This window comes from Gossypium hirsutum, chromosome D04 (assembly GCF_007990345.1).
Source record: "Gossypium hirsutum isolate 1008001.06 chromosome D04, Gossypium_hirsutum_v2.1, whole genome shotgun sequence".
Classification (NCBI taxonomy): Eukaryota; Viridiplantae; Streptophyta; class Magnoliopsida; order Malvales; family Malvaceae; genus Gossypium; species Gossypium hirsutum.
The window spans coordinates 56033022-56102632 of NC_053440.1; the positions used below are offsets into that span (position 1 = coordinate 56033022).

General features: G+C 35.6%; 3 protein-coding genes across 3 annotated transcripts; 2 read left to right on the plus strand and 1 right to left on the minus strand.

Moving 5' to 3' along the window:
- Positions 1-29817: 29817 nt before the first annotated feature.
- Positions 29818-30441, plus strand: LOC107898038 (uncharacterized). Its single transcript, XM_016823595.2, has one exon. It carries the CDS (start codon positions 29818-29820, stop codon positions 30439-30441), a length of 624 nt encoding a protein of 207 aa, XP_016679084.2.
- Positions 30442-38782: 8341 nt separating this feature from the next.
- LOC107898037 (protopine 6-monooxygenase-like) lies at positions 38783-40084 on the minus strand. Its single transcript, XM_016823594.1, has 4 exons — positions 39933-40084; positions 39494-39662; positions 39173-39331; positions 38783-39028 (listed from the first exon to the last, which is right to left on the minus strand). The coding sequence occupies exons 1-4, from the start codon at positions 40082-40084 to the stop codon at positions 38783-38785; spliced, it is 726 nt and encodes a 241-aa protein (XP_016679083.1).
- A 5741-nt stretch (positions 40085-45825) lies between these two features.
- LOC107898036 (uncharacterized) lies at positions 45826-46449 on the plus strand. The gene has a single exon (XM_016823593.1). The coding sequence runs from the start codon at positions 45826-45828 to the stop codon at positions 46447-46449; it is 624 nt and encodes a 207-aa protein (XP_016679082.1).
- The last annotated feature ends 23162 nt before the right edge of the window (positions 46450-69611 follow it).

Here is a 69611-nt window from a genome sequence, read left to right on the forward strand (position 1 = left end):
TTCACTTTGAGTTTCATTAAGGTCATGAAGCAGCTTCCTTAGCCAAATGGCCTGATTGACTGCTTCTGCTGCAGCAATGTACTCTGCTTCAGCTGTGGACTGAGCAACAGTTTGTTGCTTCTTTGAACTCCAGCAAAACATGCCCGATCCAAGTGTGAAGAAGTGTCCAGAGGTACTCTTCATGTCATCGAGAGATCCTGCCCAGTCACTATCAGAGTAGCCTTCTAGTTTCAGTTGGTTCTGACTTTCAAACATTACACCAAAACTAGCAGTGCCCTTGATGTATCTAAGGACCCTCTTTGCTGCCTTCAAATGGGCCTCATTGCAACAATGCATAAATCTCGATAACAGGCTGACACCAAACATGATGTCTGGCCTGGTTGCTGTTAGATACAACAGACAACCAACTAGGCTTCGATAGTGCCTCTCATCAACCCTTTGCTGATCACCACTGCTAGTCAGCTTTTCTCCTTGAGCCACAGGTGTGCTGACTGCTTTACAGTTATGCACGCAAAATTTGTCTAGGATCTTCAAAGCAAATGAGTGTTGGCTGATGAAGATACCTCGATCAGACTGGTGTACTTCCATGCCAAGGAAATAAGTCATGATCCCCAAATCAGTCATCTTAAACACTTGTTGCATTTGGACCTTGAACTGATCAATGAGCTCAATTTTGCTCCCTGTCACAAGCAAATCATCCACATACAAGGAAACAATCAGCAAGGTTTCATATTCTGATCTTTTAACATATAGAGTTGGCTCACTAAGGCTCTTTACAAATCCAAGTTTGGTCAGGTAAGCATCAACTCTGTCATACCAGGCCCTTGGTGCCTGTTTCAGGCCATAGAGGGCCTTTCTCAACTTATACACTTTGTCTTCATGTCCAGCAACTTCAAAACCTTCAGGTTGCTCGATGAAGATCTCCTCCTTGAGAAAACCATTCAGGAATGCTGATTTGACATCCAATTGGTGAACTCTCCATTGCTTCTGAGCTGCTAAAGCAAACAGCAGCTTAATTGTATCCAGTCTTGCCACTGGAGCAAAAGTTTCTAGGTAGTCAACACCATATTGCTGACTGTAGCCCTTCACCACAAGCCTGGCCTTGTGCTTGTTCAGTGAGCCATCTGCATTGTACTTTGCCCGGTACACCCATTTAACTCCTATGACCCTCTTGTGTTCTGGTCTGCACACCAACTCCCAAGTCTGATTTTTGTTGATCATTTCCAGCTCAGCTTCCATAGCTTTCATCCAGCTTCTGTTTTTAGCAGCCTCCTCAAAGTCTGAGGGCTCAATCACAGCAACATTGCACCTCTGATAGACATCAGCCAGAGTTCTGGTGCCCCTCACTGGTATATCATCGACAGCATCATTACTTGGTCCTTCTTCTGCAGGTTCAGCAACCAAGTCTAACTGGTCCAATTCAGACAAGTCAGCCTCAACACCATTCCAATTCCACACCTTTCCCTCATCAAACTTTACATCCCTGCTGACTAAAACCTTCTTTGCAGTAGGATCATACACTCTATAGCCCTTCTTGTTGCTGCTGTAGCCAACAAAAATTCCTGGAGTTGCTCTGCTCTCAAGTTTGGTCCTTTTCTCTACTGGAATAAGTGCATAACATACACAGCCAAACACTTTTAAGTGTGTTACCACAGGTTTGACTCCATGCCAAGCTTCAAAAGGAGTCTTATCCTTGACTGCTCTAGTTGGCAGTCTGTTGAGCAGATACACTGAGGTGTTAACTGCCTCAGCCCAAAACTGACTTGGAAGCTTGCCTTGAAACAAGAGGCACCTGGCCATGTTCAGTACAGTCCTATTCTTTCTCTCACAGACTCCATTCTGTTGAGGAGTATAGACTGTTGTGAGTTGATGGTGAATCCCAGCACTGTCACAAAGCTTCTGAAATTTCTCAGACACATATTCAGAGCCATTATCAGTCCTCAAGGCTCTAATTTTGCAGCCTGACTGATTTTCAGCATAAGCCTTGAATTTGCAGAAGGCTTCAAACACTTCTGACTTTTGCTTCAAGAAGTAGACCCAGCACAACCTTGTTAAATCATCTATAAACAGGGCAAGGTACCTGTTCTCACTGATTGAAGGTGTTCTCATAGGGCCACAAACATCAGAGTGCACCAATTCGAGCTTGTTTTGAGCTCTCCAAGCACTGTCAGCAGGAAAAGGCAGTCTAGCCTGCTTACCAAGCTGACAAACCTCACAAACATTCCCACTAACTTCAATTTTTGAAATGTCATCAACCAAATTCAGCCTATGTAACAGATCGATGGATCTAAAATTTGCATGGCCTAGTCTCCTATGCCACAAGTCAGTGCTTTCAACAAGGCTGGTGTATGCCTTTCTTTCTATTTGGCTAACATCCAGCATGAAGCACCTATCAGTCATAGAGACTGTGACTAACTCCAGACCATTCATGTCTTGAACAATACAGCAACCATCCTTAAAAACCAATGTATAGCCCTTTTCAACTAATTGGCCTACACTAAGCAAATTCTGGTCTAAGTCAGGTACAAAAAACACATCTGAGATCAGCTTGTTACCTGAACCAGTGCTAATCAACACACTGCCCTTGCCTTTAGCCTCAATCAGCCTACCATCTCCAATTCTAATCCTCGAGTGGAAGCTTCTGTCTAGGTCTTTGAACAGCTTCTCATCTGCTGCCATATGGTGTGAGCAGCCACTGTCTAGTAGCCAATCATTGCTGGCCTTGGTTGTGCCAGCAAAACAAGTTGCTGTGAACACTTGCTCCTCCTGAGCTTGAATGTCCTCAGCAGGTCTAGCTTGTTGCAGAGCAGCCTCCCTTGGTTTGCCCTTGCACACCTTCTCCACATGGCCAAACTGCTTGCATTTTCTACACTGAATATCTGGCCTAAACCAGCAATACTTTTCTGAATGTGTTGTCTTCTTGCAATGAACACATGGTGGGAACACCCTTTTTGCTTCATCTCTTCCTGACTTGACCCTTCTATTGTGCCAAGGCTTCTTGCCTTTTGCAGTCACACTCGAGCCTTCACTAGCTTTAGCCTGGAAAGCAGCTTCAGGATTCTCCTCCTGCCTATTTGCCCTCCTTTGCTCAAGTGCATACAGGGAGTTTATCAGCTCAGACAATGAAATGGCTGATAAATCCCTCGAGTCCTCAAGTGAAGAGATTTTAGACTCAAATTTCTCAGGGAGAGTTGTAATAACCTTTTCAACAACTCTGCTCTCTGTGAAGTCCACTCCCAGGAGCCTAATGCTGTTGACAATGGCCATTATCCTGTCTGAGTACTGCTTGATGGTCTCAGACTCCTTCATCCTCAGATTTTCAAAGTCTCTCCTGAGGTTGATCACTTGATGTTGCCTTGTCTTATCAGTCCCCATGAACTCCTCCTTCAGCTTCTCCCAAGCCTGCTTTGGTGAGTCACAGGCCATGATGCGAGTAAATATCACATCAGAGACTCCATTTTGCAAGCAGGCCATAGCCTTATGCTTCTTGGCTCGCTCATCAGCATGCTGCCTCATCTGTGCAATGGTGGGATTGGCTCTCAATGGAGGTGGTTCAGCATCATTCTCGATCACACTCCATAGATCATGTGCCTGGAGATAAGTCTTCATTTTAACTATCCAAATGTGATAGTTTTCTCCAGTGAACACTTGTGGAGGTGGTGGGGTGAAACTCATTCTGATAAACTGATTTTAAGTGCTTCAATCTTACCAAATTTTGAACTTGCTGTTGGTTTTGATTCGAACACAACAGATTGCATACAAAGGCCCCTCAAAGACTCGGGCTCATGATACCATTTGTTGGAACAATGGCAGCAGCAAGCATCAAACCAAGTTACAACACAGTGTTTGCAAGACTGAAGTAAGAAGAATCGAAGCAAAGAAAGAGCAAAGCAAAGCAAAAATTGATAAAAAATGAATACTCAGCAAAGTTGTAACTGAACATTACATTCTCCATTCAAGATTTGAATATATATAAAAGAGCTACAAACTTTAGTTCATTTGACAGATACCTAATGACATAACTACTCCCACTTAAACTAAACTAATACAAGCTTAAGTCAAATACAAAACAAGCTGACATATCAGCTTTTACATCATCAATCCAATCACAAACTTAATCCAACTAACTATTAAAGCTAGTTACAATTAAACTGAACTAAGTTACATCAAAACAAAACAGCAATATCGGTTGTTTCATTTGATCTGAAAAGCATCCGTGCACACCAAGCAAAATGAGCTGAGCTCGATAGCTGCTGGTCTCGATAGTAGCATGCTTCCTGCTCCATGTTGCATTGCAGTCCAGCTTTCAACATTGGGCTCTATTTATTGTAATCCAATACATTCAAGGATTGCAAATCACATTACACTTTTGTTCTGAGTTTTGGGGAAACAAAAACTTGTTTAGTTTTAGCAGAGCTGAAGAAATGGAGGAGATCGACACAGTTAATCTACAAGCAAATCATGTGCAAAGGTGGAGGTTTCGTGATCGTAGCGGTACACTTCCTGCTGGTCCGATTGTTTTAAGGGTTACGGAAGACGAGAAGCAATGGTGCCGGTTTGAATGCTACCGGATTGAAGGAGGCATGCACTGCATCAGTGGCAGTGCATGGAGCGACTTTGTTGGACCAAGGGTCCATGCTAGGCTCACTCTTTATGCTAAACAAGACGGTGAGAACTTCAACAGAGTGCGGGTGAGAGCAGGGTAGAGAGAGAGCTTATTTGCTTAAGGGATGAAGTATATCATGGTTTCTGGTTTTCTTTCAAGAAATATACAAGTATTAACTGTCTGCTCAATTTACAACTTTGTTCAGGGCAGGCAGTGTTCTTCTTCTTCATCCTTTTCTGCTGCATTGTTAAAAAGGTGTCTTCTTTTGTAATCCATCAATTAAATCTAAATAGAGAATGCTATGTCTTTAATGTAGCTCAAACTATAGCATTATTTAATATTGACTAAATTGGCAATTGCACACATACTAATTGAATTTAACCAAACAAATTTAAGTATTATTGTTTAAGCTTGACTAATTTGAAAGTCATTGAAACTAAAATTGATCAAATTAAAACATATGGACTAAATCCATGACTTCTACACAGCCGAATTTAACCTATATTGAAAAAGGGTTTGAAAAATGAGCATCGCACCTCTCAAGCTAAACGTTGTGAGAGATTTTGTCATTGCAAAGGTTTTCTTTGTTTGGTGAAAACGCTGCCAAAGATCACACTATATAGTCGCTACTTGACCAAGTTTATGATCTTGTTATTGAAACCAAGAAATATAGGCCTGCTTGCCATCCACACCAGAGTAAATGGAGTCTTCCGAAAAAACCTGTTAGTGGAGGAAGACCTCCTAGAGATAAGAGATATAGAGCTAAAGAGAGCCAAAAAAGGATCTTTTGTGTATAATCCTACATAATCTCGAATGTTATCAGTTCCGATACGTAGACCAAATAATACAATGCAAGCAAAAGTTCCTGGATTCATGGAAATATAGAACAACATATAAATTATCCTGCTCGCATATCCACCATTTGAGTCTCCAACAATTAAATATGTAAGCATATGTTTTATGCTTGTTTGAGTAATAGCAATGAGATCCCTAATATCATGCTAAGAATAGTTAGGATTTCTAGAAGAAATGTGAAACCATTTTACTTGAATTTTCTTTATTAGTTAATAGAAAAACACCTCCTTTTATATACTTTTTTAAAATGTTTAAAATTTAAAAAATTGAAATTCTTTTGGATTTCTATTTTTTATAATGTTTGGGATTATAATTTTTTTTTGAATTTTTTTATTTTTCACTTACATGAAAATATAATATAAAATAGTGATAAATTAGAAATAAAAAGTTGAGAGCTTCGTATTAATAAATATTAACTAAGTGACGGGCCCGGAGGGGAAGAGCTTGATAATAGAGGTGCTCATGGGCCGGGCCGGGCCCATAAAAAATTTCGGCCCGGCTCGAAATATGGGCCTAAGATTTTGCCCAAGCCCGGCCCAGGAAAAAAATATAAGCCCGGGCCCGGCCCGGCCCGGCCCATTTTTATTTTAAAAATTTTAAAAAATTAAAAAAAGTATTTTAAAAATATTTTAAAATTAAAAAAATTAAAGAAGTATTTTTAAAATATTTTAAAATTAAAAAAAATTAAAAAAAAAGTATTTTAAAAATATTTTAAAATTTTAAAAAAATTAAAAAAAGTATTTTAAAAATAAAAAAATAAATATATTTATTAAATCGGGCCAGACCAGGCCGGGCCCGGGCCGAAAAAGTGGTGCCCGAGGCCCGGTCCGTTTTCTAAACGGGCCTCTTTTTTTGCCCAATGCCATATTTCGGGCCTATATTTTTACCCAAACCCTCCCATATTTCGGGCGGGCCGGGCCGGGCCGGGCCACCCGGCCCATGAGCACCTCTACTTGATAAGCATCTACAAAGCTTCGTATTAATATATATTAACTAAGTTTTTATTTTTGCTTTTTTATTTCTGAGAAAATGCAAAATGCTTTTATTTTATTTTATTTTTTGCATTTTTTTCAGTATTAATAATATTAAATGATTGTGCTTTATTTCTATTTTAGTTTATATTTTAAATAGGAGTTTGTGAGAAATTAATTACTTTTAAAATTCATATTTCACTCTGCTCTAATGAATAATAGTCTTCGTTGGATTAAAAAATTGACTATCAAAATCTTTAAATTTTTCGATGAGATGTTTGCATTAAACCTTAAATTTTTTTAATAGACAAACTTTTATAAATATTGAGGATAAGCCGTCATAAAGACGGGTGTAGTCAAACAAAATAAATACTCACCATCAAAACTGTTGAAGGACTTTTTCATTTCGATTTCCTTTAGTACAGATGGCCCCATTTTTCTTTATAAAAACACAACCAAACCAGTTGGGATTATATTCCACATCTTCAACTTGTCTCTGTTTTGTTTTAATTTTGGATCTTCACCTTTCATTCCTTTGCTCTTTTTCCTTTCTCTTTTGAGTTTTCAACACCATGGGAACTCAACAACCTCCTCCTTCTGACTACAATGGTGATAACATGTAAATTGTTTAACATACATTTGTCTCTGTTGGCTCGAGTTAGAAGAGATGAGTTTTGCTTTAAATATCCATTCATAGGACAAATCCTTCTACCAGAACTGCAAATCACATTACATTCTTGTTCTGAGTTTTGGGGGAAAAAAAGCTTGTTTTAGTTTTAGCAGAGCTGAAGAAATGGAGCAGATCGACGCAGTTAATCTAGTAGCTAACCATGTGCACAGGTGGAGGCTTCGTGATCGTAGCGGTACACTTCCTGCTGGTCGAATTGTTTTAACGGTTAGGGAAGATGAGAATCAATGGTGGCGGTTTGAATGCCGGAGTGAAGGATGTTGGGAAGAAACCGAACAACCGAAACAAAGCGAAAGTACAACCGGTGTTCTTTCTCTCCTTATAACTCCTGTAAAAATTATGGCAAGCACAATAGCACAAGATATGTTCTCTAGCAACCTTAATCAACCACAAATCAACTAATGCAACCACAACAAAAATAAATAGAGACACCAATATTTTTACGTGGAAAACCCCTCTAAATTAAGGGTAAAAACCACGGGACTTTAGAGTCCGATAAAGAGCTCCACTATCATCAAATGTTCAACTACAAGATCACAATATCAAGCCTACAACAAGCATTCAACTCCGACAAGGCTAACAACATGTAATCTTTCACAAAAGAGAGAAAAATGAGAGAACATCACCAAAAATGTAGCTGCTGAAAAATGGGTATTTCCGACGCTACAAGACTCGGATGAAAAATCTGACCGTACAAAGTCAAGAACACCTTATCACCTAGCTGCTGTCCAAAAATCAGCTCAATCGAACCACGGATGGACCTTCGATCGAAGAGTTAATCACTGCTGCACCAAGCTTGAAAAACTGATTTTTCTATTCTCTTTCTCTTTATTTTTTTTTTTTTAGCTCTCTGCTAAAATTTTTGCCCAACACCCGTTAAAAACCCAAAATGGCTTTTTTTGACAAAACCAAAGAAGGGACAAAACATTATGGCATAAAATATGGGTTTCCCACATAGTGGGACCCATACCCAACAAATCTCCCCCTCCAACTATGTGGGGAATGCCTCCATACCGGAGGTCAAACAACATGCTTCAAACTTTCCTCTTGGTAAGGCCTTCGTCAACATATCAGCACCATTATCATTAGTGTGTATCTTCTCAAGCTCTAACAGCTTAGCTTCAAGAACATCTCGTATCCAATGGTACCTCACATCAATATGCTTAGATCTAGCATGAAAAGTTGAGTTCTTACCGAGATGAATAGTACTCTGGCTGTCACAGTACAGGACATACTTCTCCTGAGTAAAACCAAGCTCATGCACAAACTTCTTCATCCAAAGCATCTCCTTACACGCTTCGGTTGCTGCAATGAACTCTGATTCGGTGGTGGACAATGCAACACACTTTTGCAGTCTCGATTGCCATGCCACAGCTCCCCCTGCATAAGTGATTAAGTAACCTGAAGTAGATCTCCTTGAGTCAATGTCTCCGGCCATGTCTGAATCTGTATACCCAACAAGAACAGGTTTCTCATTGCCGAAACAAAGTTTCATGTTGGAAGTGCCACGAAGATATCTCATAATCCACTTCACTGCATTCCAATGCTCTCTGCCTGGATTAGAAAGAAACCAACTAACTGTACCAACGGCATAAGCCAAGTCTGGTCTCGTGCAAACCATTGCGTACATCAAACTACCCACGGCTGAAGAGTAAGGAATTTTCTGCATCTCTTCCTTCTCCTTTTCTGTGGAAGGACTATGCTTAACACTCAATCTAAAGTGCATAGCAAAGGGAGTATTCACCGCTTTAGCTTTGTCCATACTAAACCTTTGAAGTACTTTCTCAATGTACCTCTCTTGTGATAACCATAATTTCTTGGCCTTTCTATCACGTGTCAGTCTTATGCCAAGAATTTGCTTTGCTGGCCCCAAATCCTTCATTGCAAAGGATTTACTCAACTCTTGTTTCAACTTCTCAATTCTAGAAGCATTCTGACCAACAATAAGCATATCATCAACATAGAGCAAAAGAATAATAAAATCATCACCAGAGAATCTCTTAACAAACACACAATGATCAGAAGTAGTCTTCCTGTAGCCTTGCTCCCCCATAACAGACTCAAACTTCTTGTACCATTGCCTTGGAGCTTGCTTCAAACCATACAAGCTCTTCTTCAATCTGCACACATAGTCCTCTTTCCCTTGTGCAACAAAACCCTCTGGCTGCTCCATGTAAAGCTCTTCTTCCAAGTCACCATGAAGAAAAGCAGTTTTCACATCCATTTGTTCAACCTCTAGGTCATAACAAGCTACCAAACTCAGTATAGTTCTGATAGAGGACATCTTCACAACCGGAGAAAATATTTCTTCAAAATCAACCCCTTTTTTCTGAGTATAACCCTTAACGACCAATCTAGCTTTGTATCGTGGAGATGAAGACTTCTCTTCTTGCTTCAACCTGTAAACCCACCGATTATTCAAAGCTCTTTTGCCTTTAGGCAGTTTCACCAATTCAAAAGTATGGTTCTCATGCAAGGATTGAAGTTCGTCTTTCATCGCTTCAACCCACTGATCTTTGCATTCACTCTCCATAGCCTCTTCATAACATTCAGGTTCTCCCCCGTCAGTCAAAAGAACATATTCATCAGGAGAATACCTGACAGAAGATCGTCGATCTCTGGAAGACCTTCGAAGTGGAACTGCTGGTGGAGCTATAGGTGCTTGTTGTTGATCATTCACAACATCATCCATGGGAGTATCAAAGTCACCTATAGTCTGATGGTCACCACTAACATCACCATGCACATCATCCTGGATAGGATCTGGTGAAGAGTCTAGGGGAACCGGATTCACATCGATCAAGTCACCACTACCTTGTGAATCCACTTTCTCCGTCTTATCAATGTCATCAATGGTCTGATCCTCAATGAAGACAACATCTCTGCTTCTCACGAGTTTCTTCTGAACTGGATCATAGAGTCTATAACCAAACTCACCATCTAGACCATAACCAATAAAAATGCATTGTCGAGCTTTGGCATCCAACTTGGATCTTTCATCCTTTGGAACATGAACAAATGCTTTACAACCGAACACACGTAGGTGATCATATGACACGTCTTTACCAAACCAAACTCTATCTGGCACATCACCTTTCAAAGGAACACTAGGAGACAGATTTATCACATGTGTCACTGTATTCAAAGCTTCAGCCCAAAACGATCTTGGTAACTTTGCATCTGACAACAAACATCTGACTCTCTCAATCAATGTTCGGTTCATTCTTTCAGCTAACCCATTTAACTGTGGAGTCTTTGGTGGTGTTCTCTAATGTCTGATTCCCTGTCGCAGACAATACTCATGAAACGACCCTGTGTACTCGCCACCATTATCAGTACGAATGCACTTCAACTTCTTCCCAGTTTCCCTTTCAACTGATGCTTGAAACTGTTTAAACACCTCAAAGACTTGATTTTTAGACTTCAAAGTGTAAACCCATAGCTTTCTTGAACAATCATCAATGAAAGTCACAAAGTAAAGTGCACCACCATGTGATCTTACTTTTATCGGACCACAAACATCTGAATGGACCAACTCTAGCAACTCTGATTTCCTATGAGGAGGATGGCTTCTAAATGAAACTCTTTTCTGCTTTCCTGCTAGACAATGAGCACAATTCTTCAGTGTAGCATTCTTTAAACCCGAAAGTTGATTCTTCTTCGCTAAACAGCTAAGCCCCTTCTCACTCATGTGACTGAGTCGTTTATGCCACAACTCAGTTGAGTTGTCATTCAGTGTCACATTCACCGTCTCTCGAGAAGTCAAAGCTTGCATCAAGTACAAATTTGAACTCTTCTTTCCTCGAGCCACAACCAAGGAGCCTTTAGTCAGCTTCCACTGCCCTTCACTGAAGGTGTTACAGAATCCCTCATCATCAAGCTTTCCTGCAGAAATCAAATTCAAACGGACATCCGGTGCATGTCTGACATCCTTGAGAGTTAACTTTGTTCCATTGTTACTTACCAAGCTAACATCTCCCATACCAATAACCGAAACCAAACCATCATTACTCATCTTCAATACCCCAAAATCACCAGGAGTATAAGATGTGAAGAATTCCTTCCTCGACGTGACATGAAGTGATGCACCAGTATCAATCACCCAACTAGTCTCGTCGCATGCTAGGTTGACCCAATTCTGATCACAAATAACTAACAAATCTTCACGAGTAACAGTAGTAACACGCTCGGATTTTTCATCGTCATTCCGGTCGTGTTTATCACCACCACTTTTGTTCTCTTTCTTCCACTTGAAGCAATATTTCTTGATATGGCCTTTCTTACCACAATGATGACACTCAAGATTCTTGTATCTCGATCTTGACTTGCTTCGGCTTTTATCTCTACCATTTCCATCTTTGTCTCTGTTTCTCCCCCTGTTCTCGATAACCAACACCTCGGACTGTGATGTAGAACCCTGAGATCTTCTTCTAACCTCTTCATTCAACACACCACTCTTAGCCAAATCCAAAGTAATAATACCCTGTGGGGCAGAATTAATGAGTGAGACTCGAAAGGTCTCCCAAGAGTCTGGTAGAGTAGCAAGCAACCAAAGTCCTAAAATCTCGTCATCAAATTTGACACCCATACCAAGCAACTGATTCATCATACTCTGAAATTCACTAACATGGTCAGCTATAGACATTCCTTCTTTATATTTCAGCGCCATCATTTTCTTCAGCAAAAATAACTTGTTATTGCCCGACCTCGAAGCATACAAGCTTTCAAGCTTCTCCCACAATGTTCGAGCATGTGTCTCCTGATCAATGTGATTGTAAACATTTTCTTCAACAAATTGCCGAATAAAGCCACACACTTGTTGATGCTCAAATTCCCATTCTTCATCACTTTTCGAATCGGGTTTTTGAGTAGTAAAGACCGGAAGATGCAAAGCCTTCACAAACAATAAGTCCTTCATTTTATTCCGCCAAAGTTGATAATTTGTGCCATTCAACATAATCATCTTGCTCGTATTAATTTCCATAATTATCTGACACAATAACCAAGCTCTGGTACCAGTTTGTTGGGAAGAAACCGAACAACCGAAACAAAGCGAAAGCACAACCGGTGTTCTTTCTCTCCTTATAACTCCTGTAAAAATTATGGCAAGCACAATAGCACAAGATATGTTCTCTAGCAACCTTAATCAACCACAAATCAACTAATGCAACCACAACAAAAATAAATAGAGACACCAATATTTTTACGTGAAAAACCCCTCTAAATTAAGGGTAAAAACCACGGGACTTTAGAGTCCGATAAAGAGCTCCACTATCATCAAATGTTCAACTACAAGATCACAATATCAAGCCTACAACAAGCATTCAACTCCGACAAGGCTAACAACATGTAATCTTTCACAAAAGAGAGAAAAATGAGAGAACATCACCAAAAACGTAGCTGCTAAAAAATGGGTATTTCCGACGCTACAAGACTCGGATGAAAAATCCGACCGTACAAAGTCAAGAACACCTTATCACCTAGCTGCAGTCCAAAAATCAGCTCAATCGAACCACGGATGGACCTTCGATCGAAGAGTTAATCACTGCTGCACCAAGCTTGAAAAACTGATTTTTCTATTCTCTTTCTCTTTATTTTTTTTTTTTTAGCTCTCTGCTAAAATTTTTGCCCAACACCCGTTAAAAACCCAAAATGGCTTTTTTTGACAAAACCAAAGAAGGGACAAAACATTATGGCATAAAATATGGGTTTCCCACATAGTGGGACCCATACCCAACAAAGGAGACATGCACTACATCACCGGCACCGAGTGGAGCCGCTTCGTTCAACCAAGGATCGATGCTAGGCTCACTCTTTATGCTCAACAAGACGGTGAGAACTTCCACAGAATGAAGGTGATAATGAGGGGGAACTAGAGAGCTTATTTGAACGAAAACATATGATATTATAATGGTTGGTTTCTGCTTTTATTACTGCAACTTTGTTCAAGCCAGGCACCATTGCTTTCTGCTGTTGCATATGGTTTATAAAAAATGTCGTTTTCTTTTCTAATGCTTAAGCTTAGTTTATAAAATCAAGTGACTCACTTATTTTAACTACAAAATGCAATCTCTAAAGTAACTCCCAAAGAACAGATTAAGTGTTAAACTCCCAATGCTCTATGCAAATCTTGAGTATGTAAGAATTTTTGGACTTGTTAACATATAGATCAATTCCAATCATAATCTTCACCAAAGTAGCCTCAAAAACATCATTAATAATATTCTAATAAAGTTTAAGATAAATTTAGAGATATCTAAGATAAGTCTCTAATTCATTCGATTCATTCATTCGATCCGTCTCTATATTATTGACAAAGATTTTTTGCTTTTTTTTAAAAAATATGCCTAAAGTGGTCTATTTAGTCAATGTTCACCAATTAGATCATTTATCCGTCTCTATATTTTTTGAATTTTAAAATTTCAATTTTGATGCAAATTACTGCCTTTAAATCTATGATTAACTTTTTTTGTGAATAATATGTAGAAATAACAAACTGGCATGAATGTAATATTATGTTCGCCGCATAAGATTGTGAAATTAATAGTTACTGTTTGATGAGGATTGAAATTAATGAAATTAATAGTTACTGTTTGATGAGGATTGAGAGTTTAAAGTGCATAAACTACGGAGACTAAAGATGAGCAAATGAAATCATAGGGACTAAACTTTATGTGCAGTATAGGGACCAATGGCAGAATTTAACCTAAGGGCTTATCAATGTAGATTTAAAAATTATTGGTCAAATTCAATATTCATTCCTTAAAGTTAAAGAGCTAGCGAGCAAAGCACATGATTATATCTGGAAACCATCACTCATTGCCGCAATATCTTTCAATTAAAAAATCTAATTATGTTGATTGACAAAATTTAAAAACATTGAAGTTAAATTTGTTGAATTTTGTAGATATAAAATCAAATTGATAGAATATGTAAATATTAGAACGTTAAATTTGTTATTAGGCCAATGGAGAGTTAAATTCGTCATCTCCCCTATTATTGCAGAGGTTTTTTCTGTCGTGCGATATATATATATATACAAATCAAAACAGATTTGAAAACATGAATCTCGGACCTCTGTTTTCTTTTTTAGGTTATGGTAGACCACATCTTTAAAATAATAATAATAAGCAATGGGTTCAGGGTATTTTGAGCATCTTACTAGCAAAATAGCGATCTTGTGTTATTTACAGAGGTTTTCTCTATGGGATGCGCAATCTTTTGGGCCAACAAACTAGAAATCACGCTTCCATATGATTACGATATCCTGTGTAAGTTTATGAAAGCCAAACCAGCAGATTTGCATTAAAACTTATCCAGTTTTCAGTTCTCGCAATCACCAAAACAAAACTTTCTGGAAAAAAAACAGAGCTTGTAATCGCGATCAATGTCCATTGTTTAACATGCATTTGTCTTTGTTGGCTCGAGTTAGAAGAGCTGACTTGGGCTCTATTTATTGTAACCCAATACATTCAAGGATTGCAAACCACATTACACTCTTGTTCTGTGTTTTGGGGAAACAAAAACCTGTTTAGTTTTAGCAGAGCTGAAGAAATGGAGGAGATCGACACAGTTAATCTACGAGCAAATCATGTGCAAAGGTGGAGGTTTTGTGATCATAGTGGTACACTTCTTGCTGGTAGGATTGTTTTAAGGGTTACGAAAGACGAAAAGAAATGGTGGCGGTTTGAATGCTGCCGGATTGAAGGAGGCATGCACTACATCAGTGGCAGTGCATGAAGCGACTTGGTTGAACCAAAGGTCCATGCTAGACTCACTCTTTATGCTAAACAAGACGGTAAAGCTTTCACCAGAGTGTGGGTGTGAGCAGGGTAGAGAGAGAGCTTATTTGCTCAAGGGATGAAGTATATCATGGTTTCTGGTTTTCTTTGTTAAACTTTGGCCTGCAATGCAACAGGAGACCAGCAGCTACAGTTCATCTCAGCACCAACAGCAAGTTTACTTACAAGTCAGCATTGGAGCTGAACCAAATGTAACAATTAATTTGTTTAATTTGTTCCTATGTAACTTTGTCTAGTTTACTTGTAATTTGTTCACAAATTTAGTAGGATTAGTTTATGATTTGAATTGATGTAACAGCTGATATGTCAGCTTCTTTTGTGTGTAATTCAAGCTAATGTTAGTCATGTATTAGTGGGAGCAGTTAATTCATTAGGTAACTTATTTTTTGTAACTCATATATTTCAAACTTTGAATGAAAATCAAGTAATGAATTTTTCAGTTATCTTTTTGTGAAAAAGTCTCATTTCTCTCTTTCCTTCAGTTCTTTCATTTTTGTTTTTGTTTTACTTCTTTTGCTGCTACCAATGTTCCAACAAATGGTAATAGAGCTTGTCATCTTTGAGGGCATCTATTGCTGGTTGTTTTTGGTTGCCTTATTTTGAGATTAAAAGCTTGAGAAGAAAGAAACAAAAAGTTGTTGACCTTGTTGTTGCAAAATGAGTTTTACACCACCTCTACCACCTGTGTTCACTAGTGAAAACTACCACATTTGGGTGGTTAAGATGAAGACATACCTTCAGGCGCATGATTTGTGGAATGTGGTTGAAAATGATACTGAAGCACCTCCATTGAGGGCCAATCCCACCATTGCAAAGACCAAGCAACACAGTGAAGACTGTGCCAAGAAGCATAAAGCGATGGCCTGCTTGCAGAATGGAGTATCCGATGTGATCTTCACTCGGATAATGGCTTGTGACTCACCTAAGCAAGCATGGGAGAAGCTGAATGAGGAGTTCATGGGTTCAGATAAGACAAGGCAGCAACAAGTGATCAATCTCATAAGAGACTTTAAGAACCTGAAGATGAGAGAATCAAAGACTATCAAGCAGTACTAAGACAGGATAATGGCCACCGTCAACAGTATTAGGCTCCTTGGAGAAAACTTCAGTGAGAGCAGGGTTGTTGAAAAGGTCATCACCACACTTCCTGAAAAGTTTGAGTCTAAAATCGCATTACTTAAGGAATCAAGAGATTTTTCAGTCATTTCATTATCTGAGCTGATAAACTCCTTGCATACACTTGAGCAAAAGAGGGCCAATAGGCAGGAAGAGCATCCAGAAGGAGCTTTCCAAGCAAAGGCCAAAGAAGGCTCAAGTTCGAACCAGAAAGGGAAGAAACCTTGGCTCGACAGAAAGGAGAAGTCAAGAAAAGATGCAGGCAAGAAGAGGTTTCCACCATGCATTCATTGTAAGAAGACTACACACTTGGAGAGGTACTGCTAGTACATGCCAGACATCCAGTGTAGAAGTTGCAAACAGTTTGACCATGTTGAAAAGGTGTGCAAAAGCAAAGGAAAGAAACCAACTCAGCAGCAAGCTCGAGCAAAGTCAAATGTGACTGGCTAGTGGATGTGGCTGCTCACACCACATGGCAGCTGATGGAAAGCTGTTCAAGGACCTTGATAGGAGCTCTGCCTCAAATATCAGGATTGGACATGGAAACCTGATTGAAGCTAAAGGTAGAGGAAATGTGGTGATCAAAATTTGTTCAGGTAACAAAGTAATTTCTAATGTGATTTTTTTGTCTGACATAGATCAGAATCTACTTAGTGTTGGACAACTAGTAGAAAAAGGGTATACACTAGTTTTTTAGAATGGTTCTTGCATTGTTGAAGACTTACATAGTCAAAAGTTGGTCACAGTAGGAATGACAGATAAGTGTTTTATGTTTGATGTAAATTAACTTGAAAAAAGGGCTTATACCAGCCTTGTAGATAATACTGGTCTTTGGCATAGGAGACTAGGCCATGTCAATTTTAGATCTGTTGATCTGTTGTACAAGTTGAATTTGGTGGAAGACATGTTAAAAGTTGAGCCAAGAGATATTGTTTGTGAAGTTTGCCAGCTTGGTAAGCAAGCTAGATTTTTATTTCCAGTTAATAAAGCATGGAGGGCTCGAAACAGACTTGTGTTGGTCCATTGTGATATCTGTGGACCAATGAGGACTCCTTCCTTGAATGACAACGAGTATATTGTGCTATTTATTGATGACCTGACCAGTTTTTTTGGGTTTAGTTCTTGAAGCTGAAATCTGAAGTGTATGAAGTATTCAGCAAATTTAAAGCTTTAGTTGAAAACCAGACTGGTTGCAATATCAAGGCCTTGAGAACTGATAATGGCACTGAGTACCTACCTGAAAGGTTTCAAAAATTGTGTAAACAAGGTGGGATTCATCATCAGCTAACAACAGTCTATACACCTCAACAAAATAGAGTATGTGAGAGGAAGAATAGAATTATGCTTGATATGGCCAAATGTCTATTATTTCAGAGTAAGTTGCCAAGCAAATTTCGGGCTGAGGCAGTCAATACCTCAGTGCACCTGCTCACTAAGCTGCCAACTCATACTATTAAGGACAATACTCCTTTTGAAGCTTGGCATGGACTCAAGCCAATTGTTACACACCTAAAAGTGTTTGGTTGTGTCTGCTATGCCCTCATCCCAACTGAGAAGAGAACCAAGCTTGAAAGAAGGGCTGTTCCATGGATATTTGTTGGCTATAGCAGACTAAAAAGGGCTACAGGGTATTTGATCCTTCAACAAAAAGGATTTTAGTGAGGAGAGATGTAAGACTTGATGAAAAAAAGGTTTGAAGCTAGAATGATGCAGATGCAAGATTGATTGAAGAAGATCAGATGAACTTTGAGTTTGAGCCTGCTGAAGTAGAGCCAAGCAATGAAGCTGTTGATAATGCTCCTGTAAGAGGCACCGAAACTATTGCTGACATCTACCAAAGACGTGATGTTGCAATAGTTGAACCCTTTGACTTTGAAACACTAGAAGAAGGCTATGGAAGCTGAATTGGAAATAATCCATAAAACTGATACTTGAGAATTGGTGAATAGACCTGATCACAAGAAGGTCATTGGTGTCAAGTGGGTGTTTAGAGCCAAGTATAATGTTGATGGCTCATTAAATAAATACACGGCAAGGCTTGTGGTGAAAGGCTACAGCCAGTAATATGGCATCGATTTTATGGAGACATTTGCTCCAGTAGCAAGGCTGACACAATTAAGCTTCTGTTTGCCTTGGCTACTCACAAGCAATGGAGAGTTCACCAGTTAGATGTTAAGTCAACATTTCTGAATGGTTTCCTCAAAGAGAAGATTTTTATTGAGCAACCAGATGGGTTTAAGGTCCTAGTAGAAGAGGACAAGGTCTATAAGTTGAAAAAGGCACTGTATGGCCTAAAGCAAGCACCAAGGGCCTGGTATGACAGAGTTGACACATACTTGTCTAAGCTCGGGTTTGAAAAAAGTGTTAATGAAGCTACACTTTGTGAAGAGGTCAGAAAATGAGACCTTGCTGATTATTTCTCTCTATGTGGATGACTTACTTGTGACTGAAAGTAAAGATGAATTGATTAGTGAATTCAAAGTGCAAATGCAAAAAGTGTTTGAAATGACAGATTTGAGAGTCATGACATATTTCCTTGGCATGGAAGTGAATCAATCTGATCAAGGCATTTTCATTAGCCAACATGCCTTTGCTTTAAAAATTCTCAATAAATTTTACATGTTAAACTGCAAAATAGTCAGCATACCTGTGGCTCAAAGGAAGAAGCTATAATACCTCCTACCCGTATTTGTCGTCGAAATGGGGTATGAGGCATTACCAAATTTTACCGAATAAATTTTTCGTAAAATCCCTAAATTTTTTTTGAACTCAATATAACCCCTTTACAAGTATCTAATCTTCCCTGCAATTTTAAACCGAGACCAATCCAACACAACCAATCCATTTCAACATATTTTCAAGATAAATTTAACTTATTCAGAAGATAACCTCATCAGATACCAAAACCAAAATTTTTTAGCCATACCAATGGCTAACCATACATTGATTTCACATTAACATTTACTTTACTAGGTTATACATGCCATTGATTTCCAAAATAAAGTTTCTTTACATACCAAAATCTTGAGGTTGATAGTGTGATGCGTCTCCGACCCAATCCGACCTCCGAACTCTTAACACTACAAAACAGGGGATAAGGAAACAGGGTAAGCACTTTGTGCTTAGTAAGCTCATGTAACAAGAATTATACTTACCTAATATTTTCAATACAATGCAATAAACATTCATACATCCATTCAATACATTATTCCCCTAACATGCACAAACTCAACATTTAAGTTAGTTCAAAAATTTCCATGTTTCAATAATATATATCACGATTGATGAGCTCATCAATACCATGATTTCCATTTCCTTGTTATTTTTCCATATTTATCCCGTTGAATTTCTCAGAATTTCGATGGATTTTCAGGGGTACACCTAAGTGTACAAATCCGGGTCCGTCAATTCATATTCATGTGCGCACATTTCCATTTCAGAGAGCACACTCCCGCGAACCTCATCCTTACAGCGGGATTACCAGTCCAGGCTAAATCCCCTATAATATAAACTCATAGAGTATTGTCGGGATTACCAGCCCAGGCTAAATCCCCTGTAACGATAATTACTCTAATGAGCTTGGATCTGAATTACCAGTCCAGGCTAAATTCAGACCCCAATTCGGATTACCCGTCTGAGCTAAATCCATTTTCCACATATTCTTCGGGAGGGCTATATCAGAATAAGATCACTCGTCTGGGCTGGATCCATTTTACCGTCAATTCCTTTTCAGAGATCCATCGAATTTTCCTTTTATTCAATCGGGATTTATTTTCTCTTTTCATCAAGAATATCAATACTTCATCAATTATCACACAATAAACATCCAAATCATATTCACATCAAAAAAATATATTTCAAGCATTTAAGAATATAATTCAAGTTACACGAATTTACCAAGCTAAATTGTAGAAATATCAAAATTCAAGGACATTTTGGTAATTTTTCCATTTTTCTCGAATTTCCAACCAAATCTTGATCTAAATTAATATTTTATTCAATTTGTTAATTTAAATGATAAAACAATTCATTTCATGAAATTTGGTCATTTTTGACTTTTTTACAAATTACCCATAAAGTTCTACTTTTATTCAATTTAGTCCCTAGTCTAAAACGTGCAAATTATCCATGCTAACTGAATATTCATATATATATATAATTTTTACTGAATGTGACATGGGATCGATAAATTTTTGAACATCATAAAATTTCAATCTAGTAAACTTGTAAATAAATATAGTTAAACACCAGATGAATCAACGATTTACCAGAAATTTTCTAATCAATTTCCTTCGGGATCAACTCATAAGAAAGGACCAAGATACTTTGATTTCTTACGTTTTCGAAAACATGATGTAGATTCCAACATATTGTACATGCTAATTCAAATTGGTGAATCTTATAATTTAATATTATTAATATTACTTATTCAACAAAGTTGATTGATTGATACGCGTTGATTTTCTGTTACGATAAATCAAGGACACAATAGCTGATCCAATAGCTGCTTCAGCGGCTGCAATAGCTATAACAAAAATTGAGAAAATATTTCCTTTTAATTGCCGACTATCAAAAAAATCAGAAAATGTTACAAAATTTATATTAACCGCATTCAGTATAAGTTCAAGACACATAAGAGCCCTAACCATATTTCGACTCGTGATCAATCCATAAATACCGATAGAAAATGAATAGGCACTCAAAACAAGTATATGTTTGAGCATCATTGACCAACTCCTTATCAATTTCGATTCATTATTAATATGAACAATAATTCAACAGATTTGATTGACTAGAGTATAACAAAAAAAAAGAATCTATTGGAAATATATCGAATAAACGAATTTCTATTTTATACACGAGCAATATTCAAATAGAATTCAAAGAAAATGGATGCGATAAGACAGAAAAAAACAGAAAAAGGTTTCATTTTGATTGCTTGCTATTCCTAGTTAGAAAGATATATTACTGACGAGCCACAGCAATTGCACATATCAAAGCAACTAAAAGAATTATTGAAATGAATTCAAATGGAAAAAAAAATCGGTTGCTAAATGAATTCCAATTTGTTGACTATTACTTATCAAATCTTGTTCTATAATTTGATTTGATCTTGTAGTCCAAATAATCCCGTACCATGATGTATCTAATATAGTAGTAATTAGCGAAACAAGAATACTTGTACAAACCAACGAAGTAAGGCCATTCCCAATGGTCCACAGATTAAAATCTTTATAATATTCTGAACCATTCATGAACATCACAGCAAATAGGATTAAAACATTTATGGCTCCCACATAAATAAGGAGCTGGGCAGCAGCTACAAAATGAGAATTTGAGAGAATATAAAATAAGGATATACAAACAAGAACCAATCCCAATGAAAAGGCAGAATAAATTGGATTGGTAAGTAATACCACTCCCAGGCCTCCTAATATAAGACCCGATCCCAGAAAAACTAAAAGAAAATCGTGTATTGGTCCAGGCAAATCCATTATATATATATTTCCTCCTCCTCCTCTCCATTCCACATCCTTAATTTATATAACATGCTTATAAGTAATATTATCTATGATTTCACGATTTACTTGTAAATTTATTCAAAGCTGTCCATTTGAGTCATAGTCACTAAATTATTTTTATCTTGAGCTACAGAACTCCAAATTAGGATCTGATAAATTTTCCTAAAACTAGACTCACATATATTCTTATCATAAAATTTTCAAAATTTTTGGTTTAGCCAATAAATACAGTTTATTCTTTAAAATCACCTCTATTGTGCTGTCTGACAATTCCGACCCTTCTTCACTAAAAATTAATTTTCTCTTTGTACAGAATTCGGATGATGTCCCCATTTGTTTCTCTTGAAAATAGACTCATTAATTATTTTAAAAATATAAATTATAACCCATAATTATTTTTGTACAATTGTTAATGATTTTTCCAAGTCAGGATAGGGGAACCCGAATTCATTCTGACCTTGCCTCACAAAATTTATTATATCTCATAATTTACAATTCCATTACTTACACCGTTTCTTTTATGAGAAACTAGACTCAATAAGATTTAATTCAATATTTTATTCATACTCTAACTATATTTTAATAATTTATTGTAATTTTTCAAATTGAGCCTACTGTTGCTGTTGAAAACAGTTTTAGTACAAGATGTTTATTACCATGTTTATAACATCCTTATTTTCTTTCTCTACGCTATTTCTCATCACTTTCTCTTATTTTCTCTTCACTAACATATCAAGAACATAGGACCATATATACAAAAACTTTACATTAACATAATTTCCATACTTTTTCAATAATATCAAACTTAAAAATATATTAAAATCTTGATGTACTTACCTTGTCATATTGATTTCAATCTTTAACTTGATTTTCTCTCTCCTCCAGCTTCTATTTCTTGAATCTAACTTGATATTCTAGCTCCCCATAGTCTCCTTGTTATCTTTCTCTCTTGATGGATATGGAAATTCTTTTGATTTCTAGATTGAAAATGGTGAATTTTTGGTGGAAGGACTTAATTGTAAAGAAAGTAAAAATTTCTTTCTTTCTCTCTTTTCCTCACGTTAGTGCATGAAAAAAATTTACATGATTATAACTGTAAACCATTACCGTCTCAATTTTACGACTATCTTTTTGTTGGTTGAAAATACATGGTAAAATATCTCTTTAGTCCTTCTCAATTTTGGAATTAAAGAAATTGATCCATCTAAGATAAAATCAAAACAATTTAATCTTTATCAATTTCAAAAGTGAGAAACTAAGGATAATTAATCGTGACGTTATTGTTTTCCATAAATTTTACATGATTGTGATTGTTATATTCTTCTATTATTATTTAAAGAAATTTATTATTTTACAATCCAATCCATGCATCTCACGGGACTATTCCTAGTAAAAATATAAAATTGAGGGTATAAATATATTAAAATTTCATATATTATCTTGTTTGCGGTTTTTTATTATTATTTACAATTGTGATTCAAACTTCGACCATCGAGTTGAGTACGTGTAGTACAGACAGAGACATTTCGGGAACCAAAATTCAAGAGTGATACATTAATGTTTTGACCCCTAACATCTATGTTAGCATGGCCACTAAGGAACGTGAAATATAATGTCTTATGCCAAATTCCAAGGTCATGCCGCAATTCTCACTCAGCCAACATGCCATGCAGGTTGACTTCTCGAGTAATAAATAAAGAATAGAGTGGCATGGCTTCGGGAAAGTACTGATGGTGGAACATAAACATGCTGCCTACTCTGCTTCCCATGTTGAATTAAAGGACATATACATCTTTGAACTTGCGGAACCAAACTACATCAATTCCATTATACTTTTGCATTTTTCGCTTACATTAGAAATTAAAAATTAAGAGCCAATTCTAAAGGTTGAGGGTTAAATTTGTTATTATGCCACACGTGTAACATACAAAATAAGCATTTTAATGGCATAATTTTAACGGAATACCATTTTGCTCATTCATCTAATATGCAGGGACCAATTTGTCTATTTTTTTAGTAATAGGACCAATATAGCACATGGACTTGTACAATAAATTAAAGGGGTAAATTCTACAGTCGGTCACTGATCGTTCAGAAGTTTTTGTTTAGGCACAAAAAGAAAAAAAAAGTTTACACTTTAAGCACTACCATTTAAAAGTGTTTCATTTTTATCAGTCGCTGTTAATTCAATGTTATTGTACACTCATTTTAGTCACTCATTTTTTTTTAGAATTAAAATTTTTTTAACAAAAAAAGAAAACTTGTGTTTTTATATGAAGTCAAATTATTTAGGTATGGATATGAAACTCAAGTTTTTCCATGTAAAAGCTTGGATTTTAAATGGTGGTGCCTAAATAAAAATGTATGCAAGTTGGGTGACCCAATTATGCAGTTTACCCTAAATTAAAAAAAAAACCCCACAAAGTCGCAGTCCTGGGCCTAAATCCAACCAAGCCTCAGCTTTGTAAATTCGTCATCTCCCCTGTTTTCTCTGTCGGGCAAAATAGTTGCGCGATAATATATATACAAATCAAAACAGAGTTTGAAAACATGAATCTCGAACCCCTGTTTGTTTTTTCTTTGGGAGGGTATAGCAGACCTCATCTTTAAAATAATAATAAGAAGAAGAAACAACAGCTTTGGGGATTTTTAAGCATCTCACTAGCAAGATATCGATCTCGCGTTATTACAGATTACGATATGCAGACATGCAAGAAAGCTTTACGGATGAGCATCGAGATTTTAGTTCTCCCAATCACCAAAGCAAAACCTTCTGGATATAACCTCACTCACTGCCGCAGCAATATCTTTGGATTAAACGAATTGATAATAAAGAAAACCTAATCAATCGTACGTCAGCCCTTTTTCTCTCTTTTTGTGGACTATACATACATAATTAAAAAAGAACCTGGCACTCACTCGTGTGTTTTGGGCAAATCTCTTTATCTTTAAAATAAAAAAAGTAAAAGGTTTTAGAGATTTCTCAAGCAAGCTATGGAGCGGTCTCGTAAGGCTTCCACTGTTGGGTGAAAAGGCTGCGCAATACATGAAAGCCAAATCACGCTATAAAATGATATGATATGCATGAAAACTTTAAGGTTGTCGACATTTTAGTTATTGCAATCACTAAAACAAAACAGTGGAGTGGAAAGAGTGTAGTGAGCATTTAATCGCGATACATGTACATTGTTTAACATGCATTTTTCATTGTCGCCTCGACTATGTAGAGCTGGTTGGTTCAGCTATAAAAAACATACTCAAGGGTTGCCAATGCAATCCCATTACGTTATTCTTCCGAGTTTTGAGAAAAGAGTTGTATTAGTGGAGTTGAAGAAATGGAGGTGATCATGGACGAAGTTAATGTAGGAATATTCTGTAAATATTTTAGGAATATTTTGTAGATATTCTTTTTATTAAAATCCCTTATTTTAAGGGATCATATCTCCTATTTAGTATCTTTCCTAACTTAGAGTTTCCTAAAGTAGTGTCATAGGTTGTATATAAAAACTCTGATTTATGTTCTATTTAATACATAATACTCTGATTTCTACATGGTATCAGCTTAGGTTACGATTTCTTTTTCAACCTAGACCATGTCCGAAACTCCTTCTCCTACTTCGGAGATTACTTCAAATCCAGAAAATTTTTCTGGTTCCGATGCTCCATCAGATTCGTCTAGTCAAGGGTCTTGTGAAGGTATAAAAGATCCAGAAGGTAACCTTTCTTCTACTGCATTTTTCTCCTCCCAGTTGAATCCTAATTGGATCCTCGATTCTGGTGCTACGGATCATATGACTGGTAACAAGGCATTGTTTCACAATTTTTTCCATACCTTTGGTAAAGCTGTCAAAACGGCTGATGGTACCTTGTGCAAAATAGAGGGACATGGCACTATTATTCTCAATGAACAGATTGCACTTAAAAATGTTCTCTTTGTACCAAATCTGGCGTGCAATCTCATCTCTGTTAGTAAATTGTCCACAGACTTGCACTGCTCTGTAATTTTTAATGATCGTGATTGTACTTTGCAGGCACTGAACTCGAAGAAGATGATTGGTAAGGCCAGCTTGCATAATGGTCTCTACATCCTCCCTACCTCTCCTAAAATCGAGATCTCCAAGTCATTTACCGCTTTAGGAAAAGTTGATACTGTTATGTTATGGCACTTTCGTTTAGGCCATCCTAGTTTCCAATACCTTGCAAAATTGTTTCCTGCTCTATTCATTAATAAAAGGCCTAATTCTTTTTCTTGCAAAGTTTGCTCTCTTGCCAAACATACTAAATCATCTTATTTTCCTTCTACATACAAGCCTTCTTACCCTTTTGCTTTGATCCATAGTGATATTTGGGGCCCTTCTCGGGTGAAGAATGCTGATAATTGTAAGTGGTTTATCACTTTTATTGATGATCACAGTAGGATAACTTGGACTTATTTGCTGAAAGATAAATCTGAAACTGCTAGTGTTTTTGTGCAATTTTATAACATGGTTCTCACTCAATTTGGGTCTAAAATCCAGCTCTTTAAATCTGATAATGGCAGTGAATTTTTTGCTAGGTCTTTAGGTGATTTTTTTAAGGAAAAGGGCATAGTTCAGATTAGTTCTTGTGTTGGAACCCCACAGCAAAACGGTGTTGCCGAAAGAAAAAATAGGCACCTTCTTGAAGTTACTCGTTCTCTTCTATTTACCACTAATGTTCCTAAATATTTGTGGGGGGGAGCCTTATTAACTGCCACATATTTAATCAACCGGATGCCTAGTAAGGTTTTAAAATTTCAAACGCCTCAATCTATATTTTTGCAGCACTTTCCTCATTTTAAGCCTATCTCCTCCATTCTGCCACTTAAAATTTTTGGCTGCACTGTTTTTATCCAAAATATTGCTCCTAATAAGTCCAAGTTAGATCCTAAGTCTTTAAAATGTGTATTGGTTGGGTATTCTTCACTTAAGAAGGGTTATAAATGCTATCATCCTCCTTCTAAACGATTTTTCACCACTATGGATATAACATTTTATGAGCAGGATTCCTATTTCACTCAGGCTGAAATTCAGGGGGAAACATGGAGTGATTTTCAGCCACAACAGGTATCTCCTTCTAATCTTCATTCTCAACCTTCAGAATTGCCATCTTGTTCGCCATTACCTGCAGATCTGTCACCTGTGAATGCTCCCATTGATTCTCCTGTAGTACCTATGACTAATTCACCTACACCCACTTTAAACACTCTTCCTGAAAATACACCTACTCCAATTGACAGTCTTCAAAAAACACCATCACCCAAACAGCTTCGTGTCTACACAAGAAAAAGATGACATATCCCTGAGACTGTTTTGCAATCTGATTCTTGCCGAGAATTGGATTTGGGTCCAGCTGCCGAAATGGAAGAAGAAATCAGTAAGTCCACTACTCTAGATGACTTTCCTATTGCTATTAGAAAAGGGGTTAGACAGTGCACCAAGCATCCTATTGAAAAATTTACTGGTTATAATTCATTGATGCCGTCTTTTCAAGCATTTACAGCAACTTTGGATAAAGAACAGGTTCCCACAAGCATAGCTGAAGCTCTAAAGGATCCAAAATGGAGAAGGGCTGTTGAAGAGGAAATTTGTGCACTAGAGAAAAATGCTACTTGGACCATTACAGACCTTCCTCAAGGAAAAAAGGCTGTCGGCTGTAAATGGATCTTTGCTGTAAAGTATAACTCCAATGGCAGTATCCAACGATACAAAGCTAGACTAGTGGCCAGAGGTTTCACGCAAACATATGGGATAGACTTCACAGAAACTTTTGCACCTGTGGCAAAGCTTAACACTATTCGAGTACTCCTAAGTTTGGCTGTAAATTGCGATTGGAAATTACACCAACTTGATGTAAAAAACGCATTTCTTAATGGCAAGCTTGAGGAAGAAGTCTATATGCAATTGCCACCTGGCTTAAAGTCTATTGAAGGTAGCAACAAGGTTTGCAAGCTCAACAAGTCTCTATACGGGTTAAAACAATCACCCAGAGCTTGGTTCGAGAGGTTCACTAAAGTCATTCTTCAAAATGGCTACAAGCAGTCCCTTGCCGATCATACGCTTTTCATCAAGGTAACTTCTACAAATAAGAAAGCTATCCTAATTGTGTATGTGGATGACATCATTCTTACTGGAGATGATGAGGAAGAGATTAGCAATTTGAAGAAGTTGTTAAACAGGGAATTCGAAACCAAGGACTTGGGAAAGCTAAGGTATTTCCTAGGAATGGAGGTGGCAAGATCAAAAGAAGGACTTGTGATCAACCAGAGAAAGTATGTACTTGATTTACTCAAAAAAACTGGTTTTCTTGGCTGTAAGCCGGCTGATACACCAATGAAGGCAAACTTGAGATTCAATAAAGAAGATGAGTCCTTAGTAGACAGAGAGAAATTTCAAAGGTTAGTTGGGAAACTAATCTACTTATCCTTGACAAGGCCAGATATAGCTTTTCCCGTAAATGTGATAAGTCAACACATGACTAATCCTACTGAAGAGCATATGGCAGCAGCAAATAGAATTCTCAAGTACTTGAAGAAAACTCCAGGACACGGCTTAATGTTTAAGAAGACACAAGACAGAACTGTTAAGATTTTTACAGACTCTAGTTGGGCTGGAGATCTCACTGAAAGAAGATCCACTAGTGGGTACTGCACTTTTGTTTGGGGTAACCTTACAACTTGGAGAAGTAAGAAACAATCTGTTGTTTCAAGAAGTAGTGCTGAAGCTGAATTTAGAGCACTAGCTTTGGGGATATGCGAAGGAATTTGGCTACTTAAATTACTAAAAGAACTTGGCACAAATCAGGAGGATCACTTTGAAGTTTTGTGTGATAATCAATCTGCCATTCAGATTGCCAAGAACTCAGTTCAACATGACCGAACAAAGCATGTTGAAATTGATAGGCATTTTATTGCTGATCAAGTCAACAAAAAGACAGCCACTCTTTCTTACATTCCTTCAGAAGGACAGATTGCAGACATTCTTACCAAGGCTTTGCCAAAACCTGTGTTCAATAAATTCCTATTCAAGTTGGGATTATACAATGTATATTCTCCAGCTTGAGGGGGAGTGTAGGAATATTCTGTAAATATTTTAGGAATATTTTGTAGATATTCTTTTTATTAAAATCCCTTATTTTAAGGGATCATATCTCCTATTTAGTATCTTTCCTAACTTAGAGTTTCCTAAAGTAGTGTCATAGGTTGTATATAAAAACTCTGATTTATGTTCTATTTAATACATAATACTCTGATTTCTACAGTTAATCTTGAAGCACGCCATGTACTAAGGTGGAGGTTTCGTGATCATAATCGTACACTTTCTGGTCGCCGGATGGATTTAACGGTTACAGACGGGAATGAAAGGTGGCAGTTTGAATGCTGCCGGAGTGAAGAAGGAGACAACACCTACTACATCCGCTGCCCTGCATGGAGCGACTTTGTTAGACCAAGGATCAATGCGAGGCTCACTCTTTATGCTAGACAGGCCAATGAGAACTTCCACAGAGTGAGGGTGATACAGAGGGACTAGTCTGCCTATGAGCTGAAGGATCATGGTTGGTTTCTGCTTTTAATTCATAAAATAAAAAGACAAGGTGCAACTTTGCTTGAGCCAGACACCATTGCTCTATTCTGTTGCAAGGTTAAAAGAATGTCATTTTCTTTTGTAATCCTTAAGCTTATCAATGAAATCTAAACAAAAAAATGTGTCATTATCGGTGATGTTTAATTAATTATTGTGTTGAATTTCTGTTTTAAGTTGTATTAGATTTCAGTATTAGACAGGTTAACTAGAAATGCTATGTACTTCCCTGGATGGATAAGCCTGGGTAGCAATTTTCACTCTTCTATTTGGTCACCAAAGTTCACTTATATTTATTTGGAGTAATAGTTAAAACTTTGGGATAGCACTTAAATTTTATGTATATTGGTTCAAATCGAATTTATCAACTTTTACAAAGGGTGCAAACAATGAAATTGATATTGCTCATGAGAGATTTTTTTTTAATTTAGAATTAGAACTAAAATCAAAAGATTTTTTTTTGCTTTTTTGTGAAAAAGTCTCATTTCTCTCTTTGCTTCACTTCTTTCATTTTTGTTTTTGTTTTACTTCTTTTGCTGCTGCCATCAGAGCCTGTCATCTTTGAGGGCCTCTATTGTTGGTTGTTTTTGGTTGCCTTATTTTGAGATTAAAAGCTTGAGAAGAAAGAAACAAAAAGTTGTTGACCTTGCTGTTGCAAAATGAGTTTTACACCACCTCCACCACCTGTGTTCACTAGTGAAAACTACCACATTTGGGTGATTAAGATGAAGACATACCTTCAGGCGCATGATTTGTGGAATGTGGTTGAAAATGATACTGAACCACCTCCATTGAGGGCCAATCCCACCATTGCAAAGACCAGGCAACACAGTGAAGATTGTGCCAAGAAGCATAAAGCGATGGCCTGCTTGCAGAATGGAGTATCCGATGTGATCTTCACTCGGATAATGGCTTGTGACTCACCTAAGCAAACATGGGAGAAGCTGAATGAGGGGTTCATGGGTTCAGATAAGACAAGGCAGCAACAAGTGATCAATCTCAGAAGAGACTTTAAGAACCTGAAGATGAGAGAATCAAATACTATCAAGCAGTACTCAGACAGGATAATGGCCACTGTCAACAGTATTAGGCTCCTTGGAGAAGACTTCAGTGAGAGCAGGGTTGTTGAAAAGGTCATCACCACACTTCCTGAAAAGTTTGAGTCTAAAATCTCATTACTTAAGGTCATTGGTGTTAAGTGGGTGTTTAGAGCCAAGTGTAATGCTGATGGCTCATTAAATAAACACACGGCAAGGCTTGTGGTGAAAGGCTACAACCAGTAATATGGCATCGATTTTATGGAGACATTTGCTCCAATAGCAAGGCTGACGCAATTAAGCTTCTGTTTGCCTTGGCTACTCACAAGCAATGGAGAGTTCACCAGTTAGATATTAAGTCAGCATTTCTGAATGGTTTCCTCAAAGAGAAAATTTTTATTATGTGTCAAAGTCTACTCCCTTTCATGCTTTCTCCTTCAGTTTAAAATTTAAAAAATTGAAATTCTTTTGGATTTCTATTTTTTTTAATTTTTGTATTTTTCACTTACATGAAATATAATATAATATAAAACAGTGATAAATTAGAAATAAAAAGTTGAGAGACAATTTGTTGCAAATGAAATAGTAGAGGCTAAATAAAAAAGGTGTAAAGGTTGAGGGTTAAATCTGTTATTATGCCACGCATGTAAAACACAAAAAAAGCATTTACCTATATAACCCCCCATCCCATGGAGGGAGGGTGCTAAATTAACCCCACTCCTTATTCAATCACACAATTTTAGAGTTGATTTGAGAAGTGCAATCATAGACATATCCTATTTGGGGAGCTGAAGAAATGGCGGAGATAGTGACCGTTACTCTTGCAGCACACCATGCAGCACCGTGGGATGTTGACACTCCACTTCCAGATGTTTTCACGGTTGCAGTCGGGTCTAAACGGTTCAACTTGAATTGCAGACCTCAAGGAGGCAGGTATTGCATCTGTGGCGATAAGAACTGGAGCTCTTTTGTTAAATCAAATTTGGGAGCAGTGGTTACTCTTTATGCCAGAGAAGAGGGTGAGGACTTCCACAACCTACAAGTGACGGGAGGTCGGAAAGGAAGAGCTTGATAAGCGTCTACAAAGCTTCATATTAATATATATTAACTAAGTTTTTATTTTTGCTTTATTTTCTTTTTTATTTCTGAGGAAATGCTAGGCTCACTCTTTATGCTCAACAAGACGGTGAGAACTTCCACAGAATGAAGGTGATAATGAGGACAACTAGAGAGCTTATTTATGTAAGGGTGTAGGACTGAAAGTATATGATCTTATCATGGTTGGTTTCTGCTTTTCTCAGTGTAACGGCTCTGAGATTTGCCTTTGTTTTTATTTTTATTTATTTAATCTACTATCATGGTATTTAAAAAAATAAAAAAATCAATCAAGAATTTGAAAAAAAAAACATTATTAGTATATTTATTTTTATTTACCTTAAAAAAAGTTTTTTAAAAAATTGATTGAAAAGAAAATTGAAAAATTAAAAAAAATTGTCCACGTGGTCTAAGGTGATCCACACGGCCTGGATACATGGGTGTGTCTCAAGCCGTGTGCATACCGGAGTTAATTTTTTCAATTTTAATTTGACTCACATGAGCACAGAGAGTTACACATCAATTACGATTATAGTCCTCATCAAATACACATCAATTTCCATAATAGTCTTTATCAAAGTAGCCTAAAAATATTATTAAGAATATTCTAATAAAGTTTAAGATAATTCAATAATATCTAATATAAGTTTTCAAGACATTCAATCCATTCTTCTCAATTCGAGCAATTCGATTTGCTTGATCCCAGTCGATCTAATCTACAATGATTTGCTTCTCCAAATGTCCAATCTTCAAATATGAGCCAACACTCGTCCACTGGATCAACAAGGTTATAACCCAACTGTTTTTTGTTTCAAAATATTGTCGATTTCAAATAACCCAAGGTTATAATCCAACCCTTAAATAGGCTATTATTATGTCCTCATGCACCGACAACAATGTCGATGTCAATCAAGTTGGGCATTGGACAAAATTTTTTTCTCAAACACGGCATGAATATATTATGTTATAAAAAATATTATATTAATTATATATGTTAAATAACAATTAAACTCATTTCGGGTTAGGCATGTGTGGTACAGGTAGAGACATTTCGGGAACCAAAACTCAAGAGTGATACATTAATGTTTTGACCCCTAACATCTATGTTAGCATGGCCACTGAGGAACGTGAAATATAATGTCGTATGCCAAATTCCAAGGTCATGCTGCAATTCTCACTCAGCCAACATGCCAGGCAGGTTGACTTCTCGAATAATAAATAAAGAATAGAGTGGCATGGCTTCGAGGAACTGATGGTGGAACATAAACATGCTGCCTACTCTGCTTCCCATGTTGAATTAAAGGACATATACATCTTTGAACTTGCGGAACCAAGCTACATCAATTCCATTATACTTTTGTATTTTTCGCTTACATGAAAATATAAGATAAAATAGTTATACATTAGAAATTAAAAGTTGAGAGCCAATTCTAAAGGTTGAGGGTTAAATTTGTTATTATGCCACACATGTAACACACAAAATAAGCATTTTAATGGCATAATTTTAACGGAATACCATTCTTCTCATTCATGTAATATACAGGGACCAATTTGCGTATTTTTTTAATAATAGGACAAATATAGCACATGGACTTGTACAATAAATTAAAGGGGTAAATTCTACAGTCGGTCATCGAATGTTCAGAAGTTTTCGTTTAGGCATAAAAAGAAAAAAAAAGTTTGCACTTTAAGCACAACCATTTAAAAGTGTTTCATTTTTATCAGTCGCTATTAATTCAATGTTATTGTACACTCATTTTAGTCACTCATTTTAGGCACAAGAGATATTGTTTGTGAAGTTTGCCAGCTTGGTAAGCAGGCTAGATTTTTATTTCCAGTTAATAAAGCATGGAGGGCTCGAAACAGACTTGAGTTGGTCCATTCTGATATCTGTGGACCAGTGAGGACTCCTTCCTTGAATGACAACAAGTATATTGTGCTATTTATTGATGACCTGACCAGTTTTTTTAGGTTTATTTCTTGAAGCTGAAATCTGAAGTGTATGAAGTATTCAGCAAATTTAAAGCTTTAGTTGAAAACCAGACTGGTTGCAATATCAAAGCCTTGAGAACTGATAATGGCATTGAGTACCTATCTGAAAGGTTTCAAAAATTGTGTAAACAAGGTGGGATTCATCATCAGCTAACAACAGTCTATACACCTCAACAAAATAGAGTATGTGAGAGGAAGAATAGAATTATGCTTGATATGGCCAAATGTCTATTATTTCAGAGTAAGTTGCCAAGCAAATTTTGGGCTGAGGCAGTCAATACCTCAGTGTACCTGCTCACTAAGCTGCCAACTCATGCTATTAAGGACAAGACTCCTTTTGAAGCTTGGCATGGACTCAAGCCAATTGTTACACACCTAAAAGTGTTTGGTTGTGTCTGCTATGCCCTCATCTCAACTGAGAAGAGAACCAAGCTTGAAAGAAGGGCTGTTCCATGGATATTTGTTGGCTATAGCAGACTAAAAAGGGCTACAGGGTATTTGATCCTTCAACAAAAAGGATTTTAGTGAGTAGAGATGTAAGATTTGATGAAAAAAAGGTTTGAAGCTAGAATGATGCAGATGCAAGATTGATTGAAGAAGATCAGAGGAACTTTGAGTTTGAGCCTGCTGAAGTAGAGCCAAGCAATGAAGCTGTTGATAATGCTCCTGTAAGAGGCACCGAAACTATTGCTGACATCTACTAAAGATGTGATGTTGCAATAGTTGAACCCTTTGACTTTGAAACACTGGAAGAAGGCCATGGAAGCTGAATTGGAAATGATCCATAATATTGATACTTGAGAATTGGTGAATAGACCTGATCATAAGAAGGTCATTGGTGTCAAGTGTGTGTTTAGAGCCAAGTATAATGCTGATAGCTCATTAAATAAACACAGGGCAAGGCTTGTGGTGAAAGGTTACAGCCAGTAATATGACATCGATTTTATGGAGAAATTTGCTCCAGTAGCAAGGCTGACACAATTAAGCTTCTGTTTGCCTTGGCTGCTCACAAGCAATGGAGAGTTCACCAGTTAGATGTTAAGTCAGCATTTCTGAATGGTTTCCTCAAAGAGAAGATTTTTATTGAGCAACCAGATGGGTTTAAGGTCCTAGGAGAAGAGGACAAGGTCTATAAGTTGAAAAAGGCATTGTATGGCCTAAAGCAAGCACCAAGGGCCTGGTATGACAGAGTTGACACATACTTGTCTAAGCTCGGGTTTGAGAAAAGTGTTAATGAAGCTACACTTTATGTGAAGAGGTCAGAAAATGAGACCTTGCTAATTATTTATCTCTATGTGGATGACTTACTTGTGACAGAAAGTAAAGATGAATTGATTAGTGAATTCAAAGTGCAAATGCAAAAAGTGTTTGAAATGACAGATTTGGGAGTCATGACATATTTCCTTGGTATGGAAGTGAATCAATCTGATCAAGGCATTTTCATTAGCCAACATGCCTTTGCTTTAAAAATTCTCAATAAATTTTGCATGTTAAACTGCAAAATAGTCAGCATACCTGTGGCTCAAAGGAAGAAGCTGTAACACCTCCTACCTGTATTTGTTGTCGAAATGGGGTATGAGGCATTGCCAGATTTTACCGAATAAATTTTTCACAAAATCGCTATTTTTTTAACTCAATATAACCCCTTTACAAGTATCTAATCTTCCCTGTAATTTTAAACCGAGACCAATCCAACACAGCCAATCCATTTCAACATATTTTCAAGATAAATTTAACGTATTCATAAGATAACCTCATCACATACCAAAACCAAAATTTGTTAGCCATGCCAATGGCTAACCATACATTCATTTCACATTAACATTTACTTTACTAGCTTATACATGCCATTGATTTCCAAAATAAAGTTTCATTCTATACCAAAATCTTGACGTTGATAGTGTGATGCGTCTCCGACCCAATCTGACCTCCGAGCTCTTAACACTACAAAACAGGGGAAAAGGAAACAGGGTAAGCACTTTGTGCTTAGTAAGCTCATGTAACAAGAATTATACTTACCTAATATTTTCAATACAATGCAATAAACATTCATACATCCTTTCAATACATTATTCCCCTAACATGCACAAACTCAACATTTAAGTTAGTTCAAAAATTTCCATGTATCAATAATATATATATCACGATTGATGAGCTCATCAATACCATGATTTCCATTTCCTTGTTATTTTTCCACATTTATCCCATTGAATTTCTCAGAGTTTCGATGGATTTTCAGGGGTGCACCTAAGTGTACAAATCCGGGTTCGTCAATTCATATTCATGTGCGCACATTTCCATTTCAGAGAGCACACTCCCGCGAACCTCATCCTTACAGCGGGATTACCAGTCTAGGCTAGATTCAGTCCCTAATTCGGATTACCCGTCTGGGCTAGATCCATTTTACCATCAATTCCTTTTCAGAGATCCATCGAATTTTCCTTTTATTCAATCGAGATTTATTTTCTCTTTTCATCAAGAATATCAATACTTCATCAATTATCATACAATAAACATCCAAATCATATTCACATCAAGAAAAATATATTTCAAGCATTTAAGAATATAATTCAAGTTACACGAACTTACCGGGCTAAATTGTAGAAATATCAAAATTCAGGGACATTTTGGTAATTTTTCCATTTTTCTCGAATTTCCAACCAAATATTGATCTAAATTAATATTTTATTCAATTTATTAATTTAAATGATAAAACAATTCATTTCATGAAATTTGGTCATTTTTGACTTTTTTACAAATTACCCATAAAGTTCTACTTTTATTCAATTTAGTCCTAGGTCTAAAACGTGCAAATTATCCATGCTAACTTAATATCTACACAAATCAAAAGAGAGTTTGAAAACGTAAATCGCAAACTCCTGGGCCTAAATCCACCCAAACCTCAGCTTTGTAAATTCGTCATCTCCCCTGTTATTGCAGAGCTTTTCTCTGTCGTGCGACATATATATAAATCAGAAAAAACATGAATCTCGAACCCCTGTTTTTGAGGGCTTTGGGGATTTTTAAGCTTCTAGCGATCTCGCGTTATTACAGATTATGATATGTTGGGAAGTTTATGAAAGCTAGACCAGCAGACATGCGATAAACTTTAAGGATGAGCATCGAGATTTTAGTTCTTGCAATCACCAAAACAAAACCTTCTGGAAAAAAAGAAGAAGAAAAAACAGAGCTTGTAATCGCGATCAATGTACATTGTTTAACATGCATTTGTCTCTGTTGGCTCGAGTTAGAAGAGATGAGTTTTGCTTTAAATATCCATTCATTGGACAAATCCTTCTACCACAACTGCAAATCACATTACATTCTTGTTCTAAGTTTTGGGAAAAGAAAACTTGTTTTAGTTTTAGCAGAGCTGAAGAAATGGAGCAGATCGACGCAGTTAATCTAGTAGCTAACCATGTGCACAGGTGGAGGCTTCGTGATCGTAGCGGTACACTGCCTGCTGGCTGGATTATTTTAAGGGTTACGGAAGACGAGAAGCAATAGTGGCGGTTTGAATGCTGCCAGATTGAAGGAGTCATGCACTGCATCAGTGGCAGTGCATGGAGCGACTTTGTTGGACCAAGGGTCCATGCTAGGCTCACTTTTTGTGCTCAACAAGACGGTGAGAACTTCCACAGAATGAAAGTGATAATGAGGAGGAAAGCTCATGTTTTTTTATTCATATATATATATATGTCGCACGACAGAAGAAAGCTCTACAATAACAGGGGAGATGGCGCATTTACAAAGCTGAGGTTTGGTTGGACTTAGGCCCAGGAGTTCGTGATTTAATTTTTTCAAACTCTGTTTTGATTTGTGTATATATATCGCCCAAATTTTTCACCCGACAGAAAACTAACACGAGCCTTTTATTTATTGGTCTAATAATAAATTTAGTCCTCCAATATTTACAGATTCTATCAATTTGATCCTAAATCTACAAAATTCAATAAATTTAAATTCAATGTTTATAAAATTTGTCAATCGACATGTTTTCACAGTTTAAACTCCACTTCCAAATGTTTTCACGGTTGCAATCGGGTCTCGGCGGTTTAGATTTCGTTGCAGACCTCACGGAGGCAGGTATCGCATCTATGGCGATGAGTGGCGCGGTTTTGTTGGACAAAATAGGGGAGCAATGCTCACTCTTTACGCCAGAGAAGGGGATAACGCCACCCACAGACTCGGAGTGAGGCAGTGAGCTTCATAAGGGTTTACAAATTAAAGAAATGCTACCTGTGGAGCTTCATAATATATGTATATATATATGAATTTAATATTTGTATTGTGCATTGCTTGTTTGTTTTTCATTTTCTCGGGATTAGTAATGTTTAATGATAGTGTTGTATTTCAAGTCATTCAATCCATTCTTCTCAATTCAAGGAATTTGATTTGTTTGATTCTAATCAATCCAATCTGTAATGATTTGCTTCTCCAAATGATTATGCTTCAAATATGAGCCAACACTTATCCACAAAATCAACAAGGTTATAGCCCAATTGTTTTTTGTTTCAAAAGATTGTCGATTTCAAATAACACAAGTTATGAAACCTAAATAATTTCAGGTACAATTGTAACTATCCGATGGCACAGAATGAGAGTGATAGTGAGGAGGAACTAGATAATTTAGTTGTGTTGAGGTGAAGGGATGAAGTATATCATATTATCATCGTTGCTTTCTACTTTTATTTAAATCGAACATTTGAGTGGGAGACTGTCTTCTCATGCCTAGCTATTTCTGGATCCACATGTTCAAGTAATCTTTGATCATGCGTCGAACTCAAGCTAGCAGTACCAAGAATAGTTCCAACTGGTCACAATCAACTCTCAGTTCGCCTGCACATGTTGAATATTACTGCTGCATGTTTTCCTTTATGCCACCTATTATAATATTTCAACTAGAGGTGCTCATGGGCCACCCGGCCCGACGACCCGCCCGAAATATGAGAGGATTTGGGTAAAAATATAGGCTCGAAATATGGGCTTGGGTAAAAAAATTAGACTTGATGAGATGTTTGCATTAGACTTGAATTTTGTTAATTGATAAATTTTTATAAATATTGAGGATAAATTTTTTAAATTTGATAGATTTAAAATTAAATTGACAGAATGTATAATTATAAAGGAACTAAATTTGTTATTAAATGAAGAAAAGAGCTCGAGTCAAAATTTTATCGGTATAGAAAGCAAAACAGAGTTTGAAAACATGAATCTCCAATTTGTCGTGTAGTAGGTTTTCGTCCAATTTGTCAGCTTTAGTTTGAATTCTATTAGTTTTTATTCTGATTGTGTTGTAATGATTCGATTCTACTTTGTGATTTCTTGAACACCTCATACTATAATGATTTGATATTTGTGGTTTCTCATACATGTATTTGTGTGTGTTTAACTTAGAATTACTCATATTGTCAATAATATTTTTAATTGACCAACTTTAAATTGAATTAAAATGATAAATAGGATTCATTAATTTAATTAATTTGATCTTTTTCTCGATTCAACTCGATTTGATCGTACATCCCAAATTTCGAGACCGTTCCCCATTCAATCCATAAAGCAGTCGAGCCAAAGCTGGGTGTTGGAAATGAAGGGCGAAAGTGATACCAGGACAAATCCTTCTACCAGCACCAAATGGTATAAACTGAAAATTTTGACCCCTTACATCAATGTTAGCATGGTCACCGAGGAATCTCTCAAGGAGGAAATCTAATGGCTTATGCCAAATTCCGGGGTCACGGTGTAGCTTTCATAGGTTAAGCAACAGTTGAGTGCCTGCCGGAACGCGGAAACTAGCTACAGTGTAGTCATCCATAGCTTCTCTTGCTACCGATACTGGCACCGCTGGGTATAACCGCATTGTTTCCTTGATAATGGCTTGTAGCTATACCAAGTTAGCTATGTCTGATTTTTCCACTTGTTGTTGCTTCCCGACATGGATGTCAAGTTTTTCTTGTGCCTTCATTAGAACATGACGGTTATTCAATAGCAAGGAGATCGCCCATGAAAGTGTGGCTACGTTTGTATCGATGCCTCCCAAGGCAAGACTCTATAATCACCATTTCCCAATCAAAGATAATGCTATAGCATATAAACTACATGATTCTACTTAACAATAACATACCAGGCAATTAGGTTTAATGGTAACATCAGCCTCTTGAGTTGGTACATTATTTTCAACCATGATAGACAACATGACATGCTAGTTTACCCAACTTCCTATTGCAAAATCCAACTCCTTTGCTGTCCTCTTTATTTTGCTTATGTTCCCCATCACAACATCAAGCCAACCGAGAAAAGGAATCGTTTTCGAGACCAAAAATAACCCTGCAAGATAAAAGAAATCACTAAAGGCCTTTTGGAATCGGTTCGATTCCTGGCTAGTACCATGATATATTTTGCCAGCAACCATTCAGACTATAGTATTGGTTGGTAAGTCACCAATACTCTCCTTCATTTCCAAAAGAGCAATGCCTCTATTTTTCTCCGATTATTCATACAATTCCTTTATCAAGCTACTGATTTCATTGTAACGAACATGCTTGAGTAACTCGAGCCGACGACTAGAGAGGAGCTCAACCATTGCTAGTTTCCTCATAGTACGCCACTAAGGTCCGTAAGGAGCGAAGCCTAACATCTTATAGTCATACCCCATATACTTTACAGCTATGGACTTTGGACTTATGGGGAAGACCTTATCGTTGGCCGTGAAACATTCTTTTGCAACTTCCCAGTTATTCACCACAAGTGCTCGATGAACCCCGAGACGGATCAAGAAGGCCGGTCCACGCTTGCCAGCCATGTCTGTAAATATCCTATGTAGCAGCTGATTTTTTCCAAAAAGATGAAGATGACCAATAAAAGGTAATGCCCCATCTGGCTCTGAGGGTCTTCTCTTTAGTCTCTGTTGCCTTTAACGAGGATGGTGACCACTAAAATGGCAATGGTTTTGGTGAAAGCAAGTGCAAAATAGAGCTGTTCTTGAAATTCCATAGCTTGTGCTTCAATGAAATGAACCAATTTGCTGCATGAAGGGCCAATCATAATGGTTTATTTTATCTAAACAAAATTCAGGACCCCATATGTGTAATTGTTGTGTGAGTCTTTGAGCCCCATTATGTGCGGTTGTCATGTAGTAGGTTTTCGTCCAATTTGTTAGCTTTAGTTTGAATTCTATTAGTTTCTATTTTGTTTGTGTTGTAATGATTTGATTCTACTTTGTGATTTCTTGAACACCTCATGCTATAATAATTTGATATTTGTGGTTTCTCATACATGTATTTGTGTGTGTTTAACTTAGAATTACTCATATTGTCAACAATATTTTTAATTGACCTACTTTAAATTGAATTAAAATGATAAGTAGGATTCATTCATTAATTTAATTAATTTGATCTTTTTCTCGATTCAACTCGATTTGATCGTACATGCCAATGGTTGTTGGGGTTGAAAATGAGAAATATGGGCCAGCAAGTTTGCTGATAGTCCAACCTACAAAATGTTGAGACAACTTCACTTGCTCTAACAGTGAATGCATTCATTACTTTATAAGCCCAGATTTAAGGGTGAATTTACAAAAGAAAATCTATATAATATATAAAACAAACTCCCCTATTAGAAAAATTTAGGGTTTAGAAATTAGAAATAAAGGCAATTTAGGTATTAAAAATAAAGAGAATTTAAATAATTTGAAGAAAATAATTGAAAAAAATATTGAATTTAAGTTATATATTTTTAATATTAAATGAAATTATCATTATGTATTGATTTATTTCTTAATAAATTATTATTAGATAAATGTTTTTGAACATTAATCTCATTATAGGTTGTTATTATATCTGTTATTTTTTATAAAATGCCTAGAACTACTTACAATCCCTTTCCAACCCTTAAATAGGTTATTATTATGTCCTCATGCGCTGACAACAATGTCGATGTCATTCAAGTTGGTATTGTTCATTGTTTGTTTGTTTTTCATTTTATCAGGATTAGTAATGTTTAATGGTAGTGTTGTATTTCTATTTTAAATGGGATTTTCTTTTTTGTCTTACCTTGCCACCTTAGGACTTCATGGCTCTCTTTTTTGTGCATACGGTCATCCTGTTTATCTTAATAAACTCGAATGGTAGCTTCGGTATAAAATTTTCGTTAATTCTAATTAATTAAAATACGAATTTAATCTAATTATTGAGTTATATATTTATGCTAATAATTTAAATCAAAGTAATAAGCAATGGGGTCGTCTGATAATAAGCAGGGCAGCATTTTTCTTCTTCGTCTTCTTCTTCTGTTGCATTGTTGAAAAGGTCGTCTTCTTTTGTAATCCATCAACTAAGTCTAAACAGAGAATGCTGTATATTAGAATGTCTTTAATTTATCTCCAGCTAAAAGAAATTTAGACATATATTATTGATAAAAACAGAGTTCACCCAAAACAGAACACATTCACCTCCCTGAAAATATTGGAAAAAGTAAATGATTGTATACACATGTTGCAAAATTCCAAATGATCCTTTCATGCTTTCTCCCTTTGAAAACTTAGATCAGCTTCGATAGGCCTCCACAGGATCAATGTTATCTTCCTTTCACTAAAATTCACTCATCAATCACACAATTTTAGACATAATATTTTAGTTTATATTTTAAATGGGAGTTTATGAGAAATTAATTACTTTTAAAATTCATAGTTTAAAAATAAGTCTCATCTTCACTCCGCTCTAATGAATAATAGTCTTCATTGGATTAAAAAATTGGCTATCAAAATTTTTAAAATTTTGGATACCATTGATGCGATGTTTTCATTAAACTTGAATTTTGTTAATTGACAATTTTTTATAAATATTGAGGATAAATTTTTAAAATTTTGTAGATTTAGAATTAAATTGACAGAACATATAAATATTAAAGAGCTAAGTCTGTTATTAAATGGAAAAAAAAGCTCGAGTTAATTTTCTGTGGGACGATATATATAGAGAAAGCAAAACAGAGTTTGAAAACATGAATCTCGAACCCCTGTTTTCTTTTTCCAGGGTATAGCAGACCTCATCTTTAAAATAATACTAAGCAATGGCGATATATATATACATATCAAAACAGAGTTTGAAAAAGTAATAAGCAATGGGTTCGTCCGATAATATGCAATGGGGTTAAATTGATAGAACGTGTAAATATTAGAGGTCTAAATAATTTGATATTAGACCAATCAATAAAAGGCTCGTGCTAGTTATCTGTTGGGCGAAAAAGTCGGGCGATATATATACACAAATCAAAAGAGAGTTTGAAAACATAAATCGCCAACTCCTGCGCCTAAATCCAACCAAACCTCAGCTTTGTAAATTCGTCATCTCCCCTGTTATTGCACAGCCTTTCTCTGTCGTGCGACATATGTATACATATAATTCAAAAAAACATGAATCTCGAACCCCTGTTTTTGAGTGCTTTGGGGATTTTTAAGCTTCTAGCGATCTCGCGTTATTACAGATTATGATATGTTGGGAAGTTTATCAAAGCTAGACCAGCAGACATGCCACAAAACTTTTAAGGATGAGCATCGAGAGTTTAGTTCTCGCAATCACCAAAATAAAACCTTCTGGAAAACAAAGAAGAAAAAACAGAGCTTGTTATCGCGATCAATGTACATTGTTTAACATGCATTTGTCTCTGTTGGCTCGAGTTAGAAGAGATGAGTTTTGCTTTAAATATCCATTCATTGGACAAATCCTTCTACCAGAACTGCAAATCACATTACATTCTTGTTCTGAGTTTTGGGGAAAAAAAAACTTGTTTTAGTTTTAGCAGAGCTGAAGAAATGGAGGAGATCGACACAGTTAATCTAGTAGCTAACCATGTGCACAAGTGGTGGCTTCGTGATCGTAGCGGTACACTTCCTGCTGGCCGGATTGTTTTAATGGCTACGGAAGACGAGAATCAATGGTGGCGGTTTGAATGCGGGAGTGAAGGAGACAGGCACTACATCACCGGCACCGAGTGGAGCCGCTTTGTTCAACCAAGGATCGATGCTAGGCTCACTCTTTATGCTCAACAAGACGGTGAGAACTTCCACAGAATGAAGGTGACAATGAGGAGGAACTAGAGAGCTTATTTGTGTAAGGGTGTAGGAATGAAAATATATGATATTATGATGGTTGGTCTCTGCTTTTATTAGTGCAACTTTGTTCAAGCCAGGCACCATTGCTTTCTGCTGTTGCATGGTTTAAAAAAATGTCGTTTTCTTTTCTAATGCTTAAGCTTAGTTATGTAATCAGAAATATGCTTCATTATTGGTGATGTTATATATTAGAATCTCTTTAATTTAGCTCAAACATATAAGAAACTTAGATATATATTATTGACAAAGATAGAGTTCACCCAAAACACAACACATCACACACTTAGATCATTTATCGTCTCTATATTATTGACAAAGATTTTTTGCTTTTTTTTTTAAATATGCCTAAAGTGGTCGATTTAGTCAATGTTCACCAATTAGATCATTTATCCGTCTCTATATTTTTTGAATTTTAAAATTTCAATTTTGATGCCTTTAAATCTATGATTAACTTTTTTTGTGAATAATATGTAGAAATAGCAAACTGACATGAATGTAATGATATGTTCGCCGCATAAGATTTTGAAACTAATAGTTACTGTTTGATGAGGATTGAAATTAATGAAATTAATAGTTACTGTTTGATGAGGATTGAGAGTTTAAAGTGTATAAAGTACGGAGACTAAAGATGAGCAAATGAAATCATAGGGACTAAACCTTATGTGTAGTGGCAGAATTTAACCCTAAGGGCTTATCAATGTAGATTTAAAAATTATTGGTCAAATTCAATATTCATTCCTTAAAGTTAAAGAGCTAGCGAGCAAAGCACATGATTATATCTGGAAACCATCACTCATTGCCGCAATATCTTTCAATTAAAAAATCTAATTATGTTGATTGACAAAATTTAAAAACATTTAAGTTAAATTTGTTGAATTTTGTAGATATAAAATCAAATTGATAGAATATGTAAATATTAGAACGTTAAATTTGTTATTAGGCCAATGGAGAGTTAAATTCGTCATCTCCCCTATTATTGCAGAGGTTTTTTCTGTCGTGCGATATATATATATACAAATCAAAACAGATTTGAAAACATGAATCTCGGACCTCTGTTTTCTTTTTTAGGTTATGGTAGACCACATCTTTAAAATAATAATAATAAGCAATGGGTTCGGGGTATTTTGAGCATCTCACTAGCAAAATAGCCATCTTGTGTTATTTACAGAGGTTTTCTCTATAGGCTGCGCAATCTTTTGGGCCAACAAACTAGAAATCACGCTTCCATACGATTACGATATCCTGTGTAAGTTTATGAAAGCCAAACCAGCAGATTTGCATTAAAACTTATCCAGTTTTCAGTTCTCGCAATAACCAAAACAAAACTTTTTGGAAAAAAAACAGAGCTTGTAATCGCGATCAATGTGCATTGTTTAACATGCATTTGTCTTTGTTGGCTCGAGTTAGAAGAGCTGACTTGGGCTCTATTTATTGTAATCCAATACATTCAAGGATTGCAAATCACATTACACTCTTGTTCTGTGTTTTGGGGAAACAAAAACCTGTTTAGTTTTAGCAGAGCTGAAGAAATGGAGGAGATCGACACAGTTAATCTACGAGCAAATCATGTGCAAAAGTGGAGGTTTTGTGATCATAGTGGTACACTTCCTGCTGGTAGGATTGTTTTAAGGGTTACGAAAGACGAAAAGAAATGGTGGCGGTTTGAATGCTGCCGGATTGAAGGAGGCATGCACTACATCAGTGGCAGTGCATGAAGCGACTTGGTTGAACCAAGGGTCCATGCTAGACTCACTCTTTATGCTAAACAAGACGGTAAAGCTTTCAACAGAGTGTGGGTGAGAGCAGGGTAGAGAGAGAGCTTATTTGCTCAAGGGATGAAGTATATCATGGTTTCTGGTTTTCTTTGTTAAACTTTGGCCTGCAATGCAACAGGAGACCAGCAGCTACAGTTCATCTCAACACCAGCAGCAAGTTTACTTACAAGTCAGCATTGGAGCTGAACCGAATGTAACAATTAATTTGTTTAATTTGTTCCTATGTAACTTTGTCTAGTTTACTTGTAATTTGTTCACAATTTTAGTAGGATTAGTTTATGATTTGAATTGATGTAATAGCTGATATGTCAGCTTCTTTTGTGTGTAATTTAAGCTAATGTTAGTCATGTATTAGTGGGAGCAGTTAATTCATTAGGTAACTTATTTTTTGTAACTCATATATTTCAAACTTTGAATGAAAATCAAGTAATGAATTTTTCTGTTATCTTTTTGTGAAAAAGTCTCATTTCTCTCTTTGCTTCACTTCTTTCATTTTTGTTTTTGTTTTACTTCTTTTGCTGCTGCCAATGTTCCAACAAATGGTAATCAGAGCCTGTCATCTTTGAGGGCCTCTATTGTTGGTTGTTTTTGGTTGCCTTATTTTGAGATTAAAAGCTTGAGAAGAAAGAAACAAAAAGTTGTTGACCTTGCTGTTACAAAATGAGTTTTACACCACCTCCACCACCTGTGTTCACTAGTGAAAACTACCACATTTGGGTGATTAAGATGAAGACATACCTTCAGGCGCATGATTTGTGGAATGTGGTTGAAAATGATACTGAACCACCTCCATTGAGGGCCAATCCCACCATTGCAAAGACCAGGCAACACAGTGAAGACTGTGCCAAGAAGCATAAAGCGATGGCCTGCTTGCAGAATGGAGTATCCGATGTGATCTTCACTCGGATAATGGCTTGTGACTCACCTAAGCAAGCATGGGAGAAGCTGAATGAGGGGTTCATGGGTTCAGATAAGACAAGGCAGCAACAAGTGATCAACCTCAGAAGAGACTTTAAGAACCTGAAGATGAGAGAATCAAATACTATCAAGCAGTACTCAGACAGGATAATGGCCAACGTCAACAGTATTAGGCTCCTTGGAGAAGACTTCAGTGAGAGCAGGGTTGTTGAAAAGGTCATCACCACACTTCCTGAAAAGTTTGAGTCTAAAATCTCATTACTTAAGGTCATTGGTGTTAAGTGGGTGTTTAGAGCCAAGTATAATGCTGATGGCTCATTAAATAAACACACGGCAAGGCTTGTGGTGAAAGGCTACAACCAGTAATATGGCATCGATTTTATGGAGACATTTGCTCCAATAGCAAGGCTGACACAATTAAGCTTCTGTTTGCCTTGGCTACTCACAAGCAATGGAGAGTTCACCAGTTAGATGTTAAGTCAGCATTTCTGAATGGTTTCCTCAAAGAGAAGATTTTTATTATGTGTCAAAGTCTACTCCCTTTCATGCTTTCTCCTTCAGTTTAAAATTTAAAAACTGAAATTCTTTTGGATTTCTATTTTTTTTTTAATTTTTGTATTTTTCACTTACATGAAATATAATATAATATAAAATAGTGATAAATTAGAAATAAAAAGTTGAGAGACAATTTGTTGCAAATGAAATAGTAGAGGCTAAATAAAAAAGGTGTAAAGGTTGAGGGTTAAATCTGTTATTATGCCACGCATGTAAAACACAAAATAAGCATTTAATGGCATAATTTTAACTGAAGTTCATTTTGCTCATTCATCTAATGTGCAGGGACCAATTTGCTCATTTTTTCAATAATAGGACCATAATTTAATCTGGGATATAGTACATGGACTTAAATTACTTTTACCTTGATTAGAGATATATAAATTGAGGGGTACCCGGGCCTCCAAAATTTTTAACTTTATTCCCTCCAAACTTCTATAATTGTATCTTGACTTCCAAAATAAAATTTCTGATTTTGCTCAGACTAATTACGGATCAAATTTTGATACAACTAAATCAATTTTTGAGAATAATGGTATAATCATTTTCCAATATCTTTCTTCTCCAAGTTAGCTGACTCACTTTCTCATGCTCGCACAACATGGCCAGAAGAGGAGAAGCGATCGTGCAATATGTACATATATATGGTCATATATGTTATTACAGTGACGTGCAACCCAAGAACCAAAATACTACGTGGTCGAATTTAATATTTAGTGGGAGTTAAAGAGCAAGCAAATTAAGCACGTGGTTGTCACTGTTGCAAAATCCTTCAGTCAAACAACTAATTTTGTTGGTTGAAAATGAGAAGTACTCAACAATTTTTCCTTTAGTAGAAATTATTAAGGTTGTCTGGTCTGTGGATACTATAATATATAAATAGAGCGTTGAAAAATGAAACTCGCGATCCATGTTTTTTGGGGTGAGCTTTAAGATAACAATTATAATGGCTTTGGAAACTCACCATCTCTCGAGCAAGCTGGTGAGCCTCCCATATCTCCTTCTCTCTGAGATTTTATCTGTCGATTGAGAAAAAGCTTTGCGCAACACTACCAAATTGAGGCTAGCTGTTTGACCAAGTGAATTAAGGTTGAACATCTAGCTGTCCTTCTCGCGATGACCAAAACAAAGAAACTAGAAAGATTTGCAGTATATGCAAGAATGTCGCAAGATATTTAGCCTTTTTCTCGCAATGCAAGAATGTTGCATCGACCAAGTAGAGGTGGTTCATTCACCTATATAACCCCCCATCCCATGGAGGGAGGGTGCTAAATTAACCCCACTCCTTATTCAATCACACAATTTTAGAGTTGATTTGAGAAGTGCAATCATAGACATATCCTATTTGGGGAGCTGAAGAAATGGCGGAGATAGGGACCGTTACTCTTGCAGCACACCATGCAGCACGGTGGGATGTTGACACTCCACTTCCAGATGTTTTCGCGGTTGCAGTCGGGTCTAAACGGTTCAACTTGAATTGCAGACCTCAAGGAGGCAGGTATTGCATCTGTGGCGATAAGAACTGGAGCTCTTTTGTTGAATCAAATGTGGGAGCAGTGGTTACTCTTTATGCCAGAGAAGAGGGTGAGGACTTCCACAACCTACAAGTGACGGGGGGCCGGAAGGGAAGAGCTTGATAAGCGTCTACAAAGCTTCATATTAATATATATTAACTAAGTTTTTATTTTTGCTTTATTTTCTTTTTTATTTCTGAGAAAATGCTAGGCTCACTCTTTATGCTCAACAAGACGGTGAGAACTTCCACAGAATGAAGGTGATAATGAGGAGCAACTAGAGAGCTTATTTATGTAAGGGTGTAGGACTGGGAGTATATGATCTTATCATGGTTGGTTTCTGCTTTTCTTAGTGTAACTTTGTTCAAGCCAGGCATACAGAAGAGCTCCGGCTCCAAGATTTGCCTTTGTTTTTATTTTTATTTATTTAATCTACTATTATGTTATTTAAAAAAATAAAAAATCAATCAAGAATTTGAAAAAAAAAACATTATTAGTATATTTATTTTTATTACCTTGAAAAAAGTTTTAAAAAAATTGATTGAAAAGAAAATTGAAAAATTAAAAATTAAAAAATTAAAAAATTAAAAAAAATTGTCCTCATGGTCTGAGGTGATCCACACGACCTGGATATATGGGTGTGTATCAAGCCATGTGCATACTGGAGTTAATTTTTTCAATTTTAATTTGACCCACACGGGCTGGAGACACATCAATTACAGTTATAGTTCTCATCAAATACACATCAATTGCAATAATAGTCTTTATCAAAGTAGCCTAAAAATATTATTAAGAATATTCTAATAAAGTTTAAGATAATTCAATAATATCTAATATAAGTTTTCAAGACATTCAATCCATTCTTCTCAATTCAAAGAATTCGATTTGCTTCATCCCAGTCGATCTAATCTTCAATGATTTACTTCTCCAAATGGCCAATCTTTAAATGTGCGTCAACACTCGTCCACTAGATCAACAAGGTTATAACCCAACTGTTTTTTTTTTGACCTATTTCGTCACTAAAATCCACTCATCTAGCTAAGATTTATTTGAAGAGTTCAAGTTCCTGTGATCAGCTTGAAATTTTGTTATCCAGTACTTTTCTCTTTTATTTATTGATATTTGTGCGTCTCTATTCTACTAGCTCGTCATATTATTTAAAGTGCATATGGTACGGAGACTAAAGATGAGCAAATGAAATCATAGGGACTAAACCTTATGTGTAGTGGCAGAATTTAACCCTAAGGGCTTATGAATGTAGATTTAAAAATTATTGGTCAAATTCAATATTCATTCCTTCAAGTTAAAGAGCGAGCAAAGCAGATGATTATAACTGGAAACCATCACATCACTCACTGCCGCAATATCTTTCAATTAAACAAACTAATAATGTGGATTGACAAATTTTAAAAACATCCAAGTTAAATTTGTTGAATTTTGTAGATGTAGGATCACTGTTGGGTGAAAAAGCTGCTCAATACTTGAAAGCCAAATCACGCTATAAAATGATATGACAGGACATTGATTAATTTAATTGACTCATATTTGAAGATTATGATTGGAATTGATCTATATGTTAACCAGTCCAAAAATTCTTATATACTCAAGATTTGCATAGAGCATCGGGAGTTTAACACTTATCTGCTCTTTGGGAGTTACTTTAAAGATTGCATTTTGTAGGTAAAATAAGTGAGTCACTTGATTTTATAAACTAAGCTTAAGCATTAGAAAAGAAAACGACATTTTTTATAAACCATATGCAACAGCAGAAAGCAATGGTGCCTGGCTTTAACAAAGTTGCAGTAATAAAAGCAGAAACCAACCATTATAATATCATATGTTTTCATTCAAATAAGCTCTCTAGTTCCTCCTCATTATCACCTTCATTCTGTTGAAGTTCTCACCGTCTTGTTGAGCATAAAGAGTGAGCCTAGCATCGATCCTTGGTTGAACGAAGCGGCTCCACTCGGTGCCGGTGATGTAGTGCATGTCTCCTTCACTCCGGCATTCAAACCGCCACCATTGCTTCTCGTCTTCCGTAACCCTTAAAACAATCCGGCCAGCAGGAAGTGTACCGCTACTATCACGAAGCCTCCACCTGTGCACATGGTTAGCTACTAGATTAACTGCGTCGATCTGCCCCATTTCTTCAGCTCTGCTAAAACTAAAACAAGTTTTTTTTTCCCAAAACTCAGAACAAGAATGTAATGTGATTTGCAGTCCTCAAGCAATCCTCGAGTGCGTATTTATAGCCCAAGTCAGCTCTTCTAACTCGAGCCAACAAAGACAAATGCATGTTAAACAATGCGCATTGATCACGATGGCAAGCTCTGTTTGTTCTTCTTCTTTTTTTTCCGAAAGGTTTTGTTTTGGTTATTGCGAGAACTAAAATCTCGATGCTCATCCTTAAAGTTTTGTGGCATGTCTGCTGGTCTAGCTTTCATAAACTTCCCAACATATCATAATCTGTAATAACGCGAGATCGCTAGAAGCTTAAAAATTCCCAAAAGCCCTCAAAAATAGGGGTTCGAGATTCATGTTTTCAAACTCTGTTTTGATTTTTATATATATGTCGCACGACAGAAGAAAGCTCTGCAATAACAGGGGAGATGACGCATTTACAAAGCTGAGGTTTGGTTGGATTTAGGCCCAGGAGTTCGTGATTCAATTTTTTCAAACTCTGTTTTGGTTTGTGTATATATCGCCCAACTTTATCACCCAACAGAAAACTAACACGAGCCTTTTATTTATTGGTCTAATAATAAGTTTAGTCCTCCAATATTTACGGATCCTATCAATTTGATCCTAAATCTACAAAATTCAATAAATTTAATTTCAATGTTTATAAAATTTGTCAATCCACATGTTTTCACGGTTTAAACTCCACTTCCAAATGTTTTCACGGTTGCAGTCGGGTCTCGACGGTTCAGATTTCGTTGCAGACCTCACGGAGGCAGGTATCGCATCTATGGCGATGAGTGGCGCAGTTTTGTTGGACAAAATAGGGGAGCAGTGCTCACTCTTTATGCCGGAGAAGGGGATAACGCCACCCACAGACTCGGAGTGAGGCAGTGAGCTTCATAATGGTCTACAAATTAAAGAAATGCTACCCGTGGAGCTTCAAAAAATATATATATATATATATATAATATTTGTATTGTGCATTGTTTGTTTGTTTTTCATTTTCTCAGGATTAGTAATGTTTAATGATAGTGTTGTATTTCAAGTCATTCAATCCATTCTTCTCAATTCAAGGAATTTGATTTGTTTGATTCTAGTCAATCCAATCTGTAATGATTTGCTTCTCCAAATGATTATGCTTCAAATATGAGCCAACACTTATCCACAAAATCAACAAGGTTATAGCCCAATTGTTTTTTGTTTCAAAAGATTTTCAATTTCAAATAACACAAGTTATGAAACCTAAATAATTTCAGGTACAAATGTAACTATCCGGTGGCACAGAATGAGAGTGATAGTGAGAAGGAACTAGATAATTTATTTGTGTAGAGGTGAAGGGATGAAGTATATCATATTATCATGGTTGCTTTCTACTTTTATTTAAACCGAGCCTTTGAGTGGGAGACTGTCTTCTCATGCCTAGCTATTTCTGGATCCACATGTTCAAGTAATCTTTGATCATACGTCGAGCTCAAGCTAGCAGTACCAAGAATAGTTCCAACTAGTCACATATCAGCTCTCGGTTCGCTTGCACATGTTGAATATTGCTGATGCATGTTTCCTTCATGCCACCTATTATAATATTTCAACTAGAGGTGTTCATGGGTCGGGCAGCCCGGCCCGGCCCGACAGCCCGCCCGAAATATGGGAGGGTTTGAGTAAAAATATAGGCTCGAAATATGGGTTTGGGCAAAAAAATGAGGCCCATTTAGAAAACGGGCCGGAACTCGGGCACCACTTTTTTGGTCCGGGCCCGGCCTGGCCCGAATATAATAAATATTTTTAAAAAAAAATATTTTTAAAATACTTTTTTTTTATTTTTAAAATATTTTTAAAATATTTTTTTTAATTTTCTAAAATTTCAACTCAAGAGTTATAATATTTCAACACAAGAGTTATCTTCTCGTAGGCTTCAGTGGGATACACAATTCTCATATTTTGGTTCGACAAAATTTGAAAAATAAATCAAGGAAAAGGAAAAGATGGTATGGGATGCAAAATTTGAAAATTTTATTTCTTTTATTAATTAGGAAAAGGGTAAACTATCAAAATAGTCACTTTTGTTTAATTTCACATACATTTTAGTCACTTATGTTTGAAATGTTACGTTTTAGTCACTTACGTTATCGCGTTGTAACATTTTAGTTACTGAGCTATTAATAGTCGTTAATGGTGCAACGATAAGCTAACGTGGCACGTTAAATCATCATTTCAAAAAAAATTTAGGTTAATTTATACAATTAGTCTCCATATTTTTTCATTTTAAGCAATTTAATTTTTAACTTTCCTTTTTTCCCCTTTATTTTTCACTCTCTTTTGCTTCTCTCTCTATTTTTCTCCCTTCTCCATTTCTTTTAATGTAATTTTTTTTATGTTTTCCATTTGTTAAAACTAGTTCCTATAATTTTATTTTTTAAAACAATTTATTTTTTTTCGAGTGAGGTGAGCTTGTGAACTAGTTTTTTGTGAAACAAACACAGGAAAATACAAAAGATATTTTCCGTAAGTCATGTGAAACTAGGGGCGAAGTCAAAAATTATTTTTTTGGACAAAATTAAATTATATATTTTTATGATAGTAAAAATATAATTTCGTCATTTTAATAGTCTATATCTTTATAATTGATTTATATTAAAAAAAAAGATCAAAGTGCATTATTAATTTTAAAATTTTATAAATTATAAATTAGGGAGGGGGCACCAGTCCCTTAGATCCAAAGGGAGGCTGAATATAACTCAGTCCTTCCAAGTTACATAGCAAGCAAAGCACATGATTAACCAAAATGCCTTTGGATTAATCAAAATGGTAATAAAGAAAACCTAGTCAATGGTATGTCATCCCTTTTTTCAGGAGTATAGCCTGCAAGCGATGATTAGGCCTTGGAATTCAATATAATTCAGTCCTTGCAAGTTATAGAGCAAGCAAAGCACGTGATTCAAAAAGAAACAGAGTCAGTAATCCCCGAAAATACGGATTGCATGAGGATATACATCACATTACATTACGTTCTTCTTCTGAGTTTTGAGGAACAAAAAAAAAAGGGGGGGTTTCATTTAGCAGAGCTGAAGTGATGGAGCTGATCATCAACGAAGTTGTTCTCGAAGCACGCCATGTGCAAAGGTGGAAGTTTCATGATCGTAGCCGTACACTTTCTGGTGTTCCGATTGTTTTAACGGTTACGGAAGACGAGAATCAATGGTGGCGGTTTGAATGCTGCCTGATTGAAGGAGGCATGCACTGCATCCGCTGCACAGAGTGGAGCGGCTTTGTTGGCTAGGCTCACTCTTTATGCTCAACAAGACGGTGAGAACTTCCACAGAATGAAGGTGATAATGAGGGACTAGAGAGCTTATTTGTGTAAGGGTGTAGGAATGAAAGTATATGATATTATCATGGTTGGTGCGCCTTTCTTCAAGCCAGGCACCATTGCTCTCTGCTGTTGCATTGTTTAAAAAAAAATGTCTTTTTCTTTTGTAATCCTTAAGCTTAGTTATCAATGAAATCTAATTATATATACTCTCACTTTGATCACTCCTATGCTTGCACCCTAAAGTTTATTATTACCTCGAACATAAGGTGAACTGATTATGAAGAATATATATATACACCAGTTTACTTGAATATTCTATATTGGTAAAGAAAAATGCCAAAGTAACTGATTTGAAAGACATTTTAGGCAGAGACATAGATGTATTCAACCAAAATGAATTGTGAACCAAGCTATATGTAGCTTGCACCAGTTACCTATAGAGCATGGAAGGTAATTTTGGTGTAAGAGTAACCTCTAAAGGTGTAGCTTTAGGAGCAGCTATTCCAGGGCTTTCACTCAGCCAACATGCAATACATGCAATGCAGGTTCACTTATCGAGTAATAAATAAAGAATAGAGTGGCATCGCTTCGGGAAACTGATGGTGGAACATAAACATCCATACATGTTATCTATTCTGCTTCCCAGATTGAATTAAAGGACATAAACATCCATACGGGTTTTTTTCCCATCACTTTCTCGGAGAAATGCGCAGTGTTATTGTTTGTTAAAAAATGTGAAACATCAATTGCCCCCCCCCCCAACTTCAATATATAATATATATTCACGAGTTTTGGTGTTGTTTTGTAGGCAAGGACATAAAAGCAAACCAACTTTTTAAGCAACACTTTGGGCCAAAAAGCTAAAAACCACGCTTTCATATGTTGGGTGTTTGAATAAGTTTATGAATTCCATACTGTTGACATGTCTCACGATTAACAAGAGAAACTGTTGAAGCTGGCTTCCATGCAGCACAAGGAGCAGACCAAGCTGCCGAGCCATGCAGTTGCAGCTAAAGCTCATGCTGCTGATTCATTTTGTTACTTCAAGTGTTTGTTTTGTTACTTAGTTTGATTTGAACTAAGTTGTTAATGTACTTGATGTAATTAGGTAATGTTTGAGCTGATAAATCAACTTTGCCAAGTGTGTATTTTCAGAACAGGAAAACACCGAAATGTGTATTTAGAGAAAGACAACATTGAAGTGGTGTATTTTCAGAACAGGACAATACCGAAATGCATATTTTCAAAACAAGACAATACCGAAATGCGTAGGACAACACCGAAGTGTGTATTTTCATAACAAGACAGCACTGAAGTGCATATTCAGAACAAGACAACATCAAAGTGTGTATTTTCAGAACAGGACAACACCAAAGTGCATATTCAGAACAAGGCAACGCTGAAATGCGTATTTTCAGAACAGGACAGATTAAAGTGTGTATTTTTAAAATAGCACCGAAGCGCGTATTCAGAACAAGACAACACCGAAGTATTTATTTTAAGAATAAGGCAACACTAAAGAGTGTATTTAGAACAAGACAACATCAAAGTGCATATTTTCAGAATAAAACAACAACGAAGTGCATATTTAAAAAATAAGAACACTGAAATACATATTCAAAACAGGATTTTACATATTTTGAATTCATTTCAATTTAACCTAACAACTCAATAAACATAACTATCAACTTTTTTTGAGAACTAAAATTTAATTCATTATCATATGTAAACATTTTCCAAATTTACATTAATCAATGCAAAAGAAAAGCATCATCATTGAGCCTTGTAACATGCATTCTATCCTAAACTTTGGTCTAATTTTCACATAGAGTAAACTTAGCTCCGGCCAAATAGATGTAGCGAAAATACTGGAATTGGTCTCACGAATTCATCCCTATCTGAAATTTGGTGAATGAGAGAGTAATGCTAAAGTCTTTCATTCTCTTTGTACCATAGGGCTCTTTTGCTTTTGTGCATATAGTTGTATAATTTGCTCCATCTTTCACTGGCTTCTTATATCTTCTTCCAAGCCAATAGCCCAATCATGAAATCTCTAGACTAATTGATGATTAAATGGGCTTAAACCAACAGATTAGTAACTTTGTCAATTTATTATTTTTACATAATACAAAATTCATAATGACTATTTGTTTTCTAGAAACCTTGGGTAAAGTATTGGCTTTAATCCTCATGACCAGCTCCATTGTTGCTCTCAATATCGTTGTCCTCCATGGGAGAAAGAGGTTAAAGTTTTGTTTACTAGTATTGCTTTTTTTCAAGTTAAAACAATTTTTAATCAAAAAAAATTATGTTATAGTCACTTAACTATTAGTAAATATGTTTTCTATTATTGAACTATGAAAAGTTATAAAATAGTCACTTAATTATTAGTAAATTTTATTTTTAATCAACAAATTAAAAAAAATTACAAAATGGTTACTAAACTATTCAATTTTTTTTCTTTTTTGGTCACTAGCGAGCTAACAGTGGCAACTTTTAAAATTGGCATAATGACAACTTTAACACTCACCATTTATATGTTGTGTTAATTTAGTCTTGATTTAAAAAAAAGGTAACCCTCAATATTTACACATTGTATAATTTAGTTTTTTTATACAATTTTTCTTTTCTTTGTAACCCTTTCACTTAAAAAAAGAACAAAAAATTTATTAGCTAAATTTGATTGAAAATGTATAAAAAAATAAAAACATAATCAACATGGGACAGTTCTCCTTTATATGACCATCCCTACAGTGGCCAAAGCAAATACTGGGGAAAGCTCATCTTCTACTCTATGTAGCAGACCCTCAATCATAATTTTGGAGATTGTGGAGAAATTTGTCTGGACATCTATTTTATCCCTTACATGTTATGTTTGAACATCAATTAGGTCAACAATTTAGAATAGTGAAAAGTGTATGTCAGTTTATTGATAATTCTGGATTGTACAGCTTTTAGATTGTATCTAAACAACAAATGAGTGATGATTCATGTTACAAATAGATTTTGTAAATAAAGTCAGCTTAAAATGGTCAAAGATAATCCATGTCCTTCCAGTACACATGTTTCCAAACATCCTGAGTCTTGTTGATACTTCACCCTCAGAAGTACACATGTTCCGAAAATTTAATGGATGGTACTCCTTGGACAACCTCGGAGGGTACATCACTCTCATGTAATTCAACGCCATCCTCTTCCAGAGGAGTATATATATTTGTTTCTATTACTGCCCCATGCATTCAAGAGCTTGTCTTTAAAGGACAAAGACAAACTACCACTCTCTTGTGTATCCTCAGACATCGCAGCCTCTCATCAGAAAAATCTTCTTGTATCCGCCGTTCCTTTTTGGTGGACCTAACCCCATTAAGTCTATTCGGCGGGTCACTCAGTAATTCGCTCTCGTTGTCAGTCATTGTCTCTTAACCCTGTCAGTCATTGTCTCTTAACCCTGTCAGTCATTGTCTCTTAACCCATGCTTTATTTTATGTGATTGTTTGTTTACCATCTGCTTTTTTAGTAAAGACAAGGATTTGAGGACCAAACATACGTGCATTCTAGGAAAAAGAAATCTGGGGGATCACCCCACGTGCGCAAGAAAACAAAAGTAAAAGAGAAAAAAGCTAGGTTTCCATGCATTATTTTCTTTTGTTTTCCCTGTTTGAGAAGGTATGTAATGATTATATATGAATTTATTGGATAAAAGTGTTATGAAAGTTGTATTATTAGAAATTAAATTATATTTTTGTTCATCTTATTAAAAAAAAGGAAGTTAGTGTTGAGTGTAATGATAAATGTATATTGTACTTTTAATGAAAGATACATATTTAATCTTTGGAGATGACATTGTTAGGAGGGGTAGCCCTGAATCTTGAATATGGACCGTAAAATAAACATAAAAAATATAGAAAAAAAAAAGAAGAAAATTTCGGTCACTCTATTAAAAATTTCATCAATTTTTACTGTTAAAAACTGATTCATGTACGTAAGCATGAGATACACGCAGCATGCTGAGATTAGGATGGAAGTTTTTGTTCTCCCTATACTTTGAAACTTGAAAGATATCAATGGTGAGCATATATCAACAGAAAGCTTGAAAGAAAATGATAATGAAAATGGAGTTGATTTCCCTAGTATCAAACATTATCGATGGTGAGCGTATCTCCATTGAATGTCAAAACTTATTTTTGAGTTCCATAACAATGGTGTTCCCGCCTTTGGCCTTGGGACACAATGATGGGTCAAAGTAAACAAAATCTATGCATAAAGAAACACAGAGAACCAACGGTTCCAGACTGGTTGCACAAAAACCTAGAGGACAAGATCCAAGACTGCATGCACAAAAAACCACGAGATCACATGTCCAAGAGAAATTAGAAAATGAATGTCATTCCAATTTTGTTCCCCCCTTTTTGCTTTTTTCGCCAATACAGTTCAGGGTATTTCTTTTTCATCAAAAAACGTGCCCTTTTAGGATTTGATTGTCTATTAGGATGATCCGGTTCTCACTTTGCTGTCCCAAAATCAATTTTGTATCGGAACTATTTACATTGATCGGAATACTTCTTTGTGATAATATATTGGCTTTCGTTTTTTATATATATTTTTATAGTTATTAGCTGGATAGTTATATGCTTATAGTATAAGGTAATCTTATTATTCAATGTATGTTGATGGGAAATGGAGGAAAATAGAGAGGACGATTCATATGGTGGCGTGTGAGGAGCTATATAAGTAAGGGATTATGGTGAGCTAGGTTTGGTTCTTGAGTAAGGCATGAAGAAGGAAGTTGCATCTTTTATCTTCTTCTGCATGAAGAAGGAAGTTGTAGTTGGAAGAAAAAGATTCTCTCTCTAGGTTAACGAGTGAGGTATTTAGAGGTGTGGGTAGTTTTCTCTTGACCCAGGGTCTTGATGAATAGAAAAGACAGCATAACACTTATCCTTAAGAAGATAGACTCGGAGAGCTCTAAATATTCTAAATATGTGCTCATTGATTCTTAACTTTGGTGATGTACCACTTTTGGTGAGGTTAAGGTTGTGGAGTCAAAACCTAATAAAATGAGATATCTATAACAATGTATGAAATAGTTTATTTTATTTTAAATTTATTTAATAATAAATTAAATTTATGAAATTTATTGAAGTCTTCAAAAGTTTTATTGAATTTTGGGAAGCTTCAATAGGAAAAAAGTTCGAGAAATTGGTTGATAGATTTACTGTCATGGATCATAGTAAATTCAAAACAAATTTAGGGTGAGTTTGGATGGGCGATTGGGTGTGGTGTGGTGTGTTTAGCATACTTTTTGTCTCACGCTATAGTATCGCTGCAGTATCTAATCTCACCGCCACCGCTGTTTTTACACTAACCTCAGGTAAACGCTCTGCCCATCCAAACCCACCCTTAGTAAACTTTATTTCTTCTTTAGAGTTAAACTAATAAAAAAATAATTTTTATGTGATTCTTTTAAATATAGTATAAAAATCAAATTGATGAATTTAATAGTATAATAGAAGTACTTTCACCTAGAATAAAGAAGTGTTGAAATAGAGCCAACGCCCCACTAAACAAACATCCTCAATAAACAAAGACAATGTGAAGTTATTGATGGATGTTGGGTGTATTGATAGGGTATATTTTATTTTCAATGAGTAAATATGGATTTGAATTTTTAAAAGGATATTTTTTTATAGAGGTACCCATATAAATCTCGAATATAGACAGTAAAACGGATATGAAATAAATAAATAAGTGAAGTTTGAGAAATGATGCCGAGAACTTGTCTATATATAAGTGGTTTGAATTTTTAAAACGATAATCTTAAGAGAGATACAAATAATTTTTGAACATAGACAGTAAAACGGATATGAAATAAAAAAAGGTGAAGTAAGAGAAATGATGATGAGAACTTGCCTATATAAGTGCAATCGGGTTACATTATTTCTAGGGCTAAAGTCTGAGAAAAGTTGTATTATCTATCGATCCATTTGTGGATCCGAAGAAATGACGGTGATCGGGGAAGTTAATCTCGTAACGCACCATCAAGCAAGGTGGAGGTTTCTTTATCGTGGCCATGCACTTCCCGGTGGTATAAGCATTTTAACGGTGACAGATGGGTTCCAATGGTGGCATTTTCAATGCCGGAGTGAAGGTGACAACATGTACTGCATCAACGGCTCCGAGTGGAGCCGTTTTGTTCAAACAAGGATTAATGCTATGATCACTCTTTATTCCAAACAAGACGGTGAGGATTTCCATAGAATCCGAGTGAGGTCTTAAAGCTTCACAAACGTCCACAAATTCATGTAGGAATGAACAAATATATATTTCTGCTTTGTATGTCTTAAGTATTAGTGATGTTTAATTCAACTCCATGGTGGCTGAACAGCGGTGCTAGTTCGGTTCAGACAGAGTTGAGATATGGCTTATATTCCCAAAGCAACCAATGGAGACGCTGACAAACTCGAACAGAACAGTTAATCTGGTGTCTATTTGTGTGTAATTTGCTTTTTTGGGGTTTTCCGTGGTGCATTGGCCTGTCATGTTTTGGCTATGTCGTCACTGTCGTTTTTACCACGGTTTGTAATGCTTGCTCTCTTTTTCGACTAAATCATTGAACCACCCAACAGGGACAACAAACAAAGCCAAGATCATCTGCAGTAAACTCCAATAAACCAACCAACTTCTCCATAACGTGGTATTTGTCAGTACAGTTTTGCTGTCTCGGCCTTGAATTAACCACTTTGCAAACGGCCCAATCATGAAATCTCTTGACTAATTGATGATTAATTGGGCCTAAACCAGTTGATTTTAATTACTATTGGAATTTGAATCCAATCCAAATAAAAGGCTGTAGGTGCTTTCTTCGGTCATTACATCATGTTTGATTTTAGGGATTGTGAATTCGGATATTCGATTTGAATATTGTCGCATCAAATTTTAAAAATATTATTTATAATGAATTCGAAACAAACATTCACAGATAATTTAATTTTTTTTAAATCCACGTTACTTATTTGGGTAATAGACTGATTATAAAAATATTTATAATTTCAATTATATATATTAATAAATATTTAAGGGTCAAAAAGACCTTTAATAAAAATATGAAAAAAAATCAATTGAATTATTAAAAAATTTTACTCTATATTGAAATTTTAATGACAAAAAAATCAACTAAGTCCTTCCGTTAATAAAAATCATTAGTTAATAGATTTGATTGTTAATGGCATTGGCATGGCTAACGGCATCCACCAAGAGATGACATGTGACATGCCACACCAACAATTTTTGATATATAAAATATGAAAATAATTAATAAAAATTACACCTGGTTGTCCATGTTTATTTAAATTTAGACAACCATTTGTCTAGGTTCATTTTTAATAGGTTCAAAACTATGAAAAAATATTAAAAATTATAAACAAATATTAATAATTTTAAAAAAATTCTAAAAAATTAAAATTGTAAAAAAAGTTAAAAAAAATTTACATAAAAAATTCAAATATGAAAAAAGAATAAAAATCTAAAATTATTTTTAAGTATCCAATTTCAAATGTGCAATATTGACATATTAATATAATATATTTTTTATTTTATATAATAGTGACGTGAGTTTATAATTTTTATGAATTTTTTTAACTTTTCTTTTTTTTTCTTTTTTTTTCTATTTTCTTCTGCTTCTCCCTTCTCCATTTCTTTTAACGTAGTTTTTCTACGTTTTCCATTTGTTAAAACTAGTTCCTATAATTTTATTTTTTAAAATAATTTTATTTTTTCGAATGAGGCAAGCTTGTGGACTAATTTTCTATGAAACAAACATAGAAAAATACAAAAGATATTTTCCGAAAGTCATGTGAAACTAAGGGCGAAGTCAAAATTTAATTTTTTGGACAAAATTAAATTATATATTTTTATGATAGTAAAAAATATAATTTCGTCATTGTAATAGTCTATATCTTTATAATTTTTAAAGAATTAAATCAAATTTTTATTTTTTTAAGAAGACAAAAGTGCATTACTAATTTTAAAATTTTATAAATTATAATTTAGGGAGGGGGCAGCAGTCCCTTGGATCCAAAGGGAGGCTGAATATAACTCAGTCCTTCCAAGTTATATAGCAAGCAAAGCACATGATTAAACAAAATGCGACGACAATATCTTTGGATTAATCAAAATGGTAACAAAAAAAACCTAGTCAACGGTATGTTATCCCTTTTTACGGGGGTATACCCTGCAAACGATGACTAGGCCTTGGAATTCAATATGATTCAGTCCTTGCAAGTTATAGAGCAAGCAAAGCACGTGATTAAGAAAGAAACAGAGTCAGTAATCCCCGAAAATACGGATTGCATGAGGACTATAAATCACATTACATTACGTTCTTCTTCTGAGTTGTAACGAACAAAAAAAAAGCGGGTTTCATTTAGCAGAGCTGAAGTGATGGAGGTGATCATCAACGAAGTTGTTCTCGAAGCACGCCATGTGCAAAGGTGGAAGTTTCATGATCGTAGCCGTACACTTCCTCGTGTTCCGATTGTTTTAACGGTTACGGAAGACGAGAATCAATGGTGGCGGTTTGAATGCTGCCTGATTGAAGGAGGCATGCACTGCATCCGCTGCTCAGAGTGGAGCGGCTTTGTTGGACCAAGGATCAATGCTAGGCTCACTCTTTATGCTCAAGAAGACGGTGAGAACTTCCACAGAATGAAGGTGATAATGAGGGACTAGAGAGCTTATTTGTGTAAGGGTGTAGGAATGAAAGTATATGATATTATCATGGTTGGTGCACCTTTCTTCAAGCCAGGCACCATTGCTCTCTGCTGTTGCATTGTTTAAAAAAATGTCTTTTTCTTTTGTAATCCTTAAGCTTAGTTATCAATGAAATCTAATTATATATACTCTCACTTTCATCACTCCTAATCTCCTATGCTTGCACCCTAAAGTTTATTATTTCGAACATAAGGTGAACTGATTATGAAGAATATATATATACACCAGTTTACTTGAATATTCTATATTGGTAAAGAAAAATACCAAAGTAATTGATTTGAAAGACATTTTAGGCAGAGACATAGATGTATTCAACCAAAATGAATTGTGAACCAAGCTATATGCAGCTTGCACCAGTTACCTATAGAGCATGGAAGGTAAAACTCTAATGGTGTAGCTTTAGGAGCAGTTATTCCGGGGCTTTCACTCAGCCAACAATACATGCAATGCAGGTTCACTTATCGAGTAATAAATAAAGAATAGAGTGGCATCGCTTCGGGAAACTGATGGTGGAACATAAACATCCATGCATGTTATCTATTCTGCTTCGCAGACCCCCCACTTCATATATATAATATATTCACGAGTTTTGGCGTTGTTTTCTAGGCAAGGACATAAAAGCAACCAACTTTTTAAGCAATACTTTGGGCCAAAAAGCTAAAAACCACGCTTCCTTATGTTGGGTGTTTTGAGTAGCTTATGAATTCCACACTGTCGACATTTCTCACGATTAACAAGAGAAACTGTTGAAGCTGGCTTCCATGCAGCACAAGGAGCAGACCAAGCTGCCGAGCCATGAAGTTGCAGCTGAAGCTCATGCTGCTGATTCATTTTGTTACTTCAAGTGTTTGTTTTGTTACTTAGTTTGATTAAAAATTAAAAAAGAATAAAAATTTAAAATTATTTTTAAGTATCCAATTTCAAATGTGCAATATTGACATAAAAATATAATATAATTTTTATTTTATATAATAGTGACATAAGTTTATAATTTTTATGAATTTTTTATTTTTTGCAATTATTAATGTATATTTTTTATAATTTTTAATTTTTCTACAGTTTTGCACTCATCTAGAATGAATCAGGATAACCATTAGTTCAAGTTTATTCTAGAGGTGCATTTTTATTAATTTTATACTTTTTATGAATTATTAATATTAATATTTTTTTATTTTATAATTTAATTTTATAATTTTTAAATAATTATTAATAATTTTTTTATAATTTCTTTTTTTATAGTCTCGAATTTATCTAGAATGAATTTAAACACTTTGTTGTCTAGGTTCAAATAAACTTTGACTACCATTTGTACAGATTCTTTTTAGGTGTAATTTTTATTTTTATATATTTTAAAAAATTTTGAAACAGCATGCCACATTAGCATCCACGTGCATGTGTCATCTCTTGATGGATGTCGTTAACTACATCAACATTATTAATGATCAAATTGGTCAACTAATAGTTTTTGTTAACAAAATAGTTTAGTTGATTTTTTTTTGTCATTAAAGTCCCAATAGAGTGCAGATCTTTTTCAAGGGCTCAACTGATTTGTTTTTCATTTTGTATTGACTCTTAGCCTTAAAAAAAGAAATTTTAATGAATTTAAATTTGAATTTTTACAAATTCTAATATCTAACTAATAACAGTATTTAATTTATGGTAGGATTAATAATACTAATAGGATATAGGATAAACACATTTTAGAACGCTCGAACTCACATCCTTCTATATTGATAACAATATCAATACCAACCGAGTTAAGACTCAACCGGTTAAGTTAAGTATTTTCTAATATCAAAATACAAACATGATATCATGATATCCCTTAACATTTATTTACTCTTAATTTTATTATTAAACAACGAATAATAATAATAATAATAATTTTGGACATGCTTTATTCATTCAAAAGGTGCATACGTTGAAAAATATAGTTGATGGCACTATTTCGATAATTTTGCTTAATACATCACTGTTCATATGGTTACATGAAAGGAATGAAGTAAAAAATTTTGTTTAAAAATTTTCCAGAGGCAAAACCTCTACCTACTGTCTTTGACTGCTACTCCATGGATTCAAGAGTTCGTCTTTGACTTGTCCCTCTGATACCCAAAAAAAGATTCAAAGTTAATGGGTTGAAATGAAAGCAATTAAGCTAATCTAATTCTGATTTCTGACCGCTGTAACCTTTTGGTGGAGCTATTCGGCAGGTCAGCGCCTCAGCGGGTAACTCGCTTTCGGTGTCAATTATTTTCCATTTTTCAAGGAAGAGTGTGATTTTATACCGTCTGCTTTTTGGAGGTCCAGCCATGCGTGCATTCTCGGAAAACGAAATGTGCAATAAAACAAAAGCTAGGTTTCCACGCATTGCTTTTGCTCCTACTGGGTTTCATATAGGATGCATGGCTTAATGCATAACGTTTTTTTGTTTTCCCTGTTTGTAGAGCTATGTAATCATTATGTAAGCATCTATTGATATGTAAAATGTTTTAATTTCTCACTGTTGTTACATTTTAACAACTAATTAACAATCACACCCCCAAAGGTTTTTTTTTTCAAAAGTGATTCAAAAGAATTAATTAATTACGAAAATAATTCAATTGAAAATTTTTGTACAAAAATGACTTGGTTTCTACCACTTGATTTTTTTTAAAATAATAATTTTTTTAGTATCGTCACTATGACTAATGACAATAATTTTTTTTCTTTGACTACCGCCATACATCCTAATGACACTAAGCAAAAAGGTATCAATATTTACATCATGGTATTGATACCAAGAAGAAAGTATCGATACTTAGGTCATGGTATCCGAAAACAATTGTATGCCCAAAAAAAAAAAAGAGACCAAAGGTCAAAGACTGTACTCAAACAAAAAAAAAACAAAGGGAATATCTTAAAAGAAAAAATCAAAGGGAGTGAATGAAACACAATATTGCTAGATCTTGTCTTGGCTGGATCAAGCAAAAATCAATTAAAGTAAGCTCTGAATTTGAATGGCATTGACAATTTCTGTTTGCATTTTGCTTTTCTAGTCAATTCTTTAGGATATTTCTCGGAAGGTGTGTCCATTTACTTTTTGGATGATATAATTCTGACGTTAAAACTTTTATTATTTTTAAAATTTAAATAAAAATTTTTTCACTGGAATCCATGCCACCGCCTCTACTCTGCCCCGACCTTACTCATAGGTACCCATTCTCAGCTAGGTTCAATATTTTTTTTGGTATATTCCTTAAATAATGTATACAATGTGAAAGTAATGGATTTTTCCAATAATTCCAAAATTCTTACTCGATGCAAGTACTCGAAAAACGAATTTAGTCTAACTTCTTTCAATTAGTTTTGCTAGTTTAATATTTGGGAAATTAGAATGAGTCTAAAAACTAGGGCAGGGGTAAGAACAAATTGTTTGATACAAATAAAATTATTCACATATTTGTGTCTGCTCATGATATTCATCAATATCATATACATTAATATAAAAAAAAACAATGTTAAAAAGTTTTATTGAATTTCGGTAAGCATGAATCTCAAACTTGGTTAATGGATCACTGTGACATTTGCTTACATTGTTCTGTCTTCTTTATTTTTTCCCCTCAAAGGCAAAGTGATGTTTAAAAAGAGCCAACGGCGGTCCATAAGCGGAGCACTTGCCAGTATTATATATAAGAGCAATCAGATTACAATGTTAAAAGTTGTATCAACTATTGATCAATTTGTAGAGTCGAAGAAATGTCGGTGATCGGGGAAGTTAATCTCTTAACACACCATGAAGCAAGGTGGAGGTTTCTTTATCGTGACCATGCACTTCCTGGTGGTACAAGCATTTGAACGGTGACAGACGGGTTCCAGTGGTAGCATTTTCAATGCCGGAGTGAAGGTGACAACATGTACTGCATCATCGGCACTGAGTGGAGCCGTTTCGTTCGAAGGATTAATGCTATGATCACTCTTTATTCCAAAGAGGACAGTGAGGACTTCCATAGAGTTCGAGTGAGGCAGTCTTAAAGCTTCATAACGTATACAAATACAGATAGGAGAATGTTGTGCACAAGCGTGTAAAATAGTAAAATTATTGTACTAAAAAATCACACTAAGTTCAATTCCCAGGAAAGAGAGGTGGATCACAAGGATCGCCTAAGTACCAAGTCTTTCCTAGCCAGAATATCCCTCAATCGTAATTTAATAGCACAATAAATCACTACAATCACACTCACAATTCATGCAGAATAATACAATAAAGAACACAAGAATTTAACGAGGTTCAACAAATTTTGCCTACGTCCTCGGACACTACCAAATATATTTCAAAAGACGTATAATATACACATGAAAATTATGAAGATTAAAAATATACATATAATTTACAAATAAAATTTTGGGTTATAGAATTTATATATAAATACAATACATAATATACTTATGCAAATAAAGAAAAAATATAATTATACGTACATATATAAAATAATAAAAAATAGGTATATTTTAAAAAAGAAAAAGTGAGTATTTAATCATTAAAAAAACGTAAATATATACATATAAATATGAAAATATTCATTAAAAAAATATAGGAAAATATTCGTTTTAAAAAATATATATACATGTACATATAAAAGGAATATACATAGATAAAAAAATTAAATAATGAGTACGTTATCAAAATTAATTTTTAAAAAAAATAAATATAGATATATATACATATATAAATGTGAGAAAAATATAAATTAAAAATATGTGCATAAAATATACATTTATAGATTTTAAAAAAAAATGACTACGTTATTAATTAATAAAATAAATGAAAAGAACAAAAAAAGAAAAGAAAAACTAAATTGAATTGCAATAAAAAACTGGGGTAAATCCGCAAATAAATAAAAGTAAAAGGATTAATTTGAACGCGCGAATTACATAGAGGGGCTGGAAGGGAAATTTTCCCTTCTCCTCTAAAACGACACTGTTCAACTTAGACCCAATTGAAATAAAAATAAATAAAAGGGTAAATTAAGAAAAATAAAAAAAAACTTAATTACAAAAACATTAAAAGGCGGAGGGGCTAAATAAAATAAATAAAATTCACAGTGGTATTACCTTCTCCCCTTTTTTAAAAATCATAAATAAGTAAAAAAAATAATCGAAAGAAAAAACTAGTAAGCCACCTTTAAAAAAACTGACAATCGTTCTCTTTTTTATTCCTCTTCCCATTTTCTCGTTTTTTTCTTTTTTTTACAATGAAGGGTGAGGCCTCTATTTATAGTTGAGCCTCCCCAAATCCAACGGTACAAATCAATTACATCAACAGCTGAGATTAAAGGGTATCTACAAATTAAATCTCTAAGATTACAAAATCATATATTCTAAGATTGCATATCATATCTAAGATTATATATCATATCTAATATTGCATATCATATCTAAGATTGCATATATCATATCTTGGATTGCATATCATATCTAAGATTGCATATCCTAAAAAATTATGTTTCCATATATGAGCCCGGGCTAAAATTGGGTATTACAGCTGCCCCTCTTTGCTCGTTCTTGCGTAACAGGGACGAAGCAAAGACTTTAAAAATGCCCGATTTTGTCCGGTCCTGCTGGATCTTGGTACTCTTCTTCTTTAAGTAGCCTTATTCCTTCCTACTGCATCTTCAGAGGTATAGGAATTAGTGCTTCAATCTACTCCACTGTAACTTCAGGGAGATAAGACTTGCTATCTTCAGTCTGCCTCACTACAACTTCAGGAGGATAAGACTTGCTTCCTTAGTCTGCTCCACTGCAACTTCAGGGAGATAAGACTAGATGTGATCTGTTCTCTGCAACTTCAGAGAGATAAGATCTGTGATTTTAATCCGCTCCACTGCAACTTCAGGGAAACAGGATTGTCGGCTTTAATCTGCTCCACTGTAACTTCAGGGAGTTAAGATTTGTCATCTTCAGTCTGCCTCACTGTAACTTCAGGAGGATAAGACTTACTTACTTAGTCTGCTCCACTGCAACTTCAGGAAGATAAGACTAGATGCGATCTGCTCTCTGTAACTTCAGAGAGATAAGATCTGTGATTTTAATCCACTCTACTGCAACTTCAGGAAGATAGGATTGTCGACTTTAATCTGCTTCCCACTATCTTGGAAAGATATGATTTGTCGTCTTCGATCTGCTCCACTACTGCTTAGGGAGATAAGATCTACAATCTTTAACCTACTCCGCTGCTGCTCAGGGAAAGAAGACTTGGTGGCTTGAATCTGCTTCCCACTATCTTGGAAAGATAAGATTTACCGTCTTCGATCTGCTCCACTACTGCTTAGGGAGATAAGATCTACAATCTTCAACCTTCTCCGCTATTGCTTAGGGAGACAAAGCTTGTTGGCTTAAATCTGCTTCCCACTATCTTGGAAAGATAAGATTTACCGTCTTCGATCTGCTCCACTACTACTTAGGGAGATAAGATCTACAATCTTCAACCTTCTCCGCTGCTGCTCAGGGAGAAAAGGCTTGGTGGCTTAAATCTGTTTCCCACTATCTTGGAAAGATAAGATTTGCTGTCTTCGATATGCTCCACTACTGCTTAGGGAGATAAGATCTATAATCTTCAACCTTTTCCACTGCTGCTCAGAGAGACAAGGCTTGGTGGCTTAAATCTGCTTCCCACTATCTTGGAAAGATAAGATTTACCGTCTTCGATCTGCTCTACTACTGCTTAGGGAGATAAGATCTACAATTTTTAACTTTCTCCGCTACTACTCAGGGAGACAAGGCTTGGTGCCTTAAATCTGCTTCCCACTATCTTGGAAAGATAAGATTCGCTGTCTTCGATCTGCTCCACTACTGCTTAGGGAGATAAGATCTACAATCTTCAACCTTCTCCTTTGCTGCTCAGGGAGACAAGGCTTGGTGGCTTAAATCTGCTTCCCACTATCTTGGAAAGATAAGATTCGCCGTCTTCGATCTGCTCCACTACTGTTTAGGGAGATAAGATCTACAAATTTCACTGATCTGTTCTCTAGGGAATATGACCTGTATAATGAACTTATATTATGCCTAAGATTAGGATGGCATGATACAAATGCGTCAAATGCTCCTAACTAGACATGTGCGAATGATGTTTGCATGAATGTTTTTTTTAAAAGAGAATGGTCCCACCTGGGTTGTCATTGTTCGAAGGTTATTAAGGCTTTAACACTGACGTGCTACAACGC

Bases quoted from the DNA above. Each gene is read 5' to 3' on its own strand.
- LOC107898038 (XM_016823595.2), top strand. From the start codon at position 29,818: ATGAGTTTTACACCACCTCCACCACCTGTGTTCACTAGTGAAAACTAC.
- LOC107898037 (XM_016823594.1), bottom strand. From the start codon at position 40,084: ATGGCTGGCAAGCGTGGACCGGCCTTCTTGATCCGTCTCGGGGTTCAT. The intron at 39,663-39,932 runs GTATGACTATAA...TCATGGTACTAG, and splicing joins ATAGCTGTAAAGTATATGGG to CCAGGAATCGAACCGATTCC. The intron at 39,029-39,172 runs GTATAGCTACAA...AACCTATGAAAG, and splicing joins AATCAGACATAGCTAACTTG to CTACACCGTGACCCCGGAAT.
- LOC107898036 (XM_016823593.1), top strand. From the start codon at position 45,826: ATGAGTTTTACACCACCTCCACCACCTGTGTTCACTAGTGAAAACTAC.